This window comes from Coffea arabica, chromosome 5e (genome assembly GCF_036785885.1).
Source record: "Coffea arabica cultivar ET-39 chromosome 5e, Coffea Arabica ET-39 HiFi, whole genome shotgun sequence".
NCBI lineage: Eukaryota > Viridiplantae > Streptophyta > Magnoliopsida > Gentianales > Rubiaceae > Coffea > Coffea arabica.
Window position 1 is genome coordinate 50,032,958 of NC_092318.1, and position 70,582 is coordinate 50,103,539.

The 70,582-nt window shown below is 35.1% G+C and overlaps 6 protein-coding genes and 1 long non-coding RNA gene across 8 annotated transcripts; 6 read left to right on the forward strand and 1 right to left on the reverse strand.

The window, feature by feature from the left end:
- Nucleotides 1-1,645: 1,645 nt before the first annotated feature.
- LOC113690478 (ethylene receptor) lies at nt 1,646-8,197 on the forward strand. The gene is given in 9 exon segments (XM_027208395.2): nt 1,646-1,785; nt 2,768-3,715; nt 4,954-5,322; nt 5,447-5,713; nt 5,816-5,943; nt 6,097-6,208; nt 6,211-6,252; nt 6,254-6,294; nt 7,483-8,197. Coding segments are annotated over 8 exon segments (2,220 nt in total). The 5' UTR covers nt 1,646-1,785; nt 2,768-2,812; the 3' UTR covers nt 7,841-8,197.
- A 6,177-nt stretch (nt 8,198-14,374) lies between these two features.
- LOC113690769 (polyadenylate-binding protein-interacting protein 9) lies at nt 14,375-20,476 on the forward strand. Of its 2 annotated transcripts, XM_027208822.2 has the most exons (10): nt 14,375-15,361; nt 16,683-16,793; nt 16,894-16,938; nt 17,094-17,166; nt 17,268-17,380; nt 17,506-17,565; nt 17,763-17,810; nt 17,910-17,978; nt 20,000-20,061; nt 20,146-20,476. In XM_027208822.2, the coding sequence occupies exons 1-10, from the start codon at nt 15,002-15,004 to the stop codon at nt 20,201-20,203; spliced, it is 999 nt and encodes a 332-aa protein (XP_027064623.1). In that variant the 5' UTR covers nt 14,375-15,001; the 3' UTR covers nt 20,204-20,476. The 2 variants fall into 2 exon arrangements, 1 of the variants encoding a protein (XP_027064623.1); XR_003448483.2 differs by lacking the exon at nt 20,146-20,476 and having other exon boundaries at nt 14,770-15,361; nt 17,893-17,978; nt 20,000-20,039.
- A 6,532-nt stretch (nt 20,477-27,008) lies between these two features.
- On the forward strand, nt 27,009-27,371 carry LOC113691060 (VQ motif-containing protein 1-like). Its single transcript, XM_072049806.1, has one exon. The coding sequence runs from the start codon at nt 27,009-27,011 to the stop codon at nt 27,369-27,371; it is 363 nt and encodes a 120-aa protein (XP_071905907.1).
- A 6,113-nt stretch (nt 27,372-33,484) lies between these two features.
- Nucleotides 33,485-38,346, forward strand: LOC113690609 (E3 ubiquitin-protein ligase DA2L). Its single transcript, XM_027208602.2, has 9 exons — nt 33,485-33,641; nt 33,766-34,132; nt 35,113-35,164; nt 35,267-35,312; nt 35,616-35,697; nt 35,797-35,941; nt 36,022-36,127; nt 36,930-36,996; nt 37,408-38,346. Exons 2-9 carry the CDS (start codon nt 33,938-33,940, stop codon nt 37,987-37,989), a joined length of 1,275 nt encoding a protein of 424 aa, XP_027064403.2. The 5' UTR covers nt 33,485-33,641; nt 33,766-33,937; the 3' UTR covers nt 37,990-38,346.
- A 3,165-nt stretch (nt 38,347-41,511) lies between these two features.
- On the reverse strand, nt 41,512-43,857 carry LOC113724416 (uncharacterized). Its single transcript, XR_003457159.2, has 2 exons — nt 43,599-43,857; nt 41,512-41,715 (listed from the first exon to the last, which is right to left on the reverse strand). It is a non-coding gene; the product is annotated as an uncharacterized lncRNA (long non-coding RNA).
- A 2,552-nt stretch (nt 43,858-46,409) lies between these two features.
- LOC140007095 (polyphenol oxidase I, chloroplastic-like) lies at nt 46,410-53,862 on the forward strand. The gene is made up of 5 exons (XM_072049807.1): nt 46,410-46,537; nt 47,159-47,985; nt 49,243-49,403; nt 52,845-53,647; nt 53,730-53,862. The coding sequence occupies exons 1-5, from the start codon at nt 46,410-46,412 to the stop codon at nt 53,860-53,862; spliced, it is 2,052 nt and encodes a 683-aa protein (XP_071905908.1).
- A 13,669-nt stretch (nt 53,863-67,531) lies between these two features.
- LOC113690000 (polyphenol oxidase I, chloroplastic-like) lies at nt 67,532-69,301 on the forward strand. Its single transcript, XM_027207826.2, has one exon. The coding sequence runs from the start codon at nt 67,532-67,534 to the stop codon at nt 69,299-69,301; it is 1,770 nt and encodes a 589-aa protein (XP_027063627.1).
- Nucleotides 69,302-70,582: the final 1,281 nt, after the last annotated feature.

The window sequence follows — 70,582 nt, forward strand, 5'->3', positions numbered from 1 at the left end:
ACGTGGTTGGTTCATTTGTCCACTACCTGATCAGGCCTTGCCGAAATTCTCTGATCCCCAATGATTTTCGAGGCTAGCAGATTGGTAGAGAAGTGATTGGATTGGATTGACCCAATCTTTGCTTTGGGCCTTCAAAATTGTTGTGGTAACAATCACTTTTCTGTTTGGGGAAATAGATTAGACTAGACCATGTCTCAGGCCTAGAAAAGTTTAACAAAGCCTAGACCTTAAGTCCCGCATTACTTTTGGGGCTATTGTGGATACAAAACATACATTTTCCAACAAAGTATTCACTATTTTGCAGTCACAAGCCGCGAGCCCGTTTGGATTCCTCTTTTAGGAGTTCTCGCAAAAAAGACAAAAAGATATGTCATAACAATTTAATGTATACGACGTAAAAAAATAATTAAAAAATATGTTTATGAAAAACGTAAAAATTTTTCTGCTTAACTCTTACTATCATGTTTTTGGGTCATCCATAGGACGCATCTTTCTTCTCCCTTTTGATGGGAATACATCTGGATGATAAATGTGAATTTATTTGCAAGATCCATTTTCAGTTATTTTTTGTTTCCCTATTTATTACAAGGGTCACGAGGATAACTTAAAGCAATGCTGTAAAACATGTAAATGTATTCAGCTGGCAATTGGCATAATAAAATCTTTTAACACGAAAAATCAATCAATTTGTGGTGGAGCCAACAAACGAGTAGTTGAATCTACTCAATCGATAACATTACTTCTATTGCAATTGGAATAGCCGTGGTTCAAGGAATCATTTCGAATGTTTCATTTTTTAAGACATTGGATATGCTAATTCTGTTTGAATTAGCTATTTTTTGAAGTGTTTTTGAAAAATTTTATTATAACAGTGTATATGAAAAAATTTTACTATAAATTTTTTTTGAAATATTTGATATATTATATGGATGAAATGTTTTTAAAATTATTGTGTATTACTGTAATATTATATTTGAAAAACTTGTTTTTTTTTGAAGAAATGACCAATCCAAATGGAGTTGATATGTGATTAGTATGATAGAGGTTTCAGGGCAAAATCATTATAGTGGGTGATTTGTTGCTAGATTTAATTCATTCTGATTCGTCCCTATCCCCCGGTTAACATACCTGAATCACTTTCAACTTACGTGTACACACATATAATCACAATTATTACACCTTTGCATTAATTTTTTTTAAATTAAGTATTTTTATCAAAAAAAAAAAAAAAAGAGGAACCCCTTTTAACAAGTGTTTATTGGCCAAACCATTTGAAATATTGGAGTTGAATGCGAATGTGAAAATTTTCCTTTCTTTTTTTTTTTTATAAAACAATTTTCTTCAAATCTAAATTTAGTAAAAAACATATTTCCAATTGGGGGGAATACTTTTAGGACAAGCCTACAACGTCCACCGATTTCTATTTCTGGCTACTCTACTTGGTCTCTCTCATTATGCAATCAGGTCCCACATTTTTCACCGATAGTCAACCCGTAACCACCACCAGATCTGACTCTTAAAATCCAACGGCTGAAAACTCCCCTTGACCCACAAAAGGTCACCGCACCACCGCTTGGTGAGTGAGTTGGGAAACACTTGGAGAATTCATGTAATCGAGACACTTTTCCTGTACACTTGAAAGCACAGCTCCAAAAATATAAACAAAGAGCTTCACTTTATTTTAAATGAATTCAATAGAAACTCCAAGAATCAAAGCCTCTGAAAGAAGAAATCTGAACTGCTCATTCTTTTTCAACTTACAGTTCATGGATCTTGAAAAGAAGGGTACCCTTTACTTTTTGTTAATTTCATTAAGTTTTGCTGCTTTTTTTTTGTGTTTTTGTTCATTTCTTTTACTCTTTTATGATCTGATTGGAATATCTGAAGTGGGTTTTGATTTTTGTTCGGTTATAAGTACTTTTGCTTGTGTTTGAGTGGAATTATTGGAACAAAAACTTGATTTTGCAGGTGGGTTTATGGGGTTTTGGATTAGCTTGCATTTGTGGTTTTGTGCATATCTGGTTTTTGTGGTTAGAATTTAGTTAGGCTCCTCACCTGGGCTTTTAAACTGGGTGTTAGTATTTGTTTCACAATAATCAATTTAAAGATGGAAAAGGTTGAGTTGAATTAGTTGAAAAAAATGAGTGGACTAGGTACATCTTATGACAAGACTTTTCTGTGGTGCAATTATGCTTAAGTTCGTGAATATCATTAGAGGGGTATGATTTTCATCGAATGAAATTTGACAACCTTAATGGCAGTCACAACGGATTAAATAGGTGATCAGTAGAGACAATGTCTATGTACTTAATCTGAGCATTTGTGGAAATAGTGAAGAGTCTTGTGTTAGATGCTGAATACAGCAGTTTGGAAAGTAATTCCGGTTAGCAATGAAGTCAATGCAAGAGTTGAATTTTGTTGATATTTTGCTTGGCTGTTTGAAGTCTGATGCATGAACAGATGCAGGGAATTTTATGTTTTAGTCTTTTGCATATTTGGGAAAATAAATTTTGTGTGCTAAAAAATCGTGTAGTACTATTTTGAATCTGGAGCTTGTTGCTAAGGCATGTGTTCTGATAAGAAAGAACAACATATGTGAATATCAATTTGTACTTTTTTAGGACATTATTTCATCTGGTAGTCACTGTAGCTGAGTTAGTACTATTTTTACTACCTTGATTTCTAGTTGTGCTATTATAGTCTCATGGCTCAGAAGAATGAGGATGAGATGTAATTGTTGGTTTTGTTATTGTGTATTCTACTGCAGGTGTGTAGACCAGGGACTATCAGGGGTGGAGACAATTAACTGAGCATGGAGTCCTGTAACTGCATTGAGCCACAATGGCCTGCTGATGAGTTGTTGATGAGATATCAATATATCTCAGATTTCTTTATAGCGCTTGCTTACTTTTCCATCCCATTGGAGTTAATCTATTTTGTCAAAAAATCTGCTGTGTTTCCTTATAGATGGGTGCTTGTGCAGTTTGGTGCATTTATAGTTCTTTGTGGAGCTACGCATCTTATAAATTTGTGGACCTTTACCATGCACTCAAGAACTGTGGCCATAGTCATGACAGCGGCAAAAGTTTTGACGGCTGCCGTGTCATGTGCGACAGCTCTAATGCTCGTACACATTATACCTGACTTATTAAGTGTCAAAACAAGGGAACTATTTTTGAAAAATAAGGCTGCAGAGCTAGATCGAGAAATGGGCCTAATTCGTACACAGGAAGAAACTGGAAGACATGTTAGAATGTTAACTCATGAAATAAGAAGCACTCTTGATAGACATACTATCCTAAAGACTACGCTTGTTGAGTTGGGCAGAACTTTAGCCTTGGAAGAGTGCGCATTATGGATGCCAACACGCAGTGGAGTAGAGCTTCAACTGTCATATACTCTTCGTCACCAAAATCCTGTTGGATTTACTGTACCTATACAGCTTCCTGTGATTAATCAAGTTTTTAGTACAAACCGTGCAGTAAAAATATCACCAAATTCTCCTGTAGCAAAACTCCGACCTTCTGGAAAGTACATGCAAGGAGAGGTTGTCGCTGTGCGTGTTCCCCTCCTGCATCTCTCTAATTTTCAAATAAATGATTGGCCAGAGCTGTCAACAAAGCGCTATGCCCTCATGGTATTGATGCTTCCTTCAGATAGTGCAAGGCAATGGCATGTCCATGAGTTGGAGCTTGTGGAAGTAGTTGCCGATCAGGTTCCAACTTCCCTATCGTCTCCTTCAATTTTGCTGAGCTTTTCGCATGGAAAGTACTTCAATTTTGTGATGTGATGTATATGAGGTTAAAAGGTTGTTGGGAATATAAAATGTGGTTGAAAAAACGTGTTTGTGATGCAAGCAAAATAATACTTGGGAAAATTTTGTTTCCAAACACACCAGTTAACATTAGAACTTAATAAACTTTACTGACCGTTGCAGACTTGCAGTTAGTACAGCATATTGTAATGAAAACAGGTCAATGACTTTACAGAAAGTTTTCCTGATTAAGTATTACTTAGATTTTGTTTGAGTAACTAAGCATATGTGTGGTTAATGGACTATCAAAGCTGAAAATATGGGTTTGAGATGGTTTTTGAAATTGGCATTCTCCAATGATCGTGGCCTTTCTAAATATGATGCCAGACCCATAAAAAGGTCTTAAACCAAGTTTTCCTTTCATGGACTACTTTCGAGTTTGCTTTTGACAAGCTTATCCATTTGATCAGGAGTTACATTTAGGCTTTCCCTCTTGTTTCTTGCTTAGTTTTTATTAGTTAAATGTTCATAACTGGGTCAAAACTCAATCTGTGCATTCTGCACTACTTTTCATGGAAAAATATGAGATCTAACATAGGTTTTTTCAAAGTGTAGGGTTAAGCATTCTAACATTACTTGTCTGGATTTATGATGAACTTCACACTGTTACAGACCTGCTTTTGATCATCTACACCAACTTATTACTTGTGTAGCTACAGCAGCTCAGACTTTGGATCAGAATAGTTTGTTTTGGTGACATATGGAGTATATAACCCACGAATTTTTGTTATACCAGGCTGCTGTTCAGAAGTCTGCCCATTAACACTATTAAAGATAATTCTTATTGGTCAGTATATAATGGTAGTGCAATTTATTGAGAACTATGCCCACTAATGTTCCAAAAGAGAACTCTAAATAGTTAGTGGAAAATGACAGACTATTGAACATGTGAGCTTCCCTCTCACAATTTTACTTTCATTTGTAATACTAAACAACCTTGTGGTATGGTGACTATGTGCTGCAAGTTCTCTTCCTTAATTCCATTTATGAAATGTGTCTCACCAAAATTGACTCCCTTCACTGATGCCTTAATGCGTGTTCCTCTTTTTGTAGTTTGTGTTACTTTATTTGGACGTAGTTGGCCTCCAAAATATGTTTGAGCCAAGAAGTGCTTATCATAATATCTTGTCCTGACCCAGGTAGCAGTAGCTCTTTCACATGCAGCAATTTTGGAAGAGTCAATGAGGGCTAGGGATCTTCTTATGGAGCAAAATGTTGCCCTTGATCTGGCAAGAAGAGAAGCAGAAACAGCTGTTTGTGCTCGTAATGACTTCTTGGCTGTTATGAATCATGAAATGAGAACACCCATGCATGCAATTATTGCACTTTCGTCTCTACTTCAGGAGACTGAACTAACGCCTGAGCAACGCTTGATGGTTGAAACAATTCTCAAAAGTAGCAACCTTCTGGCTACTCTTATCAATGATGTCTTAGATCTTTCAAGGCTTGAGGATGGTAGTCTTCAACTTGACATAGAACCTTTTGATCTTCATGGTCTCTTCAAGGAGGTAAGAACATGATATCCATGAATTTTTAGTGTTTCTATGTCAGTTATGTGTCTTGAACTTTGAGTTTTGTTTCATAAAGCACCCCTTATCCATGGCTGATTGAGGTGTTTGCTTCTGATTGCAGGTTCTTAACTTGATAAAACCTATCGCATCTGTCAAAAAGTTGTTTGTCACACTGAGTATGTCATCTGATTTGCCAGAGTATGCGATTGGTGATGAAAAGCGGCTGATGCAGATCATGTTAAATGTTGTTGGCAATGCTGTGAAATTCTCAAGAGAGGGTGGCATCTCAATTTCTGCATCTGTTGCAAAATCTGATTCTTTGAGAGATCCTCGAGCTCCTGATTTTTTCCCTGTGTTCAGTGATAATCACTTTTATCTGCGTGTCCAGGTACATTTTGAATATACATGACTAATATCCTGTCACAATCCAAGTATTCCACTAAGAGACTGATAAAGGGATGATGATTGTGTGCTCTGTGCCTCTGTGTAGGTAAAAGACACAGGATCAGGAATTAGCCCCCAAGATATTCCTAAGCTATTTACAAAATTTGCACAGAGCCAGTCATTAGCAGCTAAAAATTCTGGTGGTAGTGGTCTTGGTCTTGCAATTTGTAAGAGGTATAACATGTTCCCATTTTTCTGAGGAGAGTTTTTTTTCATGTTATATGGTTATTCCAGTTGAAATGTCATTTGCATTTTTCTGATCGTTGCTTGGACTTTGCTTATAAGAATGTATCACGTAGTTTTTTTTTTTTTTTTGGGTGCTACCAGGTTTGTTAATCTCATGGATGGGTACATTTGGCTTGAAAGTGAAGGTCTTGGCAAGGGATGTACTGCTATCTTTATGGTAAAACTTGGACTACGTGGGCGTTCAAATGAAGCTAAGCTCCAATACATGTCCAGAGCCCCTGTAAATCATGGACGAACAAATTTTACCGGGCTCAAGGTCATTGTAATGGATGATAACGGGTTGGTTGATTCTGTACCCTTTTAACCTCTATTGATATCTAAGGGAAGTTATAAGCCATCTGATACTTATAGTAGTTAGAGTCTTGGTAGGCTATTATAGGGCTAAACTTTAACAAGATCTGATGTCTAGGCGGTGAGGTGGGCATAGACTGGGGAAACAGAAACAAACTCATTGAAGCACAGATTCACAATATATTGTCTTATATGGCATTCGGTAAGAATGCAGGGAAAAGGAACGATCTTAAATCTTAGAATCATTGAAGTTGCAAAAAATTCCACATCTTTGTGTCAACAAATCACATTGAAGCACAGATTCACAAACTCATTGAAGCACAGATTGCAGGGAAAAGGAACGATCTTAAATCTTAGAATCATTGAAGTGGAAAAAAATGCCACATCCTTGTGTCAATAAATCACAGTTATTGCGTGACATGTCAAGAAGATGTCAAGAGTCAGGTTTCAGCAGCTGAGTAGTTGTGGCTAAATTAGCAACTTTTTCTTGGAGAGAAGGTTGTACGATTTGTTACTGATGATGGTTACGAAGATTAGCAATATAATGTGCTTCCTTTTGGTATTTGTGACCGACACTTTTTTTTTTTTGCGACCAACTGTTATTGAGATTTAATTGTTATTACTTCCTCAATTTGGTCTTTAGCTCCATGTAATCCATTGAGTTCACAATTTTATGCTTTTGGCTATGGCCTGTTAGCAAGTCTACCCCTGTTGTTATCCTTGACATTAGCTTCTATTAAATGTAGAGAAGACTTTTGTTCCTAAAATTTTCAATAGCAGTAATATTGGTAAAAATCAATATGGCATATGTATAGGATTCACTTTTAAACTCAGCATACTAGATGGTTGGTTATCAGAGGCCTTGGCATGATGCTGGCTTTGCTTTTGAATCTTATTTTTGTGCACCTGGAGAGTGAAATTGGCAAACTTAATTGCTGCTTGTGTTATGGGTGAGCTTTAGGTTGGTGGTCCCTGGACTGGAGAATTTTCCAGCTAATCTTCATCACTTGGGGTCTTTGTTTCTTTTTTAAGTTTTCATATTGAGAAAAGGAAGGGTTCATAAATCTTGGACTTAGTCTTGTCCGAATTCCACAACATCATTGGCTTCATAAATAAATATCAAGGTGGGTCAGTTATGCATCTGTAATTATCTGTCTATCATTGGTCCTGATGCAGGGTTAGCAGGATGGTGACCAAGGGGCTGCTTGTGCATCTAGGTTGTGATGTTGCAACTGTCAGCTCTGGAGACGAGTGCTTGAAAGTAGTTAATAATGAGCACAAGGTGGTATTCATGGATGTGAGCATACCCGGTATAGACATTTATGCAGTTGCAGTCAGGATACATGAAAAATTTGCAAGACGTCGTGATAGGCCACTCATTGTGGCCTTGACAGGAAACACAGACAGGGTGACAAAGGAGAGCTGCATGAGAGTTGGTATGGATGGAGTGATACTAAAGCCTGTTTCTGTAGATAAAATGAGAAGTGTCCTGTCTGAACTTCTAGACCACGGAGTTCTGCTGGAGGCTCAATAACCAGAACAGAACTGCATTCAGTATGAAGCAGCAATAAGGCAGCTGGTATACCCTACAGGAGTTGCTTGTACATACAAGACAGACATTGCCGCCTTGAGATTGGAGCAGTGGTGCTAAAAGGGTTGCACACATAATGGGATATGCTTGGTTGTACAAGTGATTGCAGGGTCATTGATATAGCGAACATTGGACAAACTCACAGAAATTTTTTCCCCCTCCCCAAGTACTGTGGATGCTTTGTTCATGTACTACTTAAATTTGTCACATGGTGTAGTATAATTCTGCTTTGACAAATCAAAGTTGTATAAATAATTTTGGACACTCTACAGATAATAACCTCCATATTAGCAGCTATAACTTTTGGTGCAGCAAACAAGCTCAATCGTGCAAGACTAGTTCACTGCAATAAGGAGCTTGATTGGTGCGGTGCATCTTCAAGCTCTATTGAAGGAGATGATTTTTGCAACAAAATGTACCATTTCTAGTGAAGACGCTTCAAATGCTGATGTTCTGGAGCAGAGGAGGTGATGCATTGGTAGTTGCCTGGGATGCTTAAAATATGTTTCATGCCCGAGAGCTATTAGCAGAAAGCTCAGCAATTCTGTCCTTTTTACGTAGCAGTTCACTGGCTATAGTGCGTAGGATGGTACGAGCCTGAAGAGGACGGTCTGACTAGCTGAAATGTCTAACAAGTTGAAGAAAAGTTGGAACATGAGGTTCATGAGGGAAACCACCAGCTCTTGGGCTGGTGGTCACCACCAAGCCCTTAAGGCTTTGGTGGGGTGGGAGGCAAGGTTTTGGTGGGGTGGACCTTGCCTCTCACCAAAATGCTACTCTTGTGGCTCTGCTTCAAATGAGGTTCACGAGGGACATTGATTGACAGTGAATTTTGAGAAAAAGACAATTCTCTGCGTGCAAGCAATAAACGTATTCTTGCTCTTATTCATTGTTTTTCTTATCATACATCTGACCATACCGTCGGTTAATTATAAGTACCATACAGTGGGTGATTTTAGCAGGAATAAGAAAAAGCCAGAATATATATATCTGAATTATTGTCTTCATTTGGAAAAGCATAACAGCCATACTCTTTTTTTCTTTTTCTTTTTTTTTTGGGTTTAAGGATAACCGCCATACTTTCTTCCATCATCGAAAAGCGTAGAAGGATAAAAGGAGACGCCCCTGGAAGAAAAGGGGCCCAATATTCCATAAGAGTTTTGATGCTTCTGAATTCTGACTTATGACCTTTATATATACGCGACCGCTTGTATTTCTTATACTATTCTTTTGAAGAGAAAAATGCAGTTTTAGTGCTCAATATTTAGTTTTTGTGCGATTCTAGTTCTTAAAGTTTTGGAAAAAGCAAATATAGTCCTTGATGCTTGGCACGCGTGCAGTTTTAGTCATCAAAATTTTAGCGCATACAAATGTGGTCCTTAATGTTAACAATTTGAAGCAAATTTAGGACAATTGATGAATTTTCTCAAAAATTGATGGAATCAATCACATGCACTCACATATTTCTTGAATTAAATTTTTTTAAAAAGATTTTAAAAAATAGCGAGTAACATTGAATAATAAGAATAACTAACATGATTGCACGTTATTAATTTACACGAAAAAGATTAAGTGTTACAATTGTTTGCTTGGGGTTAATGGAGATAGAGAAGGAAAATAAATTCTGAGTTGATGAATTGGGTGCTTCGGCTAGTTTTAGTTTTTTTGCTTTAATAATTTCTTCTTTTCACTAGTTAATTAGTTAGCAAGTGAGTTATTACTTCTTCAATTCATTGCCTAAAATTAGTTACTATTTTACTTCTTTATTTATGTGACTAAATTCTATTAGCAATTAAAAAATTCTTCAAATATCCTTAATCTACTCTACAAATTTGCTCTTGTCAAAATATTAGGGACTAAAACTACAAATTTACTAAAAAATGAGGATTAGATGTGCTTTTGCCAAAACTTCGAGTACTAAAACCGAACTGTAATTTTCCATTTTTTCAATGAGTTTTCAGTTATTAGATACGTTACCCCCATGCAAAGGTCTACAACTCCAAGGTAGGAAGTCTTAACGTGGAACTTATTATTGATCAGAGCATCCAAGTATATTCCTTGAAGAGGGCGGCTTCACAATCTTGATTGGCTTTTTTTTTTCTTTTTTTTTTGGCCCACGTTTTGGAGAGACAGAGGGGGGCGTTGAAGATAGCTGTTGATGAAATTTTATACACAATTCGATTTTGCAATAGCACACTAATCTTGATGGCTTAAAGCCCCTCCCCCAGATGGAGGCCCCAAGAAACCACAGAAGAAAAAGTATTCCATCAACAACGACATGGTCGGGGTTGGGGTTGGGTTTGGGTTGGGATATAAGTCCCTGGGATTGCCTCAAGAGTTGCCGGCTTTTGAGGTTAATTCTGGGATTAGGTTTATAAAACAACAAAAGTCTGATTCAGGCTGTTGAAAAAAGACAAATTGCCTCAGGGTTGAAAGGGTATTGGGTGGTAGTATCCCACTTAGCAGCAGGTCCCCCCTATAGGTACATTTGTCCCACATCGGGGTTGGGGTTGGGTTTGGGTTGGGATATAAGTCCCTGGGATTGCCTCAAGAGTTGCCGGCTTTTGAGGTTAATTCTGGGATTAGGTTTATAAAACAACAAAAGTCTGATTCAGGCTGTTGAAAAAAACAACGACATGGGCTGAGAATAATAAAGAAAGGAAGAAAAGTGAAGAAAAAGAACATAAAATAGCTCTAAGTAATAGAGGCAGACAATTGATTCTCATTGTCAACATTTTCTTTGTCCATAGTTCTTTCGGAAGCCACAAGCCTGTACCATATTCCACAACTGTCAATCAAAACATAAAAATTTGGTTCCAGTCTATTGTATGCATAAGATAGACCATATTAAAGGATAAATGACAACCCCCCCCCCCCCCCTCTCTCTCTCTCTCTCAAGGTTAAATCAGTTTTGCAATTTACCCCCTAACGTTATTTATTTATTTTTTTTACTTTAGCCCCAAAACTGTTAGTCCACTCTAACCTTGCGTAATGGAAACGGAAATATCAAACAGACATTTATACCTCTAGAGGTTAACTCCAATAAATCCTCTTAAGGTTTAGCGCGTTTTACACTTTACCCCTCCAATATCATTTTTCTCTTAATCTGTATATTTGTTCATAAAACCACCTAAGATAGATAATGTTTAAAAATATCAGTATCCCTAACATAATAATGAAAATTATTGTACATTTACAAATATAGGTCTTGTTAAATTTTATCTCGATAATTATAGGTTTTTAGATAAAAAAAAAAAATATCCCGCTCATTTCACATGATAAGGGAAAAAATAAAAATTATTAGTGAAAAAGTAAACTATAAGAATATTATTAAAGGTCTATAGATTGAGTTTGTGTGGATTGAAGATTATTTGGAAAATTTTTTAAAATAATATTATAATACATTTTGTAATTTGATGTTTGTGAAATGAAAAAGTGATTAAAAAAAATAATTGAGAAACATGCTTATGATGCAACAATTTTTTTTTTAAAAAATTATGTTAGGAGATAAAGTGCAAAATAAGATAGGAGAATTACTGCATTTAACTATAAAGGGTATAAATATCCTTTTAAAATTACCATTATGTATGTTGTCGAGACAAAGCAAAAAAAAAAAAACTTTAGAGAATAAAGTGTAAAAACAGATATACCTTAGGGGAGTTTTTGTAATTAACCCTATATTAAATTATGTCAACTTTTAAATACATAGTTTTCCTTTTGATAACTACTAATTTTGGTGGTTACAACTTACATCACATAGTTACTACAAACATTTGCTAGAACCAAGCGTAATTATCAAAGGGTGGCCAGCGGAGCTCATTATTAATTAACCAGTACTATTAGGCCAGGCCGATGTCCTGGGATTTTGTGACCCAAACAAATTCCACCAATAGCAGACTTCTAAGCTTTGCTCGATTACCACCTTAATCTCTTGTTTGGTGTACGTTGGAATGGACTGCAAAGAAAATATCTTTTTAATTTGTCCATTCCATTCCAATATTTGGTATGATTCATTCAAGTGAAAAAGCCTTTTTCTCGAAGAATGTTGGTTCAAACGCTCATTCCAACCTTTTCTTGGAATCCTATTCTTTAAAAAATATATATATAGAAAAATCTTTTTCCACCTTCATCCTAAAAGATCTAAATAGTAGATTGGCAAATTTTTCATAACAATGAATTTCCCTTGTATTACTTTTATATTAGGAAACAAATGTTTTAAGATACTTTGACCAATTGTTTTAAGATACTTTAACAATTCTTTGACTTTTGACCAATTGTGTAAGGAATTTTTTTTTTTTTTTGAATCTCATATCAAAATTGAGAATAGATTAAAAATAAATTATAATTATTTAACTTCATGTAATTTATATTTTACGTCGCTGATTATATTGCTAGTAAATGCAATTTTAACTTAAAAGTCTGTATATTAGAATGAATTATAAGTATTACGATTGAAGACTGCCTCAATAATGCCAATATATTGTATTAAAGTCGTATGAAACCCTTGAGCACATATTCATTTTAAGCAAGAAATCTATTAAAGGAATACAGCCTGCATGGCGGCATGTCAATAATGTAAAACATATTCTGACCTTACTAATGAAATTGAAAGCTAGATCGAGTTAAATACTCACTCATTGGCTAGTCAAGCTAGATCGAGCTCATATATTTTAAATATTTTATATTTTTAGTGATAAAAATACATGTATGTCTCTTATATTTTTATTAGTTACTAAGATGAAATGTCTATTTTATCTTTTTTTTAAAATAAAAAATATATTTTTTAAAATTTTTACTTGAGCTCAAATAAGTTCGAACTCGAGCTTGATTAAGCTCAAACTAGTGTTCGAACTCGAGTTCAAGATCGAATTTTAGAATGAAAGTTTGTCGAGCTCAAGATTGAGTTCGAACCTGACAAAATTGAGTTTAATTCGACTTGATAAGACCAAAACTTGCCTTGATTTAACTCATTTGCAACCCTAGTTGTAACATTGATTTGAAGAGTGAAGGTTCATAAACTTTCGTTTTAGGATGATAAAATGGATATAAAGTTACGTGTTTAGTCAGCAGATCTAACTTTGTAGGAATGATTTGGGATAATTGTTTAAAACATCTTTTACATTTCATCAAATGAATGTTTTGTCTTTTACTTTTAAAATGGTAACTTTATATACATCAAAAAATCAAGTAGGTAAAATTTTGTCCCAACCTACGTTTTTTACCACTTTTTACCTTGAATACATCACGTGAAACACACATGATCATTTTTTTAGGGGGCAAAAACGTTACATCCTATTTGTAATTAAATAAATGACTCGATCCATATTCATTTTTGTCCATAAAAAAAGTAGAATCTGATCCGAACCATATTCATTTTTCCTAAAAAAGTGAAATCGGACTCAATTTATATTCATTTTTGCCAACTTAAATTTGTAAGGAATATAAAGTTAATATTTTAAAAAATAAAGTATGTAAAATTTTTTTTGGTGAAATGTGAGAAATGTTTTGAACGATTTTCCCTGTGTAGTCACATCTTTAAGATTTTCAAATTCTTTTGTATTATAATCTTTTCAATTACAAAATGATGTGTCGTAAATGTTATGTTTTATATATTTACCTTCCCATTTTACCTATTAAGAGAAAACATAGTAGGATAGACCATGACATCGTAATGAATATAGTAATCACATCTATAAGAGTATCAAATTTTAGCTGTATTTATTCAATTACAAAGTAATGTGATGCACAAATCCCATATTTGCACTTGGTTTCCCATTTTAGAATGATAAAATGGATATAGAGTGACGTGTTGATTTGGCATAGTTACCTTTATACTAATAATTAATTTTTTTTGATAAAACAAGAACTTTAATAATGAAATTGCTGAATATATCCTGCACGATAGTCACTTATATAAAAATCTCAAAATTTTAGCTGCATTGCAGTCTTTTCAATGAGACAGTGATATGGCATAAATAATGTTATGTATCATGGAATTACCTTCTCACTTTACCCGTCAAGAGAAACCATATGTTAGCATCAGTTTACCTGTCAAAAGAAAACATAATAGTCACTTATGTAAAAGTTTTCAAAGATTTAACTGCATTGCATTTTTTCCAATTACAGAGTGATGTGACGCAAATGTAAATGCCGTATGTTTGATGAAACTCACCTTCCTCTATTTCAACCATCACTACAAAACGTAGTAGTAGCAGAATAAAGAGATAACATCGGCAAAAACCAAAACAAAAAAAACAAAAAGAAAAGAAATAAGTGAGGAGATAAATTACGCAAAAAGAAAAATGAAAAGATAATAAAATTACAATCCCAACAAACCCCAGAAAGAGGCAGTTACGATTTATGAAAACCCATATCCAATGTTACTCAGAAAGAAACAAAAGCCAGGCAGAAGGCTGGTGTCATCTTACGTTAGCACTCTTTTCTCTCTTTCTTCCCCCATTTTTAACGTCCCTCATCACTCACTTTAATACGCTCTTAAATTCAACCCCCATCCCATCTCTCTCTGCACAATATATTGACACACACTCGCACAGTGATATTGACATAGTAGTAGACTGCAAATTGGGTACTTGTAGCCCCTCAGCCTCTCTCCCGTCCTTCTTTTCTTTCTCTCTCACCAAAAGTACACAGGGTAGAGAAAAGCCAAAGCCACCTGTTAATACATTTACAAACCATCACCTAAAACCACTTCCACCTGTGATCACATTTGTTATAAAAACCCTTTAATTAAAATTCCCTTTTTTTGCTATTCCTGTAATTCCTTTTGTTGTTTTCCTTCCATTTCTGACCATTTTCCCCAAATGGGTTTCTATTTATTGGCTTTGTAGGCATCTGCACCGAAAATCTCACCAAGATTTTTTTTTTTTATTAAGATCACCCAAATCTGAAAAACCCTTTCTTGATTGATCTCTTATATATAAGAGAGAGAGATAAAGATTGGGTTTTTTAGTGAGGAGGAGGATAAAGATAGGAACTTTATTTCTGATTGGAATTCTTGGGTTCTGTTGAGAAAATTAGAGTAATTTTCTGGTTTTTCCTTTTTTGGGTGTTTTGGGGTTATTTATTTTAGGAGGTTCTGCTTCCATGGCTGCTGGGACAGAAGTTTCTGGTGAGACAGCGGTGGTGGAGGTCCCTCCTGTTGCTGTTCAGCCAGATGAAACAACTGCTGCTTCAAAAAATAATGTTGATTCTAATTCCAGAATGAATGATATATCTGCTCCTTTAACTAATGGTGCCAAGGAGTCTGATTCGAGTTCCAATAATTCGAATTCAAAATCAGAACTCCAAATGCAAGATATAGTTGATATGTTGAAGAAACTGAAGTTGAATCCACTGGCCAAGGAATTTTTTCCTTCTTCATATTACCGTGATCAAATGGGAGTGACTAATTTTGTGCCAGCTAATATGAATTGGGCCAATGATGGTTTCCCCAATAATCGAAGGGTATAAATTCAATTTTCTGTTTGTTGTTTAATTTTTCTTTTGGCTTCTTGATTTTATCAATTTTATTGCTTGTCTTTTATGGTTTTTTTGGGATGCTTGTGAATCTAATTTTTGCCCTGATATTTTTATCCGCAAATTTCAGTATCATTCTAGTTGTGAAACTGACACTGAAGTTGTGATTTCTTATGGGCAAGTTCTACACTTTCTGTAGCCCTTCCCTGAGTTATATTGGTTGTTGAAGCATCATGCATTGGGGTTTTAACCTATCTATAAGTAGACAGCATATCATCAGAATGTTACTCCATGCGTGATTTGAACTAGAGTACTAAAATGGCATGCAGGAGAAGTTGGAAGATTAACATTCAATCAGTTCGGAATTAGATTATGTAAATGCTTTGTAAGGAATAATTTTTTGGGATTTCTCTATGGAAATGGGGTTTTGGAGTGAAGTTAATGTTTGGCTTGTAGTCTGCATTCATTTGGTAACATTACTTGATGCAGAGTGAATGCTTAACTTTTACCTGTCGACTTTTTCAACACAAGATATGAATTTCTAAACTTGGTCTATGATAAATGGTATCTTAGTTAGTATTTATGTTTGTGTGCTATCCATTTTTAGTACTTTATAGGTGGATATATATTGGTTTTGGTGATCTTTCCCCTGTTTTGTTGCTAAACTAGGCTTGACACAGGGTTGTTGGTTTCTGAAGTTTGACAATTAACATTTGAATTTGTTCAAGTTAGACTGTAGGTTGACCACCAAGATTAAGTTTATATTAACTCACATATGCTAGATATTCTGCTTTGCAAGTTGTTCTTGTTGGATGGTCTTCGAAGTTCTTTCATTTGCATCCACCTATGTGTCATGTTGTAACAGTTTGATGTGGCTTTAGTTATCTAATGCACATAGGTTTTTGCAGTCAGTATGTCTGTTGCCTTAGATTGGTTATCGTCTTGGTGATAATTGCCAGCTTTATGAGCAGTGTTTGTTTAAACATTAACTATGCTTAAAACCTCTGTTCTTTTTCTTTTGATATTTTCTGCTGATTGACTTCCTTTATCTCGTCAAAGAATACTGCAGAAGCAAGAATCTGTTTGTGTTCGGTTGTGATGGTCATCGAGATCATTGTCCGTTTTGATATTCTTGTATATTATTAGCGTCGATGTGTTTCTGCTTTCGCTTGTCATTTTTCTATTTTAAATGTGTTCACTGCTTAAAAATGCTAAAGTTGTTATGGATTTGATCTTATTATCTTGATTCACTCTCCTTGTACCTAGATAAGAGTTCAATATTCTCACCATACAATCTTTGTGTTTGCAGAGAAGAAATAACTACAGTCAGGGCCGGAGGCGATTTAATGGTAGGGCTTTTAGAGCCCAAAGAGAAGATAGCATCAGGCGAACTGTCTATGTTTCAGACATTGATCACAATGTAGGAAATGATAGATGGCTATTTGGTTTAACTGTCATTTCTTTGCCTTTTATATTGTCCAAAATATGTGCTGATGTGGTTCTTAACTTCTTTAAATTAGATAACTGAAGAGCAACTTGCTGCCTTGTTTAGTGGTTATGGCCAAGTAAGTTACTGGCTTATTTCAATTGTTGGCATTAATGGTGCAATCTTGGACGTTAACTAAAATTTAACAAAAAATGAGACTGTATAAGTTAAAATTGACTTGGGTGTTATATGCTTATGTTTTTTCTTTGTTTGGGTATCCTTTTTGTCTTGCAGGTTGTTGATTGTCGAGTTTGTGGTGATCCTCACTCCCGCCTTCGCTTTGCTTTCGTTGAGTTTTCTGATGAATGTAAGAATGTTGTTTCATCAATATTTGTTTGTCAGTATAGCTGCCCACGCATTTGTTTAACTTTATACCTCTGACATGTTATATGGATTTAACTTCAACAGACTCTGCTCGAGCAGCTCTTAACCTTTGTGGGACGATGTTAGGATTTTCTCCAGTTAAGGTGTTACCTTCAAAAACTGCTATCCTTCCAGTGAATCCTACATTTCTCCCAAGGGTATGAACAAAATCTTTAGCATTTGCTGTTGCTAGTACGAGTACCTTTTTGCAATATGGTTTACTCAAAATGTATTCAAATTGTGACTTTGACTTCCTTTGACTTTATGGATTCTTTCTGTATAGTCGGAGGATGAACGCGAAATGTGTGCTAGGACAGTTTACTGTACAAATATTGATAAAAAGGTATATCTTCAATTCTTTGTACTGGGATATTATAAATCTTGATGTGGTATTACTAATTCATGTATTTTCATAAGTGTTCTTTATCATGCATGGCTTATTGCAGATTGCACTGTCTAGCTTGCGAAGTTGTTGCATTTGTATGACCTGATTGTATTATTTGTCTTTGATGAAGGATTAATGAAGTTTGTCCTGTACAGGTGTCTCAAGCTGATGTCAAGAACTTCTTTGAAACTAGATGCGGTGAGGTCAGTAAGATGCAAAGCACTTCCTCCTGTATTATGGTTGTTTTGAAGTTATCAACGAAGGGATCCTCTTCATTGACCTTAGAAGTTATTTTGTTACAGGTTTCTCGCCTGAGGCTTTTGGGAGACCATGTGCACTCAACTCGTATTGCGTTTGTTGAGTTTTCTATGGTATGTTTTGACGTACCATTTTTTTACCTAAAAATTATGAAAGAAGGGAATTGTGAATGGAACATTGGATTTGTTTCCTCACTTTTCTGTTTCTGCTAATGTAAATAGATCACTATCCATCCTTTATTCTTTTGCATCTTTTCTACATGCTTCAATTTGTATGACTGGGTTTTGGCGAAGTGAGATGATGAAATGTGGAAAATCATTGGTGCGAACCTGGCTTGTACATGCTTGAATCTGTCACTCAGACAACTGTAGATTTTGCTTTATGATAATACCTCATTCTTTCCATGTCTTTCACCTAACGAAGTCACTGACCATTAGAACAATTTATTTTACTTGTTTTCTGTTGTGCAAGCTCTATTCTGATGTATTATTTTTCATACCACTTTTATTAGCTCCTTTTTTTTTTCACAAATGTGCATAGCAATCTTGTTTTTTCAGACTTTGGTATGTTTCAAGGAATGTTTTAACATCTAAGTTGACAGATGGCCAAGTATTATGTTCATTGAGCTGGTGTGAGTTGGAATTTCATACTTCACGAGCTCATGTTGCGCAAATATAGTGCATTACATGTACAGTCAGATTGTTCTCCTTATTTCCCCGTCCCCTTGAAAGGCTGAGGATGTGGAGGGGAACATTTATCACTTAGCCACCTTATTAAGGATTTTTCCCTTCCTCTTCAGATTTATGTTTGGGTTGAAGAATACAAATTCTTGAGTTGATATCTTTCTAGGTTCTTTATGGAACTGCCTTCTGATCAAATTTCTCATTTTGAGTGACTTGCACTACACTCTTAACTATGAACAACAACAATAGATGCTAATTCTTTTGGAACAATAAGACTCTCTTCAAGTGATTAATTCTTGTTTATACCGTTAATTTCTGCATTTTGTATTTCTTTAACTGTGCTTAAGTATATGTGACTGTACGAGTGCTTAAGTATATGTGACTGGACAGTGTAAGAAGGTGTGCAAAGTGAAATTTTGGGTCCTCAACTTGAAGCTTGTTTACTAAACCATGTTTGATAGTTTTCAGGGTCTTTTTATGGTTTATGATGCAATTATTCCACCAGTTATATTCTACAGAAGAAACTTTGCAATTATCCCACCAGTTATATTCTATTTATTTGTTTATTTGTTTGTTTATGTCGATGATGAGAGAGGTGGGCATGGGACATATGGATACATTAGAGAGGCTGAGAATTGAACCATTGATCTTCCAAGCAGGCAAGCTTGGAAGGCACTTGGCTATTTGGGAAATTCACTGCAGTTTTATGTTATTTTTTGTTGAGATGATAGATATTACTTAGGCTTCCTGCAGGTTCTTTCTTGTTTTGTGTTTTGAAAATACTTATTCATATATGTTAGTTTCACTATGCCTTAATACCAGACTGAAGTTAGTTATATAGTTTTAAGAGAACAAATTAACACTAGTTACCATAGGGTTGTCTTTTTTTTTTTTAAGGCAATGTTAAAATTTGGAAACGTTTTTTGGTAGGATAAATTGGAATTCAAAGCATGAAACTAATCAGTTTTTGTATGGTTACTTGAGTTGAAGGTACTCCAAAACTTTCAAAATAATCTGTCCTATTATCAACCTTTTTGGGAATGCCAATATATCAATGATATGACAAATGCAATGTCTGAGATGCATTTGAGACATCATTCATTTGTTCTTGTTTTCAAGTCAGAAGTTCGTGGAAGTTAGCAAGTCAGGTGTAGAGAAAAGCAGCTGCTAACAAATGTTAAAGAGGAAGATGACTAACTTGACAGATGCTTATGAATAGGATTTTTATTGCACCGACAAATGAAGTTGATTCTGTTGGCCTGTCTTTGTCAGTTTTTTCCAATTATGATTTTGTCTACATATTGATGCAGATTCTTATGACATTTTTCATCACCTTCCGAAATCATTTTCATGTACCATCATGATGGTTACTAGATGATGAAGTTAGAACATCTATACTAGAGGTGAAATATATAGCACATTGGAAAAGTAATACGTTCTTTAATTTGCAGGCTGAGAGTGCAATTGTGGCGCTGGACTGTTGCGGTGAAATACTGGGGTCCCAGCGCATTAGGTAAAGTTATCATTGGAGTGACAAAATTGCCAAAGATTCTCAGTTCTTGAAATTTGGCATGTTAATATGATTCTGACATTGTAGGGTGAGTCCTTCAAAGACACCTGTTAGGCCCCGCATTCCCCGCCCTGTTCTGCACTAGCTGATCTTTGGAACCAAAGATTGGGAGGGACTTTAGCGCTAATTTTGTTGGAAGAGAAGTTTGTCCTGATGGAGGAGGGGTGAAACACGCCTTCCTCATTGTATTTCCATCTTTCTGGCAATAGTACCTTTTTTCCTGCTATCAAGCATCTCTCTTAACTCTCTGTTTAATCAGTCTTAAGGATTGTCGCAATCCTGAGCACTTTTACCAGAATGGATGATGGATTATTTTGTTTCCGCGATTATACAGAAACAGCGTAGTCCACATTTTTGATGATTGTGAGTAGAATTCTTGCATGTTTATTTCTTGCCATTGTGTCCTTAGAGGATACCTGTTATTTGTGTGATGCCACATAGTTGCTTGCTACTGCATATGATCTTTTTCCATAATGGAAAAGAAATGATTAAAGTTCTGTAGATATGAAACCACTGGTTGAACTTAAAATGTTAAATCTCTGTCGAATTCACCCATTCGCTATCTAGGAAGACGGTTCTATTAATGTCCTGCATAAACCAACTGTTGAATGCTGATATCCGCAGCTAGTCAGTTCCTGTAGTAAAATTCCTGTGCTTGAGACCAGACATCAGGACATGAAAACCCTCTTAGCTTATTTTGTCCAAAAAAGATCTGTAACTCTGTAGCAGTAGATGGTGGTAAGGTATGTTAGTGCTCTTTTTGCTCCTCATCTTCCATCCCAATGGGTCATCTAACTGGTGAGGCTCGGGGTATTTGACTCGTGATGGACTTTACTCAGTTCCAATTTAGATGAGTTATTGTACTCTTTCCCCTGTTGGAGCATATTTAGATCAGCAATTCTAGAGGCTTGTCGAAAAGGCTGTAAAGCGAGTATTCTGTCTTGTCAGTCATCGCCTATGGTTTGAATCAGCTATAGCTTCAGAGACAAATATAAGCTGCTGGTCAATCACCGGGGCTCAGCACCCTTTGACTCTACAACAAGGGGTGGGTGGCACCTGCTCGTGGCGTGGGTGAGGAAGAAGCCAGGAAGAAAGGAAGTCTTGACTCTGGGGAGGGAGATTGCATTTCCTATTGTTTGCTCCCTAGTTCTTTTGATCTTGCGTGCTAGATTGTGCTGCAGCAGCTAATGTAGGAATTATCTGTACAGAGTTTCCTCGAGAAGAAAAGTAGTAACAAGGAGAGCTGTAAACTATTGATTCGATCATTTGCCTAGTTCTGAAAACAACCGGTTCTAGAAAGTAAATGCTCCTCGTCTTTGGTGATGAAGCTAAAGATTTCGTGGAACTTTGCATTGAAAATAAGAAAACATCAACGCAGGAATAAGTTCCAACTTTTCAAAACCTTGAAAACGATTGTGGATGGAACGTAATAAAATCTGTTCACACGAGATTTTCATCTTCAAATTCAATACTGAAAGTGTTTTTGGATAGCAAATTATTGTAAATAATATTTGACCTGCATTAGAAGTATATTTTTCATCTATTTTTTTTTTAATTTCACGTACATCACATCATAAAAAATGTTACATAAAAAGTGTTACAGTCAAATATAATTTTCATATTTTTCCGGTCTTTTTATTTGATTCTTTTGTTGGACTTGAGGGCAACAAAGAACCTGAAAAATGATGGAGACGTCTTGATTTGGCCACATTAGCTGGCTACTTCGATGTATGCATGAAGCGGTCTTAGTTGACAGCCCGCGTGGTCAATTTGTCCGTAGAGCACAAAAGCGTGGCTCTAAAAAAGAATTAGGGGACCATGCATATTAATCTTCTTGGACCCCAAACAATAAAGAACTCATTTTGATGCCATAAGAAACAACGCTTTCTTCTGACCAGTGTATGAACACAGGTCCACTTGTGCAACTTTTTCTCCATTTTATATCTCTTCAAGTCACTCGTAACTTGATCAATAATACACACCGTCGATATATATTTGTATTTAAGTTAATACTTTATCACTTATTTTTTAAAACAAGTTTTATTTAAAAAATTGGATGCCATTTAATTAATTCAGATGTTCTATTTTTTTATTATCAAACGTGTTAAACTTTGAATCCATTAAATTTAAGTACTGAATTGGATTATCAAATAGGAGCTAAGTTGGACTTTAGAAAAATTGAACCTCTTCTCTCAATTACGAATAACATTATTTATTGACATGAAATTCACCCGCCACAAAATGCAGCGACATCATCATCTCTTTCAATTGATTAGTAGATGAGATTCCCTTATTTTCATTTTCTCTTCAAAAAATATGGATAACTTCAATTCTTTCCTAATAGTTGAGCCTATTCAAACTAAGAAACTGAATTTCGGACCACCTCCAAAAAAAAAAAAAAAAATTCAGAAAGGTTTGTCATTATAAATATGTATCTATACACATTATTGATATCCTTGTGTTTGTGGTATAATGGTATTGATGCGTATTGAGACGCTATTGTTTGACAACCATTATACTACTATTTTCAGCTTCATGATTTCTTCTTCTTGTTGTTAAACATGCAAAGTCCACAAAATTTCAGAAGGTTCATGCATGCACTTCTTTTTGTTAATTGTATTAAGGGTAAGGCGCATGCACTTCTAATATCGTTTTTTCTGAGTTCATACTACCTATTAGTAGTTAATTAGACACTATATATGGATCAAACCCGTAATAAGAGAAGCTGTTGTTTGTTGAATTAATTCGAGGAAAGTGCAGTTGATTAACATAACCAAACGTGGTATTAAGTTGCTTGCAAGTTGTCAAGTGACTCAACTTGTGGCTCTGGTTTTGGTTCAAAGCGTATAGTAATCCCACCAGCAAAGGGGAGGGCAGAATGACAAATGACTCTCTGATTTTCAAATGATTAATTACTGTCATTTAGGACCTCGTCATGAAATTTAATTATGTTAAAATTTTTTATTTTCCTGGATTTCTTTCTTGAGGGTGGAGGGATTTATAAAAGTTTTTTTTTTTTTTTTTAAAGATCTTCAAGAAACCGTGGCAGGCAACTCTATTGACTTGTGCAACGAGTGTGGCAATGAATTTGGTAGGAAAATAAACGAGAAACTGTATTACTGTTTCTTCCACGCATACATTAGGACGACCTTTTCTGATGTTTCAGCCCGAATATGTTGTAGTCAGAGTGGATCTCATTTGTGTGACTGCCTCAAAACTTCTACATTAATCCACATGAAATTTCTTTTTGTTTTCCAATATTTAACTGCTTGTTTTGAAGCTAGCATCAATTTCTAGAACTGGGAATTGGTAGATTTACGCCAAAACTAGCTTATGTCATCCTTAATGAAGACTCTGTTTTTCTCTCATGAAATACGTTTGTGACACAAGCTGATCTATTCTAACCCTAATGCTGTACAATTTTCATTGCTAATAGCGCAAGTCATCATTACATCAAAGGTTTAAGATTTGAGATGGAGAGGTGTGGACACAATCGCTTTGATTGCAATTTCAAGAGGCTAAATTAAATCATCTCTTACTTTAGGAATGAAATAGATTGAAAATTTTTACTATTTGATCTACAATCTACATTTGTGCTATAACTTGAGTGGTCCATATTAGGACTGCAAACGAATCGAATCCCGCATCAAACTTGAGCTCGAGCTTGATATTTTGAGCTTATCGATCTCAAACTTGAGTTCGAGCGTTGTCAAATTATGTTAAAACTCGACTCGATTAGATCGAAACTCGATTCGACTCGACTCGTTGACACCCCTAGTTCATATGGATAAGGATCATCCCTCTTTCAAGAAACCTACTAGTATCTCTTTTTTTTTTCCATTATCCAAAATGAAACGTGCATCTACCCCCAAAAAAAAAATGTCTTGTTGCACAAGATGTAGACTTCAGAACTTTCTATTCTCAGGCATGGGAAAGGGGTTTAATTCTTGTTTTTTTCCTTTTAAGTTAGGGCTGCAAGAAGTGATTTTGTAATCCAGTTTTAGCTGTCCACGTCTTATTTGTGGAATTTTGGTTCTGGGAAATTAGCAGGAAGCGTAGGAGAGTAATTGAACCACGTGCGCAGTCTCAAGTATGTTTGGATAAGAAGTTACATTTTAGTCCGCTGCTGGAAGGTAGAAACTAGAAACAAAATCTTTTGATTGCCGTTTAAGAAACGTAAACAAATAGGTCGTCTAGATAAAATATTCCCACACACATGCAGTTAATTATTGCCCTCATGCCATGATTTATTTTAAAACTCATATTCTATGCTGACCAAAGTAGTCAAATTCAGCAGCTTTAGAGCATATAGGAGGAGTAATTTTTGACTGATTAACGGGATTTGATTTAGCTCTAATCTGGCCACTAATTTTGTGGGAGTTGTCAATCCTAATATCCAACATTATGGCCACATCTTGAGTTGGATCATTTAATTGACAAAATTGACTCTGGAGTTTTGAAGAGTTCAAGTTACAGAATTCCTTTTTTTTTTTTTTGGCTCATTTTGGAATTACCTGCATCAAGAATTTCATTGTGTGTATTTTTCACTGTGCATAACTTTGATTGCACACGGTGTAACTTTCTTTGCACGACGTAATTTTAGAACAAATTTTTGTGGATCTCACACACGGCGTGAATTTCACCCTTCATACTACATTGAACTATAAATGAGGGATTACTTACATATGCACATCATTCTTTCTATGGTAGATATTTTTGGGCATTTTACGTAGACTTGTAGTCATTGTTAAGAACAAAATTTGAATGGTTCCTTCGTCTATACTCATGAATTGTTCAAGTTTCCAAACATCTAGAAATTTGGTGTGAATGATGAACAATGAATCCGCTAGACATGAAATCATTGATCACGTTATAAGAAAGTGTGGCTGAATACTAGTGGCCGCTAATGTTTACTTCATATCTTTTTCAAAGTTTAGTAGAGTTATAAACATGAAGAACTAACCATACAAGCAATCGCAAATTATCATTCCCGAACAAGTTGAGACGCTAAATTCCACATCTGTGAACAAAAAAAAAAAATTGATGACTCCATTTCTTGAAGGAAGACATATTAGATTATCGTACAGAAACAGAATACTATTTCTTAATAGTATTTTGTTGACCACCCTATAGTCTATTCTTTCGTGTCTATAATCTACTAGCATCTGTTTTTGCGATAACTTTTTATATATTGATGGTATAGCGATTTTTTTAATACAAACAATTTATGTCACGTGTATATGATTTGAATTTTAAATTTAAATTCTTGTTACATAGTATGATCTAATCCTGCTAGTATAAAAAAAATTGTATGGAGATAGTGTACATAAAACTTTTTTTTTTTTGGGCTGATGGGAGATAAAACATTGACCGGAAAACCTTTGTGCCCTGAGAGAGAGGACTATCCGCAACTTGCATCGTCTTCAATTAAAATTGGGCTTCTAACTATTCCTAGTTTTAAAATCCAAGAGCCGTACTATTTCATGACTATGGAAACAATATAGTAACGGTAAAAAACAAGCGATAGCTGCGAAGACAAATTGGTGGCGGTCAAAAGAAAATTCCCTTTTTTTTCTAACTACTTTGTTGTTTGGTCCAATTAAAAAAAGGTAAATTATACGATTGGAGCTGGTATTGCAAAATGATACACAAATGATTTTTTTTAGCATTTTAATCTAATGAAAGATTATTAAAATAAGTCATTCTTTTAATTCTCCTCTATTAGAGAATATCAACGATGAAAAAAAGAAAGAAAGGAGGATCAACAGTGAAACTCCATCTAACCCTAATTAACTCATCTGTGTAACTTGTATTAGTAGTTTATAGGTATGCTGTAGGTTATCTACAAAGCTTTATTGAGTAATAGACTCAATAAAGTAAAAATCCTAAGGAATTAATGCCTGAAATTTTTCAAAAATAGTTTTGAAAAAACTAATTTGTTGACAAAAAAATTAATAGAGAAAATAACTAGAGATGAGCTTATATGCTTTTCCAATATAGATGCAAAATATTTTCTTTCTGAATATCGAAAAATGTTTCACAGTCGATAACTGAATAATTAATTGTTGAAATTACATTATGGAAAAAAAAAACTAAATCAAGAACATGAGCCCCAATACTAAAATAGACCAATAAGTACTAGCACTTGTACAAAAGCACATGCAACAATTTAACATACAAAGTGGAGGCTCTAGCTTCTTAATCCTTAATGAAAAATTCTATAATCACTTTTGAGAACCATTCCATCAATTTTTATCTCTCAATGATGATGGTATTTCAGATTTTAAACGATTGAAAATATTACAATTTAAGGATCAAAGTTACTTTTTTGTTTTAAATGTAGGTAGGGTGTCTTGAAACCAAAATTCTTCATTTACACTCTCTCTTCCCCGACCCCGACCCCAACCCCAACCCCAGGGTATAAACTTAACCTAAGGACATGATATTTAAAAGAGAACCATAGAATCTCCCATAATTAATATGGACTAAGCTTGAACATAGTCCCAACTAGTTTAGCAAATTAATTTCGGACTTCGGTTTTGACCCGAAAGATGACCATGTAACTTCCTGGCATCTTGCTTGCTTAAAATCGTGGTTTGACGCTTGACCGAATCCCTCTGGTCCTTCTAGACTGCTGCCCAATTTTACAACGGTCAACTATTTCATCCAATACCCCTCAAAAAAAAACAAAAGATATCTCAACTGTCAATATTGAGACACGTACATGTTTCAGATTCACTATAAAAACCCACCACTCGTTTCATCCCAATCATCAATCATCACAAAAATCCTCAAACATCCATATTCTCAACTTTCACAAACGTCACAAGTTTTTCATATCATCCCATCCCACAAAGAAAAACCAGCAGCAACTTTTTAATTTCATCACTATGTCTGGCTGCTACACTACTAGAGACCCTGTGAAGGTAGTGATAATCAATACACAGTACGTGGAAACTGATGCAATGAGCTTCAAATCAGTTGTTCAGAGGCTTACTGGGAAGGATTCGAAAATCGAAATCGACCCTTCTTCTAATTATTCTTCTGCTTCAGGTTTTTATGGTAATAATAAAGAAGATCATCGTCATCAGCAGCAGCAGCAGCAGCAGATGACAAGATATGGATCTGCAACAGGTTTACAAATGTCGGCCAATGTTCCAGTTATGTCTCGAGGGTTGTCGTTTAAGGATTTCGATAGGTTGCTTAAGGAGTTGCCCCCATTGGACGAGCTTTTCCGGCTGTGTCCAGAGTAGTATGCAAGAACTTTTTCATCCTAAAAACGAAAAAAAAAAAAAAAAAAAGCAAGAACTTTTCTTCGCAAATACATTACATTTACACATATCATGTATTCGTTTATTCTTTCTTAATGTAGCAAAAATGCTATCTTCTTTTGTGTAATTATCTTTCATGTGTGTATGAGATCTTCTCTACAACGTTTCAGCATTTTTAGATGCGTTTATGAGTGGTTAGGGTGGAAGGGGCGGCGGAAGGCGGCTGGATGGAGGTCATAAACCTTCTCGCTGCGAATGTTTAACCTATTGCTAATATGTTTTGATGGCTGTTTAATATTGGTTAAACACAAAAACAGATGAATTTTTTATGCAATTAGATGAGTAAAATGGTTAATTTACGGCGGGATTGATTTTAGCTGTAGAAGATAAAGCACAAAATATGTTGAGTTTGCTACAGGCTACATGTACCAGAGGAATAGTTAATGGGTTTATTTGCCACTATGCATGTGCTAAATCAACTGTTTGTGGTATTGCTGAAAAAATAAAGTGCAACCATTGTAACCAAAGCTATTTTTGAAAAAAAGAAAATAAAAAAATCATTTGAGTTTTTTAAATTTGTCTTCTTTGTAGTTGATACAATTATTGGAATTGACTATCTATATAAATAGGACCTTAAAACCTTTTAAATAATATGCAAACTAATTTATGTTCTTATGTGCAAACAACAAAAATTTATTTCAGTTCTTACGATTTACGATAAGAATTCATGTTTCATACACAATCAATGTATGGATCTTTGTATGCTAAGATGTTATGATAGATAACATATATACCAGAGAGAGAGAATTTGGATTATATGGATATCTATATATCATGCAAGATTCATGAAAATATACAAAAAGAGAATTTAAAATTTAAATGGATATTATATGTCATGCAGCCTGGTCTACATTAAAACAATTTTACATAAAGGTGTAGGAAAAATCAATCCATAAGTTTACGCATATGTAACCTATATTTATGGAAAATTCATCACTAAATAAGAGATAAATTATTAAGGGAAAATGACCTGTTTCATCCCTTACATTTCACAAAAATATTTTTTTCATCCCTCACTTTTAAAACGAAGCAATTTGGTCCCTGACATTTAAAAATTAAACCTATTACATCCCTGAATCTAATTATCAATCTAAATCAAACCATCTAATAACCCAATGATAAATTTCGAAGATAGAATTGATAGATCATTCCGTCAACTCCATCATATTCACATGACATTTATTGAACCAAAAAAAATAAAAAGTATAAGATCATAAAAGGTCATTCTTTGTTTTGAAATAATAGAATTTTTTTTTTTGGTAAATCTTTTCATGTACCGTTAGTATATACGCTTGCGAGTCTAGATGTATATCACAAATACAAAATGTGGCGTTTAAATTTAAATTGAAATGATGTGGCAGGTACATAAACCCATCAGTGTATACAATGACATTGTAAAAAAGATTAATTCTTCTTTTAGATGTTATAATTTTTTATTTTTTATTTTTGGGTTCATTAAACTTCACGTGAATATCAAGTTGAGTTAGTCAAGTGATCTACAAATTATACCCCCCAAAATTTGTAATTAAGTTGATAGATGATTTGATTCAGATTTATAATTGGGTTCAAGGATGTAATAGGTTTAATTTTTAAATATCATGGACCAAATTGCTTCGTTTTAAAAGTGAGGGACGGAAAGAATATTTTTGTGAAATGTAAGGGATGAAACCGGTCATTTTCCCAATTATTAAATATTTATTAGCTTACAAAATAAAAATTTGTACAAACATTATAACAAATTTTTATTTTTATTTTTATTTTTTTTCTACTCAGGGGGTATCCGGGCTTCGAGTATGCCGGACCCGACTAATTCCCCTGAGGCCCGAGAGGAGAGGCCCCATCCCCTCGAACCGGTAACCACTGGAACTCGATTCCTGGTGGGGGAGAATGGACAACAGGACCTTAGGAGACTTCCCGTGACCAATCGAGCTGTCCAGGAGGGCTTATAACAAATTTTTATTTGTTTGAACGGAAAATATGAATATCTAACAAATGAACAGTATAATTTCTAATCGGAAACCCGTTATAAACGTCAAACCCACATGGGAACTTGAAGAACTATATATATATATATATATATATGAACGTAACACATAGCACAACGGAGCTTATGTGTAAGCTTCCAAACCACATGGTAGTCTTGTGTACTTTCTCTTCTGGCCTTTTTTTCCCCATCGAGGAGCTCACATTCTTGAGATAAAATCGCTTGTATCCGTATTTCTTTTCCCCCAACTAACAGAAAATTGGTACTCAAAAAAGCAAGATAAGGAGGGGCCTGCAAGCAATTTGGCCATTATGTCACCAAAGTACAAGAAGAATAAGTCCGAGGGCGCATGCATTTGGTGAACTTTGGCAGCCCAGAATATGTTTGGTGAAACTGTAGAATGCTCTGCCCCGAGAGTTGCAACTACAAAATGCTGATTCTGATCTAAGTCAGTTAGGTGCATCATCTCATTTCTGCCATAAAACATTAAAAAGAAAGGAGATATTCGCCCAATCCCTTCAAATTCTCCATCTTCTCCTATACAGACAAGAATATACATATCCATCCCTTTTTTTTTTTATTTTTAACAAGTGGGCTCAAACTTAAATTACGAAGCCAATTTGGTCAAAGTGTCACTGCTGCCAAAATACTTAAATGGTCTAAATGCAGTAATTTAATCTATCTCTGGAGTTTTGCAGGTCATTAGACTATTTATATTATTGTGGTTAGGTTTCATTAGGCAGGACAAACTCCCGTACCAAAGCACAACAGGCAGTATTTGCCAACGTTGAAAATATATAGGAGGGGAAGCAACTCACAAATAAGGAAAAGTTCTAAGAGTACCCTGATTACTTCGTTAGTTCAACTTATAGACATAGGCAACAGCAACTGCAATGCATTTGGGTCAAAAAAAAAAAAGGGAAAAAATGAATGGGAGCGTTAGAGCATAGAATATAGACATAGGCTATGTATATCCAAGTTTTTGCATGTTAGTTTTGTTGCCCTTTTTGGCTTGTCAATTGCTAATACATATGGTACTTTTTTGAACCCGAAAAGGGACATTCAATATCCAATATCGTAGATTGAGTTTAGTTTATTAAACACATTGTACAAGTAGAGGACAATTGGTCTCGTAATCCTCTTAACAAATTGGGTGAACTAAACACCACAAGGCTGAGAAAAGATGTAGTTGGTACCGCATGATCATTAATTAATCACATGATAGGAACTAAACGTATATTTAACCATCTTGATAGACATTCCTAGTTTCTAAAGCAAAGACAGGAGTCACAAGAGATCTTGATTTTGGTCAACCAATTTAGTGTCTGATACAATGTGGTCCAAGTTATAATAATTGGAGACAAAAAGTGACCATTTCACGGGCCATAGCTCTCCTTTTAGACAAAAGTCATGCCATTGTTTGAAAGGGTCCATGCCATGCCCAAAGCACATTGATGAGTTTGGGTAGTACGGCCACCAAGATGGCCTCACAAAAATGTTCTGTTTGGATAGGAAATTATTTGCGATAATTTTGTAAAAAAAAAATACTATAGTATTTTTTGATATGATATATATGAGGCACAAAAGTGATTGAAAAATGAGTTTTGAATAGTACGGCCATCAAAATGGAAGGTTTAACGAAATGGCCTCACAAAAATCTGTGCGGTCAAGCAATCAAATGAAGCTTATGGACTCTTACCTCTTTTAAGTTCGACCCTAGCGTACTGGTATTTTAGGGGAAAAAGACGGGAATAAAACATTACCTCGCAACAAATTTTTCTTTTCTTTTACCATTCCAGTCGTGGATCCAAATCTTCCTTCCTACTTTTATTCTTCTCTACATATGTAGTATGAACCATTCCAGTTGGAGAAGATACTTATTAAAGTGCTGTACAAAATTAAAGTTGTTGCACCCTCTTTATCATCATTTTCTTGAACATAATTTAAGTTGTATCAGCGATTGGATTTTCCTCCTATGCAAACAGTAGAAAGGTTATAAAATAAAAAAAAAACAAAAAGACAAAATGCTTATAGTACTTGGTCTAATATTTTGATTGCATTTCAAAACTCAATAGCATCATCATGGCACTAAAGCTTAAAGTTAGATTTCGCTCATTGACTTTAGAAAGGTAAAGTTTGGACAGTAATTTATTTGAAATAATTTTAAAAAAATATATATTGTAATACTTTTTAATATAATATATGTAAAATAAAAAGATAATTAAAAATATATTTATAATATAAATAAATAAATTTATGTAAATAATTCACTGTCCAAACAAACGCCTTGATTTCGTCCTACAGTTTCTTATATCCAGAAAATTTTAAAAAAAAAAAATCATCATCCAAATTGAATGTGTAGTCCAATCAATGAATCAACCAAAGCAAAAACTCCCAAGAGGGAAAGCAAAGGACCACAAACAAACAAGGAGAATAGGAGAAAAGCATCATGCCTGCACCTGCTCATATCAGCGCATGCATTACACTCGCCATAGTCAGCGCGTGTTCTTAATATCCTGTCTCACACACAAAGCCACAATACTTGCCTTTGCCCACCTCTCCCGCTCTCCATGGATTCTTTACGGGTCTGCTACTCCACCCATTCGTGCTTTGCTTCGCTTCTGTCGAGTATACTCCACATTTTCGTATTTCGAATTTTATTATTGTTGCAAAAAATCATTTTCAAAACCCTCCTTTTCGACATAACCATCTCCCTCTTTACATACCATTTCACGCCGAAAGTGACCAAACCAAACAAACAACAGACCAAAATGGATGGCAAAATTGTTCCCATTTGGCAACCCCACCAAGCCCAACCCACTCTATACACATTGTATAATTAATTGAAGTATTTATAATTTTGGTTTATACTCATTGTTGCAATTTAAGATTTATCAAGTTTTGAAATTCCCTAATACTTCTAAGCACTTTTTTATATAGTAGGGACCCTTTGGCATGAGCCACATTTTATGAGGATTTTTATGTCGAAAACAATCACTACTACCATGTTGCTTTATTTGAAGAAACAGGGCGAGAGAGGGATTATAAGTAAAAAATCATGAATTTAAAACTTTTTATTTATAAAAAGGATTAACCTTTTCTACACCGATAGTGTATAGACTGTCAGTATTGGATGAATAACAATTATGAAAAATTTGAATTTGAAATTCAACTTTTACACATATATCATGAATCCAACAATGATAGTGTATACACTGTCAGTGTATAGAAGATTTACTCTTATAAAAAAGCAAAAAAGAAATAGGCCAATGCTAATATAGTAATGTGTTATTAATTACTAAGAATGCTTTAACTGACATATTAAAGGATTTGATTAAGATATTATTACAAGAGGAGCTCTTGTTAAGCCAATAACTACAAACAAGCACCAATAAGCTCAAATTACCAACTTATTTGTTTGATGGGCTAACAATTATCATCTTATCGAAATGAGAAAAAAATAGTGAACATGGTTATTGTGAAAGATGAGTAAATTTTTATTAGTCTAATAGTGAACGATGATAAAAGAACCTCTAAAATCCAACCAACTATAGAAACTGAATCATTAAAATGTCATTAATTCATTTCATGCAGAAAGGCAACAAATTTTTATCTTGTTTATCAGAATACAATTATAATCCATCAAATCTTTATACATGTGATGCTAGTTGCATGCCAAACTCCAACCATTTTATAGAGGGAAGTGTTATTTGCATGCACTTTTATCATTTATTTTATTATATAATCTAAAAAATGAAAATTATATAATAAAAGTAATAGTGAGAGCACGATTAAAGTGCCAATAACATTTTTCTTTGATAAATCCCTACACTTCAACCAAAAAAGAACAAGGGAAATGACAAAAAAACCTTCTTTTATCAAAAAAGGGGAATATTTACTATTTATTCTCCTATTTCATTTTTAGAGAAACAAGGTGATAAATACTAGTAGAACAAAACAAAAGTACCATTGAAAACATAATTAATTAAATAAATTTACCGTATTATTAGTGTGCTATGCAGATAAACTGCATATAAACTAGATACAGACGCAAGACAGTTCTGATCTTGTTCCCCTTCTTCCCTTCTCCTCCTTTCTCTCTACGCACCCTAATACATATTCAGATACAGATAGCATGTGCTAATATACACAACTCTGTACATGTCTACCATGCTCTACTGTTGATATTTTGGGCCAAGATTTCCCGGGTTAGTTCTCTCAAATTCTTTCAATTCTTTCATTTTGCAGTTAATATGATTGCTTTTTTCACATTTTTGTTGTCTCCTAATATATAATAAGAGCTTAATTTTGGAAAATATTTGTTATTTGCAGGATTTCAGTGTGTTTCTTGGGGCGAATTGAATTGTTCTTGCCTTCAGGTGGGGTGGTGGTGTTTTGATAGTTTAGTGATGTGAGAAAAATGGGTTCTTAATTATTTCCTAAATGTTAATCGAAAGATTTAAGCTTTTCGCAATTTTGGGTTTTGGATTTTTTTGTTGTTAAAATGGGGAATAAGCTGGGGAGGAGGAGGCAAGTGGTGGATGAGAAGTACACGAAGCCTCAAGGGTTGTACCAACACAAGGATGTGGATCACAAGAAGCTCAGGAAGCTCATACTTGATTCCAAACTCGCACCTTGCTACCCTGGTGATGATGAATGCGGCGCCTGTGATCTGGAGGAGTGCCCCATTTGCTTCTTGGTCTGTAGTCACAAGCATTCTTTTTCTTGTTTTAGGTGCTTTTATCTTATGATCATGAATTGAATTTTTTCTTGGTTCTTTCTTGATATAGAATTTGTTTGAACGCGCGACAGAATTATTGTACTTTAGACAATAGTGTATTTTTTGAATATGGCTGGGTGAGTTAACTTACTGTGTTTGATGAACCTTTGATTGTTCTGGAATGTGAATAAGCAGAAAATCACAATTTTTTGGCTATAAATTTTGAGGATTCTCCTAGTTTGATTCTTGGGATGTTTGTGCTTTTACTTTTACTGTACCATGATTGGCAATTTGAATTGTTGTATTGGCCCATTGGGGGAGTGCAGAATATAGGTGAGGCTTGCTCTATCATGTCATGCACAGTAACCATTGCTATATGTTTATTGGCGGCTCATAGTATTGATTGCATAACTTGATACAGACTAAATCAGAAATAGATGAAAGAAACTTGAGGGAGAGAATCAACACAGCTACTGAATGTAAATGGAATTAAAACTATGTGAGATTCTGCTGGAGGTCATATAAAGATTGATTTTGAGTTTCTGAGAATCAACTTATATAACGCTTCTTTGATTAAGTTAGTTGTTACCTTCTTCCTCAGCATCTAATAGGCTAAAAATGGGAGACCAATAAGAAAAGAAGTGCTGTTATGTGAAACCTTTGTAACATTGCATTTGCTATCATCTTCTTCTCTTTCTTTTCCCTTTTTATTGAAATTTTTGAGCTGTCAAAGTAATAGTTGTATGTTGGAGTTTCTTTTGAATTACTTTCCTTCCACCAACACTGCGCTCTTCATCCAAATCTGGAAAATGATGTGGGCAGCACAGTGGTCCAACCGTCTTGTTTGCAGAATAGTTATAATAATATGCAGTGTATGTTGATCTACTAGAATTATGTGGATAGACTACCGTAATACATCAATGCTGTCACTCTGATTTGAATTCTCTTTAAAATTGCAGTACTATCCTAGTCTCAATCGTTCAAGATGTTGCATGAAAGGCATCTGCACAGGTATTTATAGCATCCTTTGGAATCTATGAATGTTTAATGAAGAGAGTTCTTGACTACTGCAGTATTAATAAGTGTATTTTCCAACCTGTTTCTTTGCACCAGAATGTTTCTTACAAATGAAGACTCCTAATTCGACTTGCCCAACACAGTATCCTTGATTTCTTGGGATATTGTTGTTGTTGTTTTTTTTTTTTTTGGTTAAAATGAATTGGCATAAGTTCTTTTGTACTTTCTCTGCTATTTTCTTCTATCTGCTGTTTCCAACTGGGGCCTTAAGGGATTCAGTCATACCAGATCCCTATCTCTCTACCATCAATAAATCTTATCTCTTCTCATTTAGTTTTGGGAAGATTGCCTCTTTGCAAGTGCCTGGAAGGGGTATGGGCTGGGAAAGAGGAACTTTGGATTTTGGGAAGGGGTAAGCTTGCTTGTCTTCCTTAAATTTTATCAGGTGTCCTTTTTGTAAAACTTTAAATTACGCTGTGGAGTATCGAGGTGTCAAAACAAAGGAGGAAAAAGGATTAGAGCAAATTGTAAGATTTCCTGCCCCTTGTTATTTAGTTGATATTCTTTTGAGTTCAGCGTGCATTACAAAAGTGAATTTCTCATTGTGACTATTTTTACCTCTTTAGGAAGAGCAGCGAGTTATAGAGGCCAAAATAAGGATGAGGCAGCAGGAACTCCAAGATGAAGAGGATAGGAAACTGAAACGTAGAGAGTTTAATTCTTCAAACAGTATGGCTGGGCCAACTGAATCGGAGCTTTGCTCCACAGCAGGTAATTAATTCAACTAGCAAATTGGTATTGTTGGTTGGGCAGTTTCTGTTGCATTCAATTGATGTTCATTTTGTACACAGCCCCATCTTTTTCTTCTGGTGTAGAAGAAGGTGACGAAATTGTCACTTCTCAGGAGCCTTGTGCTGCCCCAGTTGTCAGACAACCTCTACGCTCAAGGCAGAATAGGTATAGAAAATTACTTACTGTTGACCCCGTTCATTTTGTTTCATTCTAAAGGTTGGAGTGTTTTGTCCTTCCACTGATTGAGCAACATAGAAAAACCACATCCTTGTTAAGCTTTGTGGTGTAATGATGTGTGGTTTAGTCTCACTTCCAGCCAAGAGCAGATTTTTTCAGAATCAGACGTCTTAGAATCATTAAGACACTTGACAATCCTAAATTGTGTTTCTGTATGTTTTCAGTCAGTTTTAGGAGAAATTGCAATCTAGGGATTTGTTATGTTTTCCTACTGGCCTTTTCATCATCTTCTATTTTTAGTCGTGGTTTTCTTTCTTTTCTTTGCTTTTTTTTTTTTTAACCTTTCTCTGTAAATGCTAGGCATTTTTTAAAAGGCATCTAAATGTCTATCTGATCAGTTTCTTGATTCCCTGAACCTGAAGGCATGCCTTTCCTGGTGACGTTTTCTGCTAGAAATACATGAAAACTATTTTGCCTTTCATGGATTAGTCATTTTTAAGTAATTTTCCTATTTTGTTTGCCTCCTTTCTTATCCCCCTCCTCCAAGATACGGTTGATTTTAGGTGATGTAAAATCTATTTAGCATTAGTTGCTTGAGGTCATTTATCTGTTGTGAGAATTTTAGACAAATTCCTGATGTTCAATACCCCTCTCTATGGCGGAAATGGAAGTTTAATCATCCTTATTTGATATGCATTTGCAATTCTTAATTTGTAAAGTTTTCAGGTTTCTCTTCAGATGGTTGACATATGGCTTGTCCTTATTACTTTGCCTTATTTCTGAGTCTCAGGGAGGATGAATTTGACCTTGATCTTGAGGACATCATGGTCATGGAAGCCATATGGCTCTCCATTCAGGTACTTGTGTGAGCAGTTGAGCAATTACTGCATTAGGATGTTTTCAGTTACCATTTATTCCTTTATTAAGCTTCTATACTTACCAAAAAGATCACACGTATTAATAAGGATAAGATGGTTAAAACCTTGAATCTGTCACGTCAAACTCATATATTGTTATTAGTTGTTTTTTATTAGCTTATCATGATCCTAGAAATTTCAGTCTAGTTCTCCTAGTCAAAGGTTCGTCTCTCTTTCCAGGTTTGCATTTAATTTATTTCGAACCATTTTTAGCTGAGCTCTGCTTGCTACTTTGTTAATATTGTAATAGCTGTACCATCGTCTGATTGTTCGCATCAGATGGTCGCTGTCATGTACTTACTCTTTGCCTTTTGAGTTGAGATGTGATTCCATAAACTGTTATCGTGATAGGATAATGGCAGGCGGCGAAATCCAGTCTACGTTGAGACTGCTCCATCAGAGCAATACACGGCCGAAGAACAGTGCAATACGGCTATCATGGGTCCAGTTGCGGGATCTTCCTCCTCTCCTTCGGGTGGTCTTGCATGCGCAATTGCAGCCCTTGCTGAACGCCAGCAAATGGGTGGGGAGACCTCCAATAGCTATGGAACAAACATGTCTGCGTACAACATGCATCCTGGATGTGACAGGTTTCAGAACACACAGCATGAATCAGAGAACTTTGCTGCTGCAGGGAACTCGGTCGAGGTGTCACCTGATATTCAAATGGCAATGACTAGAGGTGATCGAGAGTGGGTAGATAATAGATCAGAGATTGCAGATGTGGGAACCAGCTATGCAGGTTCTGATGATGTAGAAGATGATGCAGCTCATGCAGCATTGCCATCACAAGATGAATCTGATGGCACATTTCATCCTGTTGGAGGTGCAATCGTTCCTGAAACTTTTGAGGAGCAGATGATGCTGGCTATGGCTGTTTCACTGGCTGAGGCTCGAAATAGATCAAGTCCACCAGGTGTTGCATGGCAATAGCCTTAAAAGAGGCCTAAGGATTGGTTCTCGGTTCCTATGTCTCTTGTGACCCTCCTGCCTCTTCTCACGTGAAGTATTTCTCCTGTCTCTTCTTTTTTTTCTCGATATACAGTGTAAGCAGGAAAAAAGGAAAAATGATTCTAGAGAATGAATGAATGATCCTAGTATCAGTCTTTTTAGATTGAGATCCTTAATCTTCATAAGAAGTGATGTCCAAGAGATCGAGTAAACGGGGGCATGTAAAGGTGGTTCCCAGAGTTGATTAGCTTCATTGTTGTATATTCGCCACAAAGTCTTGGTACATGTGATCTGATTTGTTGCTCTTGATATATATATATATATAGACAATTTAAATTACGAGGTCTGGAAGTTGGTTTGGAAAATCAGTTTTAAATCTAGTTTGATAGACACTTCGAATAACCATGCATCTCGCAACTCGTGAACATCTATAAAGCCCAAGAAACAAGCTTTTATATATTCATTGGTGAAATAAATCTTGAAGACCTGAGATTTCCAATCTCAAACGATAGGAGTATGTTTTTGTATTTGGTGTGTTCGACCTGGACTTGGAGTATGATTTGCAAGATCAACATGTAAATGAAAAGCATGGTGCAGCAAAGAAGTTGAAATATTTTGCTTGAAATATTATCAGTTAAAAAAGTTGAAACAGAGAGAGTAGGGATGTTGCAGACTGCAGAGGAGTGGCGAGCAGATTTGGTAAGCCAGAGGGTGTTTTAGAAGGAAAAATAAAGAGGAAGAATGAACGCGGGACTCTTAACAATTTCGCTCTGTTATAGATTTAGCCCTTTTGTATATCATGTGGTATATCATATAGATGTGTATGGTAATGCACGCGATGGTTCAAGAAAAAAAAATCAAGTAACCTTATTTGGAATAAAATAAGGTTACTTAATATTAGCTAACTTTATTTGCATTGCCATTTTTATTTTCAAAAAGTTTTTATATTTACTGTAAACAAATTTTCTAATCACATTTTACCTTACACTTGTTACATTATTATGGTACATTTTTCCGTAAAAACTCTAAAAAATAGCAACCCAAATGGGCTAAGTTGTATTATATCTATCACATACATCATATGGTACATTCTTAATACTCCCTCCGTCCCACTTTGATAGTCTCATTTTTTTTTTCACACAGTTTAAGAAAAAGTAGTTAATTTTGTTGAAAAAATAAATTTAGATTGCTATTTTCCTAAAATACCCTCACATTAAATAGAGTACAACTTTATGAAAACTTGAATTGATGGTAAAAAAAGAATCAACTCTCATTAAATGGGGTAGGTTTATAGTAACAACAACTTACATTGAATAAGGGCATTAGGAAAATTAAAATACAACTACATTCTTCAATTGAAAAGTGGACTATAATTTGGGGACAGACGAAAAAGGAAAACGGGACTATCAAAGTGGGACGGAGAGAGTATAAGAAAAGTGACGTTGAGTACACAATTTCTCAATGTTTGCTAATAATATGTGGTTATTGCCTTATTGGGTCTAATGGACCATCAGACAATTTCCAAAACACGGGCTTTATCGCATATATATTAAGGGCTGATTTTGAGCAGGTCCAGATCAATGTATCCTTGGGCTTGGACAATCCAACAATAACCGAATCTCAAAGTCCAACAATGACCGTAACTATGGCCCACTGGTAACAGTAGAATGGTAAACGTGCTGGAAAGAGTTAGATGCTCCACTGTTCTTACCATTAGGCTTCTGTGCTTCGTGTTTGGAAGCCCTTTTCGAATCATTTAATATGATCTTGATGATCAACTACTTTTTTGTCCCAGAACCAATCGGTGGGCCTTTGATGCTAACATCTTTTATATCGGCAGCCATCATACCTTACAAAAAAATCTTTCGTACAACATAAAATTAATGGAAATGTTGGATTTGCAGCAATAATGTGAATGGAAATGTTGGATTTGCAGCAATAATGTGAAAATCTAGACTCGGGAGAATAGATATTATCTTCAGTTGGTTCATTGAATTGGGGCAAGCAAAGATTAGGATTTTAATTTAGGTTCAAAAGAAAAAAAATAATGAAAGAGGCAGATAACGAGAGTCATTAATCAGGTCACAATTTTATCTTAAGATATTTTCTTGGGAATAAAATGAGAAACTAGAAAGGAAAGAGGAAAACCCAAAGTTAAAAGAATTGAAAGGCTAAAAAAATTGTATTTTAGGAAAGTGATTTGAATATTTTTTAATTATTTAAGGAGAGGATAGATCTCTGCAATTCCTCTTTTTTAATTTCAATCATTAAGGTGAAGATTTTTGTGGGAAAGAGGAAGAATTAAATAAAGAAGAAAGAGAAAAAGAAATAAAAGAAAGGAAAATAAGGTAAATGAAAAGTCAAAATAATGCAAGGGCAATTTTGTCCTAAAGGGGGTTAAGTGAGCAAAATTAAAGGTTAGGGGGTAAACTGAGAAATGGGGTATTCTTTAAGGGGATAAAATGTGATTAACCCTTTAATTAAGTTCAAATGTTCTATTAATTACTATAGATTTCATAGAGTATCATACTTCACTTTTTAGACAAAAGAGGATATTAATAACCAGAAGTAGTAATAGTTATCTTACGGAACTCCTAATAACAGTCCCTAGCTGGCTTTAAAAGAATCCCACGTCAGGTTTCAAAAAAATAAAAAAAAAAGAATCCAATGTCATATTTGCAGAAAATAAAAATAAAATAGGAGTGTAGCCAGGAAGACTGATGTTCTAGTACCAATCAAGTTGCACATTGAAATGTCAAAAAGTGAACTGGGGCAAAAATACAGGTATAGAGGTCCACATAGTTAATGGGATGGTTGAATGATTGATTTAATTAGTCAAATCACGCCTTACTTTTTGTGGTGGGAATCGTGCCTTCAATACTGCGCATAGATCTTCAATCTTGATTGTACCATGTCCACCCGATGCAGTTTAATTTGTGGTGGCCAACCTCACTTGACTTTGAATGAAAAGTCTATTCAATTTCAATTTCATTTTCAATTTCATTTCGTTAGGGTAAATTATCTAGATGGCCATCAAATTTTTAAAATCATTAAATTTTGATTATTAAATTATTAAAAATTTAATTTTGATTACTGAACTATTTAAAATTTAGATTTTAGGTCATTTCGTTAGATTTAATCGTTAAACACGATAGATCTAAGTGCTCACACAAATCACGAGACTAAAGAAAGGGGAATAGTTAATGATTAAATCTGACGAAATGGTTTGAAATCTAAATTTTAAATAATTTATTGGTCAAAACCAGACTTTTAATAGTTTAGGGATAAAAAATCAAAGATGTCAAAAGTTTTGTGACTATCGGATAATTTGCTCCAAACATTATGATAAGCAGCTATGTTTTCAGACTCGGACCGGGACTCGACTCGGTCGAGATCAGGGGTCAGGGGTCAATGGGTTCGACCGGGGTCGATAGGAGGTCGACTCGGATGATGTCATATATATATATATATATATATACACCTGCAAATCAAATTTACAAAATATAACCAAAGAACCCAATCATCTAAATTTATATCCAATTCATCAAACAATTCACCAAATTCATCCAAATTCACAAAATTTATAAAATAGAAATCCCATACATGATTAATCCTTAACAAATAGCCATCCAAATAAGGTAACAAGTTGACTTTGATGCCGATCCTTCATTTGCTGGTGTGGATTGTGAATTGGTACCTTCCATTGTCCTACATTAGAAAGAACATTGAAAATATTAAATAATTTAAAAAATATCCTACAAATGAAAATCTACAGCAATTATTACACATGAAAATACATTGTAAAGTTAAAATTAACATAGTTATCATGATCTGTACAAAAAAAAAAAAAAGAATCCATATATGCACAGCCATCTTGTGACAAAAATCCCACTTCAAATAAAAGAATCCTAAGAGTTAGTAGCAAGCATGCTCAAACTGCCCTTGAGCATTATAAAGCATTCAAAGACAAACTTTCCTTTATAATCGACTCACACAATTTGTGGGAACAATAACCACATATAATACTATAAATACTACTAACAAATAGTGAAAAAGGTACATATAATACTAAAACAGTTATCAACGAAAGGAAAACTCTGGTCAGAAGAGGGATATCATGAAAGTAGGACCATCATTAATTGATGATAATGTAAAACAGAATACTTGGGATGAACAAAGTGGCCATGCATAAAGTCCTCGGCAGTAGAAGTGTAACAAAATTTTTCCTCTCTATGTGACTAAATCCCACATCCAAGATTGTTTTAAGGTATCAATTATCACTTGGACCCCCATGTGAAAGACGGAAAAAAAAAGTTTGTTGCCCAGATCCAGCTCAACGTATCACTATTACATAAATCTGTCCCCAATTCAAAAGTGGCAAGCAGGAATAATGCAGTTTCTGGAACCCACATAACAAAAATCTGTGCGTGGGCGTGATTTCTAGCATAACTGAACAAAGAAGTGCCTGTCAACATCTCAGAAAAGCGAAGCTCATAATGTTACCCTTGAGATCCCATCTTACTATGAAACTTCAACCAGAAGATTTCCAATTTGATTCATAGTGAAAAAAATACATATATTTACCTACCAAATCGAACATTTGAACCTCTAATCTCAAGTGCACAGACCCAATTGGAATTGCAAGAGTTTATAAAAAAACACTTTTAGTAAGACTCGTAGTTTTGCAACTGATGAATTTTCAGGAAGTAAACCTCTAACCATAGAAGAAAATGGAAAACTAGGGGGAGGCTACAATGTGCTATTGCAAACTGCATTGCCCAAGGAATTCCGGGCTTATGATTCAGCTCAAGAAACTATCAGCTCTCAAGGTTTTCAAGACTACATTTCCATGTGGATTCGCTTTGGAGATCCTTCACGTATATTCAAGGCTGCCGGTGATAGTATACAAGTTCAGGCATTGGGGTTTCATGGAAGGTCCTTTTAAAGGAAATTCCCCAACTAGAGAAATGGTTGAATTTTTTGGGATGGGCATTTTTGAGGTACCTGTGCTAATACCATATATCCAACTTCCAGTTTTGCTCTCTTTTTTTCTTCATCCAACTAATACTATCCTAATAATTGGACTTGTTCTCAAATTATGGTCCTGGAACAATTGAATGAGAACTCCAAGGTTGTGAAGGTGCAGTTCTTCTACGACCCTGGACAACTACTTGAAGGCCTTCTGAAGGAAAAACCATCAGATGAATATAAGATTAAGGCACTTTCTACCTGCCCATTTTTGCTACAGCAGAGTAACTTAGACAAATGAGCTTGAATCATTCCTGAAGTGCTTTTCTTTGAGTTTCAAGTCAGATCAGAGTAAAGTGCTTTTAAACTAAATATTATTAACGGCCAGAATACTGGGTAAATAATCAAACACTGAATTTAGTTCTCAAATAAGCATTAAATATTTAAATTAAGCTCAACAATTTTCACAAAATAACCACAATCAAGTAACGAAGTAATACATGCAGAGGATAAAAAGGTTAACAACAAACTTTTACACCAAAATAAAAGGAAATAGATTTATGAAAAGTGAAAAAGAAAAAAATGGAATCTGGGTCGGCAGTTGATGAACAAGGAGTACCCACCTCAAACCAGAAACTGTGTGTCTTTGCCTCAAGGCCCTCAACTGAACTAATTCACCAGCTGCCACTGAAGGTGGTCTCTCTTACTCAACAAGCCGCACGAATTTGCCCCTGAGTAGCGACTGCCGACTGAAGTAAAATGCATAAATTTCAGACGCTTTCCTTCACAGGCGCTTTCCAATTAACAGACACACATGTCCATTAATTGGAAAATCTCAATTGACAACGGTGAAGGCTTTTAGATTTAGGGTTATTGGATCTGAGAAGAAAGAAAGAAGACGACGGAAACAAAAGCAGAGGAGCTGACCCAAGCCAAGAGTTTTTTTAATTTCGTCGGTCAGTCAAAAATTTTGACTGAAAAAAAATCACCGAAAAAGGTTATAAAAAAAAAACCGGGGTTGATCAACTTATCCGGTTCACCGGTCAAACCCGGTTTATGACTGGGTTTGACCGAGTTTTTAATACCCGAGTTTCTTAACTAACTCGGACCGGATGCCTGGCCGGTTCCCGGTTCGACCGGTTCAACCGGGCGGTCCGGTCCGAGCCTGAAAACACAGATAAGCAGTTCCCTTTCCTGTCCTTGGAGTAAGATGTCAGAATTTATTAAGATGTCCTTGGAGTAGCTCAAAATATTAATAATGGTACTTTTATGGCACGTTGTTCTTTCGTTACATTTATTTTGCTGTACATTCGTATATTGGTAGGGAAAATAAAAAGAGGAAATGCATAACAAATTTTTACTCATTTTGTGTTGTTTTGAACTTAATTATAACACAGATTTTAGGAGAAGAATGGTTTAGATATTAAAAGTCTAGGACATCTCGAGGACAGTTTTCCAATACTATTATTGGGCTGTACGAACAAAGGGAGAGTATTTTCCACCGTTCTTCTGAAGCGCAATTTGTTTCCCTTTTTGATTTTATGTCCATATTTTATTGATAAGCTATAGCTTTGGAAAATTCCCTAATGCACACCCTATGCCTATACCTCAGAGAAACTGTACAAATGTATTACTGTATTTAGTTTGGACTGAGGAATTTGATGAAAGATTTAAAAAAATTCATCGAATCGCTGTTGTTGTTTAAATTATTTAAAAATCATTTGAATGTATAATAAATCAATTATCAAAATACATTTTAAACACTATAATAATTTGTGATTCACAAGTTCAAATGCATCTTAAATAGTTTAAACAATTAGAGCGATTTAAGATGATTTCAAATCTTTCATGAAATCTCTCAATCCAAATGAAGAGTAAGAGAGTTTGTTTGTTTTTTCTCATTATTTGAAAAAAAAATAGAATTTGTTTAGGGAAAATCATAAAAAAAAAGTGTTCTAAAATATAAGAAATCCAATTACAATCATGCTGTGGCGTTTTCAACCCCTTTTCTGGCGCCATTGAGTCGACTATATGAACGAGACAGGTTTTTTTCTGTTTTAAGTGCACGTAATGTTGGGATAAAGCGCCGAAGTATTAATGAGTATGGGACATAATCAACAGTTACATGGGATCCCGTAAAGCTGAAACCATTGCGCTTGAAAGATGCATATTTTTTTAACCCCCCTAGTAGATTTAAACTTCAGCAGAGTCTTGGAATCAATAAATACTATGGTTAATAAGAGAAGAAACAAAGATTTCATGCATATAATTTGGTCACTGACCTGATTAATTGGGCATTTTTTCTTTGTACTTTTAGCTCTTTCCGGCAACTGAACAACGTTGGTTGGTTCAAAACAAAAGCTAATATTCAGTTCTTGACAGTCATCTTCCACATGCATTTGAAGCGGTCATAGACTGCAAATATAGAATCATCCAATTAATGCTACTGCTACAAATCTTTATGCTAATGTTCAAGGTCTGACTGATGAAGTTTCCTCAACCTTAGCCAGCTTTAATTCTCAAACTGGGAGGTGGTAGCTTCTACGAAAGGAAAAAGCTCAGATTCTTTGATAAAGAAAGTGAAATGGGCAGATAATTAAGAGAAATACAAGAAGACATGCGGCCTTCAATGCTACACCACAGAGTACAAAGGAGCAATCTAGTTAAGAATAGTTCGCTGCAATTTTTGTAGCAAAATTAGAAATTGTTCACGTATAAGATCTGGTCCGATTTTAGACACCTTTCTCATGAAAAAGTAGGATAGATAGAGAATATGAATGTCTGATTTCATTTAATTTATGATTTATGTTGTTAATTATTCAAGATTTTGAAATATATATATATATATGTGTGTGTCTCTATACATATGTATACATGCATATATGTGTGTACTTATGTATGTATGGTGGAATTCAACAAATATTAAGATTGAAATATTTGAAATGAAGTCAATTTTGTGCAAATTTTATTCTAATCTAACATCTAAATATTGATTATATATAAAAACTTAAAAAATAAACAAATATTTCATTATGACTTGTATAACAGATAGTGACATCATAATTTTTTTCCTAACTATTTTGAGTGGAAGGGTATTCTGATAAATTTAAGAAAAAAGTACTTTTATTCATGGTGTACCTGTATCATTAACATTGATGAAAGTCTATATAAAAGTTGCCCTACAAAAAATCAAATTTCAAGCCAAAGTCCTATCAAACTAAATAATCAAATTACAAATCAAATAACATGGCACGACAACTTGTAGATTATATGTTGTTGTTAAGATTTAAATCTAAAAATTTAACTAATTTCCAATATATTCCGAGTAGAAATCACTTTCATTTTGGACATTGTTTGGATACTCTAGGTAGGGGGTATTGCCATGACGCTAGCCAAATACAGTACCAGGCTTCTACTACTAGGTTTCTGCCTCAATGTCAACAACCGACCCAATTGATGCCTCCCCAATAGTATGGATCCCACCATTCCATGTCCCCTGTGTCAACAGCCATTACAAAAATGCAACAAGACATAGGGCCCTGGATGCGACACAACAACCAGCGTACAAAAGAGCAAATTAACAATGGTACTATATATTCACGCTTAAGATGAATTCGATTTTTAATTGCCAACCTTCTCGTGAATAGAAAATCGTATAACCCTAAAAACCCAACAATTTATAAACCTTAAAGCTTGGTTTCATCAATCAACCAGTTAGATATGATAGGTTTTCACCTTAATCTGATCAAGCTAACAAGCTCAAGTCCACTATATAAAGCATAGGTTGAGGCAGCACAGCATGCACAATACACACGGCATAACTTTCTCAATATCTAGGTCATGGCTTCTCTGACCATGCCAACTCTCTCCTCCAACCTTGCCTATTCCTCCTCTATAGCACATTTCATCTCACTTGCAAAACCCACTCACCCAAATCGCAAAACAGGCCCAAAACTTACATGCAATTCCACAAAAGGTGACCAAAACTCCAGTGATCATGACACTGCAGGCTCCAAAAATGGAGAAACTTCTTTACTGAAGCTTGATAGAAGAAATGTGCTACTTGGCATTGGAGGAGGGCTCTATGGTGCCTCCACTTTTGGTGGCAATCCATCAGCCTTTGCAGCACCACTATCTCCAACATTCACAGACTGTCACGATGCCACTGACCCCGACAACAAAGAAATCGACTGTTGTCCACCCTCGGCCACGGCCGCGGATATCACACTGATTTTGTTCCTACTGCTCCTTCTGTCATCGCCACTAGACCTGCGGCGCAACTAGTCGACTCGACTTATTTGAAAAAGTACAAGACGGCCATAGAGAAAATGAGGAGTCTAAGTTCGGATGATCCACGTAGTTTCACTGCACAAGCAAATGTGCATTGTGCATATTGTAACGGTGGATACTATCAAGATGGCTATGCAGATTCTAAACTTCTATTGGATGTTCACTTCTCATGGCTCTTCTTTCCCTTTCACAGATGGTACTTGTATTTCTTCGAGAAGATATGCCAAAACATGGTCGATGACGATACTTTTGCACTTCCCTTTTGGAACTGGGATAATCCACCTGGGATGTTTCTGCCAGCCATTTTCAAAGACTCCTCATCCCCACTCTATGATAGCTTACGCAATCCCTCTCACCTAAATACAGTTCTTGATCTGTCCTATGAAGGCACTGATTCAACGGATAGTCCTATAACAGTGATAAGAAACAATCTCTACCTCATGTACAAGCAAATGGTTACTCAGTCCACAACTCCATTGAGTTTCTTCGGAAAAGCGTTTCGTGCTGGTGAAACATCTGATCCAGGAGAGGGTTCAATTGAAACTAGTCCTCATACGAATGTGCACCGTTGGACTGGCGACCCTAATGAATCTCATGGCGAGGACATGGGCTCCTTCTACTCAGCGGGAAGAGACCCAGTCTTTTATTCTCATCCTGCCAACGTTGATAGAATGTGTTTGATAATTGGCTACAACAATGTTAACACTATCTGCTTGAGTCGTGCGTAGCACTGTCCTAAGAAACTATTTCATGAAATTGAAATGTTTCCCCAGGATTAAACAAGCCTTCTTCTATTTATTGCGAACAAGAAAGATAAACTTTCTTCTTGTTGCAAACTAGAAGGACCAGAACTAGCAAATTAAAACCAGCAGATATATATATAAAAAAAAGGATGAGAACAAAATTATCAGGAAGATATCAATTAACAAAAAATAAAAGAGAGAGAGAGAGAGATAGAGCAGCTATCAAAAGATATTAACTGAAGCTGCTGGGGTGATTTTCTGAGGAAGGAATGGATCCTATTTATAGACTTCAGAATGGGGTGCAACCCTTCTCACTTCCGATGTGGGACAAAGACTGCAACTCTTCTCACTTCTCAATATGGGACAAAGAAAGCAATACTTCTCATTTTTCGATGTGGGACAAAGAATATTTTGAAATACTATATATTTTACAACAATCTCCTTCCTATTTCAAAAAAATTCTTTGGATAAAAGAATAATGTTAAAGGTAATCTGCTGGATTTGGTTGAAATGTAATTAGTTTGGTGTCTTTTGGACTATGAACCAAACATAGATTGATAAAACATGATCTACAAAACTATTGGTGAAATATAAATTTCTATGAACCAATAACTCTTGATGTATGACAGAGATTTTATCAATCACATTGCAACTCATAATTTGCTGTTAACGCGATTTTGCGCTTTTAGGCCGTGCGCCTGCCTGGTTATTTCATGAGAGCTCTAAAGATTTGACCAATGAATCTTATAGGAGCGGCCCCACTCCACTCTCATATAGGTGAATTCATCAAGTGTATATTGCTTTAACTACACCTCCCTAATGGGATATGAATTCATTAAGAGTTTTAACTCATTCTCACAATTACTCAAAGCACTTATCTCTAGAGGGACTTAAATTTGAAGTGCTTTACTATCAATATTGACTTGTTATTACCCGTATGAACCTACTTCATGGGATCACCAATCACATAGGTTGGGTTACCGTCTCTATTGACAACTTGTTGGTCGAAGTCCCATTTCTTTCGTAGTTTGAAGAATCAATTTTCTTCCTACGGGTTTAGTCAGAGGATCGGCCAAATTCAACTCTGACTTTACATAATCAATGGAAATAATTCCATCTCTAAGCAGCTGCTTTACGACATCATGTCTCAATCTCATGTGTCGACTTTTACAATTATATGATTTATTTTTAGCTATGGCAATCGCTGCTTGACAGTCACAATGTATGGACACAGGAGGCAACAAATCCTTAGTTGAAGGAATATTAGCTAAGAAATTTCTCAACCACTCGGCCTCAGTCCCTGTCAGTTCCAGAGCTACAAACTCTGACTCCATTGTTGACCTAGCAATGATTGTCTGTCTAGCTGATTTCCATGCTATTGCACCACCACCAAGGGTGAACACATAACCACTAGTGGATTTCGTATTATTTGAATCAGAGATCCAATTAGCATCACTGTAACCCTCTAATACAGTGGGAAATCCACTATACAGGATACCAAAATTCATGGTACCTCTCAAATATTTCATTAGTCTGACTAATGCAAACCAATGCTCACGGTTGGGATTATGAGTATATCTACTCAGTCGACATACAGCATAAGCTATACAGGTCTAGTGAAATTCATCAGATGCATCAGACTCCCAATAATCTGAGCATATTTAGACTGAGCAATTGGGTCACCATTATTTTTCTTTAATTGAGTGTTAGCATCATAAGGAGTACTCACAGGTGTCACATCATAATTTTCAAACTTCCTAAGAAGTCTCTCTGTATAATGTTCTTGTGACAACATTATACCATCACCTTTCCTTATGATTTTAACACCCAATATTATTTTGGCTTCACCCAAATCTTTCATATCAAAATTAGAAGACAAAAAATATTTAGTACTATTTACAATATCTAGACTAGTACCAAATATAAGCATGTCATCCACATATAAACTGATTATCACATATTGATCATTTATAATTTTGACATATACACATTTATCCACTTCTACAGACGAAAATCCATCTTTCATCAATACTTGATCAAATTTCTCATGCCATTGTTTAGGAGCTTGTTTTAGGCCATAAAGAGATTTAACTAGTTTACAAACCTTATTTTCTTGTCCAGATACAATACATCCCTCAGGTTGAAACATATAAATTTTTTCTTCTAAATCACCATTTAAAAAGGCTGTTTTGACATCCATTTGATGAATAACAAGTTTATGGATAGAAGCTAAAGCAAATAAAACTCGAATAGACGCAATTCTAGTTACTGGTGCAAATGTATCAAAATAATCAATATTTTGTTTTTGAGAAAATCCTTTTGCTACTAAACGAGCTTTGTACTTTTCTATAGAGCCATCAGAGTTATATTTTCTTTTAAAAATCCATTTGCAACCAATAGGTTTTGCACCAGGAGGTAAGTCTACCAAAATCCAAGTTTTATTTGACAAGATAGAATCAATTTCAGATTTAATTGCTTCTTTCCAAAATTTACACTCAGGAGAAGAAATAGCATCGGAGTATGTTAAAGGATCATTATCAACAAGAAAGGTTTGGAATTCATTTCCAAATGAAAATTCTTTTCTTGGCCTTTTGCTCCTTCTTAATTCCTCAATTGGAATAATTTCCTTATTTATTTCAACAGGTGCATGAGAAATTTTACTAGACAGTGGAAAAATATGTTCAAAAAATTCAGCATTCTTTGTCTCAATAATTGTATTACAATCAAGTATATCACTTCTTAACACAAGAAATCTATATGCAGCACTATGTTCAGCATATCCAATAAACATACAATCAGAAGTTTTAGAACCTATTTTCCTTTTCTTAGGTTCAGGCAACAAGACTTTAGCAAGACACCCCCAAACTTTTAAATATTTCAAATTTGGTTTATAATTTTTCCATAACTCATAAGGTGTTTTGCCAGTCTTTTTATGTGGGATTCTATTTTGTAAGTGACATGCAGATAATATAGTTTCTCCCCATAAATTATCTGGAGCATGAGAACTAATTAACATAGAGTTCATCATTTCTTTTAACGTTCTATTTTTCCTTTCAGCTACTCCATTAGATTCTGGTGAATAAGGTAGAGTTATTTCATGTATTATGCCTTCATGTTCACAAAGGTTATCTAAAGTTAAATATTCTCCACCCCTATCTGATCTAATTCTTTTTATCCTTTTATTAAGTTGATTTTCTACTTCAGACTTATAGGATAAAAAGGCATTATAAGTATCATCTTTATTTCTAAGTAAATAAACTTTGGTATATCTAGAATAGTCATCTATAAATGTGACATAATACCTTTTCCCACCTCTAGTCATTGTTTGTTTTAAATCACCTAAATCAGTATGAATTAAATTTAATAATTCAGTTTCTCTATGGACAGTTATACAACTTTTCTTTGTTATTTTAGCTTCTGCACATATTTCACATTTGTCCATATTATCATTAATACCATAAATTAGGCCACATGATTGCATTTTCTTTATATAACTAATATTAACATGTCCTAATCTAGCATGCCATAAAGAAATGAAATCAACAATATAAGCAGAAGAATATGCATTTTTATTGATCACATTGGAAATGTTAAGTACAAAAAGTCCCTGGTTACAATAGTCTTTCCCTACAAACACATTATTTATTGTCATTACAATCTTTTCAGATTCGAATGACACTTTCACCCCAACTTTTCCAAGCAAAGCCACAGAAACAAGATTTGCCCGAATATTTGGAACTTGCAGCACATCATTAAGAGCCAAAGTATTTCCTGAAGTGAGTTTCAATAGTACTTTGCCCTTACCCAGAACTTTAGTAGTTCGTGAGTCTGCAAGGTAGACTATTTTTTCATCATCCCCTATTGAAGTATAGGAGGAAAACGCTTCTCGATTTGCACATATGTGCCGAGTAGCCCCAGAGTCTACCACCCATTCTTTAACATTAGCTGCAATGTTCACTTGAGAGATGACTGCAGCAATTATTTCATCTCCTTCGGTTAAATTAACCTTAGGAGGATTACCATTTGCTTTGTCAACTTTATTGTATCTATACAGGGCAACATAATGTTCTGATTTTCTACAATAATGGCAATTGCCTTTCTTTTTCTTAAAGTTGGGAATATTAGGCTTGTAATTGGAATTTTTTAGTCTATTATACTGGGACTTATTGGCTTGCATATAGCTACAATACACGTCAAATAATTCATTTAAGAGTGTTTGTAAAATAGTATGCCTACATACCTTATTGGCATATTGCCACGATTCTTGTATTTTGACATCTGTGGTTGAAGCAGGTTGGGACTCCGTTAGTGCATAGACCACTCCATGGATGTCGAGTCGTGAGTGTACTCGTTCTTGCCACCTTTTGAAATTTTCATTGGCGAAAATTTCAATTTTGGATACATCTGGAAAGGGTTTGGCGAATGGTAGTGCCACTGCAACAGTTGCTGATGAAGGCTGCGGGGTGCTAACATTGTCAGATGTCCTAGTTTCTTAGATTGTTGGATAATTGGCTACAACAATGTTAACACTATCTGCTTGAGTCGTGCGTAGCACTGTCCTAAGAAACTATTTCATGAAATTGAAATGTTTCCCCAGGATTAAACAAGCCTTCTTCTATTTATTGCGAACAAGAAAGACAAACTTTCTTCTTGTTGCAAACTAGAAGGACCAGAACTAGCAAATTAAAACCAGCAGATATATATATAAAAAAAAGGATGAGAACAAAATTATCAGGAAGATATCAATTAACAAAAAATAAAAGAGAGAGAGAGAGAGAGATAGAGCAGCTATCAAAAGATATTAACTGAAGCTGCTGGGGTGATTTTCTGAGGAAGGAATGGATCCTATTTATAGACTTCAGAATGGGGTGCAACCCTTCTCACTTCCGATGTGGGACAAAGACTGCAACTCTTCTCACTTCTCAATGTGGGACAAAGAAAGCAATACTTCTCATTTTTCGATGTGGGACAAAGAATATTTTGAAATACTATATATTTTACAACAGAATGTGGTCTCTTTGGAACTCTTTAGGAGGCCAGAACTTCACTGATTCAGACTGGTTAAACTCCAGTTTCTATTTCTACAACGAACAGGCAAAGCCTGTAAAGGTTTACGTGAAAGACTGTTTGGACACCTCAGTTCTTGGATACACTTATCAAACTGTGGATATCCCCTGGCTGAATAGTAAGCCAAGCCCGCGTAGGACGGCTATCGCATTACCAACAGCTCCTACTCCAAGTCAAGTGTTTCCAACGACCCTGGAGAAAGCTATAACTGTTCTGGTGAAAAGGCCAAAGAAGAAGAGGACCAAGAAGGAGAAGCAGAGGGCAGAGGAAGTTCTGGAGATATCTGGGATCCAGTACAATATTGGAGAGTTTGTCAAGTTTGATGTGTACATCAATGAAGATACTCCGGACGAGAGCGGGCCGGAGAAGACTGAGCTTGTGGGGAGCTTCATCAACGTGCCTCATGGACATTCCATGATTTCTACTACTACTAAGAGTTTTGCTATATCTGAAGTTTTGCAGGAATTGGGAGCTGATGAGTTTGAGAGCGTCTTGGTTACTTTGGTCCCCAAGAGTAGCACTGTTACCATCTCCGGAGTCATTGAGTCAAGATCAAGTATGATAACAGCAAGGTGTCTGCATGAGATTTTAAAAAAAAAAAATTTAATGGTGTGCTTCATAAATGTGGGTCTTGCATGCTGTTTTTTGTTTCAGATGTTGTGATTTCTGTGTCCTCCCTCAACCAATTAGGGCCTTGAATCTACCTTTATTTCCTTTTGATATGGTTCGGAAAGCTATCTTATCTTACCGGATCATGCATGAGGAGTACTGTGATGTGTCTACCTAAATAAACCTGCATGGGGATTGTGAATTGTGATATACCTGTCTAAATAAACCCCGAAAGGCAGTGAGGGAAAGAAAAGAAGAATGCAGTATTTGCACCCTTCTTTTTTGTGTTGTTAAATGCTATGTGAACCTGTTTCATGATGTGAGATTACATTATTGGGTTAGTAGAGGCTTTGATTTGATTTAAAACGGTTTTCTTTGAGAATCTATTGCGTATTTACGATGTTAATTAATAGGGTTTACACGTCTTGAACATTCTTTTTGTCTGCCCAATCAATTATTTAATTACAAATGCGGCTGTTTTTAAGTTCATGTTAGGATTTGTGGAATGACAAATTGATAATCCCAGGCGAAAAGGCTACTTCTAATCTTGGAGGTCATGTTGCTATTCCAAAGATTGAGGTTACGAGAAAATAAATTAAGGAGGTTGGGAGGTGTAATAGATTAAATGCTTGCACAACCAACACAAGTACCTCGGCAACATTTATTAGCTAATGATTGACCATACATTTTCACAACTCTGTAATATCATATCGGCTTTCCTACATTCACCAGTTGCAGCTCAACTAAGAATCAAGCCAAAAAAGAAGCGTGTTTTGGATCTTAAAATATCATTTCTCATCATTGTAGAATTTAATTTCTTTAGATTCCTTCAACCAAAAAAGCAAAAGAAGAAGAAGAAGAAAAAAGCTATGATTACTTTCCCAGAAAGGCGTTCAAGATGACTTATTTTGCTCTTTCAGCAAGAAACAATCACGACTTGTCGTACTAACCATCAGGGTAATTCTTAAATTCTTAAAAGGAGTACTTTTTAATGAATTATTGCGTTGTATCATTAGTTTTAATGATTTGTACCATTACTACTAGAATCTATAGAAGATCTAAATTTGGAATGGAAAGCCCGGATACCGATTGGGTTGAGCCCCCGCATTGGGTGTGTTTGGATAGGTTTTATTTGTAAAAAAATTTATTTGTTTGCATCACAAATATATTTTTTAACACATTTTTTTTTGCTTTTTCGATTACCTTCTAACCTTACATACATCATTTCAAGAAAAAAAATGCTACAATAATTACTTTAAATAATATTTTAAATAATCTTTTATTCAAATTCGCACAGCTCCGTATGGATTATGTATTTTTTGGGGTATTTTTCAAAACTTTTTCTGTAGTGGTGGATATGCCAAATTTTGCTATAGATGGTTATGTATTTTTGGAAGTGTTTCTAAGAATGTATTTTCAGGTATTTTTAGAATTTAAATTTTTTTGACGTATGTTTCAAAAATTAAACACCATCACCCACCACCACAACCTACCTTTGCCACCACCCCTTACCCACCACCACTACCTACCTTTGCCACCACCCCTCGCCCCCTCCTTCCTCCTTCTCTCTCCTCCCTTTCCTCCCTTCGCCTCATTCCTCCTCTGATCGCGATCAATTGGGGGAAGGGAGGGCATAGGAGAGGCTGGGCAAGAGAAGAGAGCGAGGAGGAGGAGGAGGAGGAGGAGGAAGGAGGGGATGGGAGGGAAGGAAAGAGAGGAGGAGAAAAGAAGTGAGGAGAGAGGAAGAAGAATGGAGGCGAGGGGTAGTTGGTGATGTTGGTAGGTGGAAAAAGAAAATGTGGTTGGGTTTATTTTTTATTTTTTTGTAAGATATATTTTAGATTGTGTGTGTTTTTGAAGTTATTTTTAGAATTGCTATTGCATACTCCAAATGCAAAAATAGTTTTTGAAAAACTTTCCAAATCCATGTAAACCCAATAAACTTGCAGCGGCTACTAAGAATGCCCAGATACTAATTCAACCTACGAAAGCCCCGATTATTCTAATTAAATAGCGAGTCCATCTGTATTAGTTACACCAGGTAAAGGTCTTAGCCAGTTTTTCATTTTACTTTTTAGTAACAGGTCTTAGCCAGGTTAAATGAGTAGTCTTGACACAACATTGAAGAAATAGCTAGATATGAAGTACATCTTCCTTTTCTTTTTTTAAAGCATAAATGAGATCAAGTGTATGATGTAGTCAATCAAATTCAAACATGAACTTGCCAAGAAAATGAAATAACAAAATATCAAAGTATTAAGAGGTGCTTTTCATTTTTAAAATATCATATTTAAAATGTTTGGAAAGCTACAAATCATTCCCAAATCCAATGCCAAAAATGGGTTCAAATAATAAATCTTAGATTTAGAGTTTTTAGACTAAATCATATTTCTCCCCTGAAGTCTTCCGTCCATTCACGTCAAGCTTTTCATTTAACTTATTTCTCTGTTTCCTGCTTCCAAATGACAGATCCAAGCAAGTAAACTATATATTCGTGCAACAAATTAACACATGGCAATTCGGAAATTTTACCTGCTTGTTCTGGACACAGAGAAAACATCCTCCAACTTTAGAATGGATGAGGAATTGAGAGAATTTGAGGAGGACAGACGATCACGAAAATGTGTTGGTGACTTTGGTCCAAAGAGAGGTGCTGTGACCATAATACAGAGTCTCATACTAAAATAGAAAACCATCTGCTGTTACATTTTACAGCATATTGGAAATGGAAAGAAAGTTGCAAGAAATTTTGAACCTCGACAGAAAATTCGAAAGAAAAGAAAGAACCAAAAATCCGAATTTAAGAGCAAGGTGAGTTTCAATAGCACCAACGGTTACAGCACCACTCTCTAGTTTCTGCACCAAAGACACCAACACACTTTGATAATCTTCAAATGAATCATTCTCATCCTTTCTCCTTTCGAAAAGATACTTGTTCTTCCCTAAGAGCCCGCATTCGAATTAGCACTAATCGGTACAAACTTGGCATGTCCGTATAATTAAGTAGGCTTGTTGATCCTTGGGGCCTTTTATCTTTCAATTGTTTGTACTACTTGGTTGTACTACGCTACTAAACAGACTGAAAACTCACAAGAAAGAAAATAGATAATTGGTACTACACACGTCTCATGCAGTTTGTACTTCGTACTAGAATGCTTGTTGGTACTACACATTTGATTCTTGGAAGGCCATAGGTTAGACATTTCATACATCTTTTTAATTGTTCATAAAATTTTTTAACCTTTTTAATCTATTTTTTAAGTGTATCTAGGTAGCTTGCATTGCATGTGTAAGCTGAGAAGATATCCTCTCCTCAGCCTGCAGGACTTCACCTATGCCTTTTCTTATCAATCTCCTTTTTTTTTATTTCACAAAATTCCTTAAATTTACAGCACAGCATTCTATAGAACAAAACCGCAGCTCTACTATCCAACTACAAGATTAATACTACTATTTATATTCAAACACAAGATTATTACTTATTAAAAGAACAACATCAAACTATATAAAAGCGGGAGTTGGAGAATGAACAGTGCCATTTTGGTTGAGCAGTTATCACGTAATTTTCAGCAACTTTGATGGCTTTTGTATTTGTTGGTTTTGTCGGCTTTTCGGCAACTCCATTTGCATCAGTCTTTGGCAGTTCCTTATGTCATTAGAATTAGCCTTAGTAATCCTTCATTTTTCGCTAATGCCATTTCCGATTTCTGCCTTACTCAGGAGACCGAAAGACGCATATTATAGTTGTGTGGTCTCTTTGTAATTTATTTGTTCTTTGTTCCTCTTTGTTTGCATCATTTTTGCCTATTGTGATCCGCAGAGACAGGCCATCTTAGCTATTCTTGAGTATTAGTTTAGCCTTAGGTTTGTCTTATTTTTCAGTTATGCCATCCCTTTTTTCCTTCGTTCAAGCTGCATGCTATAATTGCTTGATTGTTTGGTAATTTTGTTGTCTTCTGACCCTATTTTTTGTTGACTCATTGTTCCTTTTTGTGGAAAATTGCCATTTTGACTTTGAGTAATCTACTGTTTTGTGCCCCGCATGGATGGTACAGCGGTAGCACCTCTCAATGGTGACCGCAAGGTCTCGAGTTCGAGTTTCTGCTCTGCTAGATTCCTCCGCGCACTTATCGTACTAGGGTCGGGTTGGGGCGCCAGGCCTGGGCCGCAGGGGATTAGTCGGGTCCCGTAAGAATTGACCCAGAATTTCCACATTTTCCTTCCTCTTAATCATGATGCTTGTTAAATTTTTCCCATTTTTACTTTTATTCATGCTTATTTATATTCTTTTATTTTACTAAATATCATATGCCTTTTATATTCTTTGTTGCCTACATTCTTTACATCTAACTATACAATCAATATATTTATGTGATTTAATGTTATTATATACCCTTTTATTTAGGCTCTTTAAGTTGGAATGTTGAATTTAGTGATATTTTTTACTTTTAAACAAAATTTAAAAGTTAGTCTTGTATTTTTAGTAGAAAGTTAATTTTGTGGTTAATTATTTGCTTATGAAGTATTCTGTAAATGCACAATTATTGAAGAAACAATTAATAAATTATTGTTGGCTTAAAATGAAATAAAATTGTTAAGTGTTCTGTAAAGACACAATTATTGAGGAAATAATTAATAAATTATTATTGGCATTAGTTGTGAGAACCCGTATTTTTCCCATTTTCTAGGTTTTATTATTTTTCATGACTTGTTTTCTGCATTTTCGTGAGTAGGAAAAATTTCTAGATAATTTTAAGGAGCAGATATAATTTTTAGATGTTTTTTCTAGTATCAAATAGTTTTTGAGAAATTAAAAGCGTATACCGGACGTGGGACCCACGAGTGCGAAAAGTTCGAAAAAATTCGGCTAATTAGGTTAAGTTTTGAATATTGGAATTAATTTACCGGGTGCTAAGAGATAATTAGAGGAGGCTAAGTGGATTGGTATAAGAATGACAAATTAGGTAAGTATTTAATAAAATGTGACAAGTGTCATCATTTGAGTGGTTTATCTTTAAGACCACTATTCATGGTCTTATCATTTGACTTAAATAAACAAAAAATGACCAAAAATCCTCCATAAGTGGCCGGCTCTCTCTTTCTCTCTCTCTTACTCTAAGCACAAGGAAGAAAACTCTTCAAGCTTGCTCCAAATCATCAAAACCAACCATTGAAACTTGCAATTTCTCCATAAAACCTCTTCAATTAGTGTTTGTGAGTTGTTGTGTGAAGTTATTTGGAAAGTTAAGGTGACCAATTGCTCTCTCTCTCTTGTTTTTAAGGTGAGTTGTGAAGAACCACCCTCCTACCTTAATTGATGCTTAAATCATGATTAGTGGTAGTATGAGATGCAATATTATGGATTATTTCTTGATTTGTGGTTGAAGTGATGAAGTTTTATTATTTTTGGGGATTGTTCTGTTTTGATATAAGCATGATTGTGTGGCTATCTATGATGATTGGAAATGGTATATAATGACTCTAGGAAGTGGAAAAAGTGGGTAATTACAACCAATTTCTATTTTGGAAGAAATTTTGAAAAGTTAGGGTTTATGAAGGAACATTCTGCCCGAATTTATAGCTCCTAGTTAGAGGTCGAATTGGCCTTGGTTTAAAACATGAAAGTTGTAGGGAATGACATTTTAGAGGTGCCTACAAAATTTCAGGTTAATCGGAGTAGCGTAGAATGAGAAAAGTCAAAATTACTATTGCTGTTCTGGTTTTACCCGAATGTAAGAATTGCGCCTGTAATTGGTTGTTTTGGCTGGAATTGCTTCCGAATTGGTTGTTGAGGCCTTCTGATGAAATTTAGCCCTGTTTCTTAGCTTTCAGCTGGTTTTGGAATTTCTGGATTTGAACTTGGAGAGCCTGAGTTATGATGTTTCCGCTAGAATGCGTTTTGTGAATCTGTTTTTATGGTTTTGATGTAGTATCTTGCATTTTTGACCTATTTGCACTCAAAACTGGGTTGAGTGACCTTTTGTGATGTTGTAACCCTATCTGTTAGCTTCGAATCGGTGTATCGTACATCTTCATCCGATAATCGTAGTGAAATTGATGCCATTACCGCAAAACGAGGTCAAAAATTATTTTTTTTCAGGGCCAAAGCTAATTGCCTTTCCAAATTTTCTATTTTCCTCTATTTTTTGTGTATGTTTAGGGAACCCTATTTTGGTAGTATGTAGAATTGGTTTATGACTTATAATCGAGTCTTATTGTATTTATTTGAATAGTTTAGGGCTTGACTTTTATATCCGGTCATTTTCTAACTAAATTTTGTACTTGAATGCCATTAAACCTAGTGAACGGCTTTTGGGAATGAGATTATTTTTGTACGAGATGTTGGGACTGATTTGAGGACATAATGAAGCCATGATTGCTGGAAAATAGGTAAAAACAAGGAATATGTTGCCGAAATTTTTCTTGGAGGCTAGTTGGATTTACTTGTGATTTGAACGAAGGGCTTTTGGGTTGTTTGAGTCTAGGTCTTCATGTTACCTTTTCGTTACCAAAAAATTATGTTTTGCACCCTTACTTTAGTAATTATTTGGCGAGGCATACGACTGGTAGTCGAGTCTCACATGTGCATTATGTATACTCGATTTTGAAAGTGGAACCTTCAATTGTTTTTCTTGGATTATTTTAGGGTTTCTTGGTGATTAAAACTCTCTTTTGGGAGGTATCTGCACTAACCCTGGTGAGTGTACTACTCACTTGTGTGTTACTATATGGCTTTGAATGTAAATTGCTTGAAGTTAATTGAATGTGACTTGATTGAACTGAAAGTGTACTTTATCACTCTCACTTATATGCCTTATATCATTGTTGTCATGTTATTGGAATGTTACATGAAATGTTACATGAAATGAAAGTACTTGACTTGGTATCGATTGGACGAGTATCCAACGACTACAAATGTTATCATTGAGCTCAACCCCATTGGTAGTTGATTGAATCGAGCCGGCGAGGGTTTGGTCGTGCCAATTAATGAACATTGGGTAAAGTTATATGGAATCTTGTAGTATGCGAGACTTTCGATTCCGGTATACTCGAGTAATACCAAAGTGCAAGTGTTTGGATTTCGGCCCCGGTAGGGGGATGTTAGGTGGAAGGAGTGGAAGTAAAGTGGAGTCTACGGTTGGTTACTTTTGAACATTGACGGAGAGTCAATGACGTCCGATCAAGAAATGCAAACGAGGAAAGGGCTCTTGAGAGACATCCGTATCCTTTTATCACCATATTTGACGTGTGCCTTTGCTTATTTTTACTATATCGAATGAAAGCTTGATGCTTATATGCACTTGGTTGCGTAAGTGATAGTATCTCACTGGGCAATTAGCTCACACCGTTCCTTTTGTTTTCCTTACAGGAATATGACTCTTTTTGGAATGAATCTTGATAGATGGTTGCCGAATGAACTAGATGTATATTTCTTTTGTATTGTATATGAAGTGAAACCCTAAATGTATCTTTAGGGCCGTTTTCACTTTCAATTTGGCAAACTGTATATATATTAACTTTTGAAAACTTTTGTATACCACTTTGGGTTGTAATTACTAAAGTTCAAGATGTGAATGTCTGCTTGCATTTTTGGTTGGGTTCTGACGGGTCGGTTACTATTCATGGCCGACTCCGAATTTCATTTTTTTTTATTTTGGGTTATTTTGCCCTTTTGCCTTGTTTACGCGCGTTATAAGTTTCGGAACGCAATAGATCGCTCTAAACTGCACCGTTAGTTCTGGCGAGAGTTGGGCAGGCAGTCCTCTAACCCCTTTAGTTCGCCTTAGGGGAAGGTGGAGCTGTCACATTAGTGGCTTTAAAAAATGAATTTTATTACTGTGACATGAAATAAAATTGTTTGCAAAAAAAATGAATGCATATATTGCAAAAAAAATGAAATAAAATAGTGTTCTGTAAAATTGTTAAATGCAGTGGTTGTTTAGCATGTTTAGGAGTAGCTTTTGACTGCACGATTCCTAAAAATTGAACAGCGGAAAAAGAAAAAAAAAAGAGAGAGAGAGAAGTCCAACATTATTATCACAAATAACCAAAATCGGTTAAGGTGTCAAGGGTTTGGACTAAAAATGGTTTCTAATCCTACTACTTTTTAAAACATACAATTATAAAGATATATTAGTCTATATATCCATATTTACTCTATATAATTATTACAAATTTTTAATGCCTTTGTTTTTATTCTTATTCTTTTCATTCTATAAAAAAGAATAATTAGTTTGTTATTTACTAATAGCTTGGATATCTAATAACAATTGCAGGATAACCACTCGATTAAAAAACACTGTTTATAGGGCAACTCTCACTTTTATATTGTTAAATAAATATCCATATTTAATGTATGTATATAATTATTATAAAATTTTTAGCATATTCATTTTTCCTAATGGCTCAAAATTGCTCTAAATTGAAAAGCAATGTTGTATGCTATTTTTTTATTATTCTTTTAGTCAAACATGCAACATTAATTAAATTGTTTTTTACATTAATTAAATTGTTTTTTACATTAAAAAAATTAAAGTACTGTAAATTTCAAAAACAATGTATAATAATACATGGATCTTAATGTGGATTAATGATCTAATATTAGTGAGCGGCATTTTACAAAAATATGAAAGAAAAATAATTGTTATGATTATATTGATTAAATGTTTTAATTTGTGCAAAAAAAAAAAGGAAATAGACCCATATTTATGGAACTTAGTGAGTAATATAGATATACATAAATATAGATGGGTATCTTTATAATTACCTCACCCAAACCACATAATTTATACAAATCATACCACACAAAATATCGACACTACATTGTCTCAATTATAATACTTTATTAACCATTATATTTCAAAATATCCTCCATAATTCACAAACTATTAACACTAGATTTACCTAACCAATTTACCGCACTATTATTTTATAATTCAAGTCAGACTTATAATAATTATATAACTCTCTGCAGTATAAGAAATATATAACGACTAAAAATTAAGTAACTTACTATGGAAAATATTAGCACTCCTGCGCAACGCGCAGGGCGTCTCACTAGTCAAACTTTAGTTTGAAACTCTGTAAAGAAAAAAATTACTAAATCAAACCTTTCTACGTTTTTATGCTTTAGTACTAGTATATGTTAAGTTAGTAGAGGGCCAGGTGTCACCAACACACCTTTAAAGTGACTGCCCAGGAACTTGTCAGTTGTCACGACTTTTTTGTCTATGCAATTACATTGTGCACTTGTAATTGAGATAAGAAGAACAAAATTCAAGTGGATTATTTGAGTCACAGTTTTTTTTTTTTTTTTTTCATTGTGCAATAGTCTTTTCAATGTGAATTATTGCAGCAGCAGGAGGTCAAAATCACAGCATCAGACAATCCAGGTTCCATGGACTGAATTGAGGCCATATCAGGTTTACGTCTCTTTAGTAAGACATCTATGTCTCTCATATTTCTTGACAGCGCACTCAAATACCTGTGCAAAATTGCAGCCTTGGCGAAGGCTTGAAATCAATTGATCGCTTAGACGCTGAGGAAATATGAACTTCACCAACTGGGGGATCCACAAAGTGAAATCAATGGCTTTAAAAGTTAATGAAAGGCTAAACTATCTGTATTGTGATGGTAACAATTATGAATTTTCAATTATTTGGGGGTCAATATATATAGAAAAAAGAATTTGTTAAAATTTAGTGAGTTCAAATAAGAGGTAACTTTAAAATTTCTCTAAACCTAGATTTTTCCAAAATTAAGTGGGATCAATTGACTCCACTTGTTTTCACATAGCTCCGCCACTGGTTTCACATGCACCATCCTTTTCTACAAAGACTTCACCAAGAGAAAGATTGAAGGAGACTTGGGATGGAAATTGTCCCATAGGATTATAGAACAAACAAATAATTAGCTGCAATCCCTATATCTAGAATGCCGACTACCAAGGTTGACCATGATTCGGTCCTCAAAAACCTATTGAAATTTTTTGTTTTTTACTTGTGGCCAGAATCACTGGCTGATTTAAGGTGGGGCACGGGCCTCCACTGCTCCCACTTAAATGTGTTTTCAGACTAGGATCGGATTGACCGATCCGATCGATTAAACCAGAAATCGACTAAACATTCGGTCCGAGTTTCTTTAAAAAACCGTCAATCAAAGAATCGGTCAAATTCGATCAAAACTCGGGTTTGACCGAAAACCTCTAGAACCGAAAAGGACCCGGTTTTCTTCATTTCTCCATTCTGATTGTACTCCTTTCTTGCAAGCATCTGGAGTGTGCATAAAAAATTTCCAATTCTCTCCTCACTTACCTTTGCTGTTAGGCTTGTCTTTTTTCAAGGTTTAGAGAATAGATGCCTTCTTATTCACCTCTAAATCCGTAAATAAGGGCCGTCCAAACAAGGTTTGTGATCAAATATCTGATATAAAGCTTGATGCCTGCCTTGATCAAGATCTTGAGTTAATATTGGCTTTTTCTTTCCCTTTTTCCTTCCTTTGATCTTTGACCAACTCTAAAAGAAATGAAGTAACTAGCCAGATGAAGAGAAAAAATTCATTCCCCAAATTTTCTAAGCCAGATTTCATGCGAATTAGTTCTTGAAATATTTGAAATCAAATGGGAGGAAAATAAAGAATTGAGTAAAGAAGGGAAGAGAATAGAGAGGAGCGAAAAAGAACAATAACAAAGAATAATAGAGTTTTCATATGTGTTTGATTTGTGAGGGATAAAGAAAAAGAAAAAAGTGACGGTGAGATGAATGGAGGAGACATGAAGAGCATAAAAAGACAAGAGGAGCTGCGTGAAAGGGAGGAAGAAGACGAAACTAAGAAAAGTGAAAAGCAAAGGAACAATGGGCGGCCGCTTACGTTCCATTAGGTTTGGTAGTTTTAAATTTTTTTTAATAATATCAATTTGACCCCATATTGTTTTAATAAGTATAAAATCAACCCATTATGCTTTTTAAACTACAATTTTACCTATAACTTTTAAATTTTTTAAGTGCAGTCCTTTTGGACTAAATCCAAACTCATTAGATATGTATATAAAGTTGTAAACCATCAATTTAAAGGGAATTTTTATATGCTATTTTAATTATTTATCATTAATATATATTTATGACGTCATTCGATTCGAATCCGGGTTGAATCCGATTGAACCCATTGATCCCTGACCCCTGAGCTCTGCCGAGTCGATACCCGGTCCGAGTCTGAAAACAAGTTAAATTCCTACAATATGCAAAGAATTTTAATATTATCTTAAGTGTGCCTCCAAAGTTTTTATGAAATAAGTGAAAGAATTACGTGATCTTTTAAATTGATTCATGAACTAATATTCTAAAAGGATATATGGATCACAAAATTCCATTTGAAATAAGTTCAAAAAATCTTTTTCATTTTAACTTGTTGGTGAATATTTTTTTACTTAAAAAACTAACAAAAGAGTAGGAAAAAAATTTTAATGTTACTTTTGCCTTCACTAAAAATATTTCTGGCTCCGCCACTGGCCAGAATCCAAACTTTTCATTCTTATCTAAGGATGTGACGTAAGAATGATTGAAAAACAAAAGCGATGTAAGGATGATCCATGAAAATTTCGTTTTACACGTGTAATTAATTTAGAATTTGATTTTAGTTTTCTAGTATGCCCAAAATATCCTTCTCTCTAATTATAAGTTTTATTGTATTCTAAAAGTAGTCAATAATTGTAGTAGTTATGAAGAAAAACTATAATCTTAATTAAATTTGAATTATAAAGATGATAAATAAAATAAAACAATCCAACCTATTATGTTTTTTTGCATTCCATCTTCCATTTTTATTTCAATCTAAGAATTTTTATTAATCACAGTCTAATTCAATTTCTAAATCATCAAAATTATTGCTATTGATACCAAATCAAGATGCTTTTTTTCCAATGGAGTCGTTGTCATTAGTGCTTTACATTAGGTCTGCCTAAAAATAAAATAAAATAAAATAAAATAACATGTAAAAAAAAACTCAATTATCTCTACCAATGAAATTTCAGTTATAAAAAATGAATAGTTGGATAGGAAAAAAATATTTATAGGTGGTGGATCATCAACACTCTAATGTTAATAGAAATAACACACAGAAGAATATAAAGAATTCAATTTCAAAGAATATAAAACAAAAAAAAAGAGAACAAAAATTAATGCCTAAATTAAAAATTAGTAGTATTTTAATTGAAACAGCACTAATGATCATTAACATCTAACTAAAAACTAAAATAGCAATATCAATCATTTACACCTATCATTAATACCAAAAAAAAAAACTGAAAAAAAAACTAAAATGGAAGATAAAATTAGATGAAGGAGAACAGTGAACTAAAAAAATGGAAAATTTTGCTTAAATGACATCACAGAGAACATTCACATTAGTGAAAGAGAGTATATAAACACATTAATATAATACTTAGAAACCATAAAAACAAAAGAAATTACATCTAAGAAATTTAGTATTTTAGAAATTTTATATTTTGAAAAATATACACACATACAAAACACCTGAGGGATTACTAGGTGATAATATGTACGTGTTACAATTTACCAAAACATTTTGCCTCATTTCCCAAAATTAACTACCGAGTGGTATGTTATTGTATTGAGAAAAATCCTGTTGGGACTAACAAAAGTTGGTGCGTTAACTTAACCCCCTAACATCTGTGCACTATTTTTCCCCACAAGAAGGAGTTGCGTATTAAGGTTTTCTCCTAGTCTCGTTTTATCTCATTTTTATTTATCTCATAGTTACTACAAAACTACCGACAATCTCGACATCTTGTTTGGACTTCAACAGCCAAAAAGTATATTGAAAATTGTAATGATGATATAAGCAAATATATTTACGCAAATAACTTACAATTCAAACACACTCTTTGTCATTTGATCAAACAGATCCTTTACTGTGGGACGAATCATTTCTTTATGTCACCTCTGACATTTAATCCACTATTAGAAGTTTTGTTTTAGGTGTTCTTGATAAACTGTCATTGATTTAAAATTTTTTACAATTTTGGGGCATGTCAAGCTCAAATAAAAGGATCCTTGTGCGCATCGGAATAGGATCATTTTCAATTCTTTCCTTTCAGTTTATAATTCTTCAAACAAATCAAATCTCTCGGATTTCAGCCTTAATACTTACTGTTCATTTGTTTCAGCTCGAACGGAACGGATTGAAAGCTTCAAGGGCTGCTGGGAGAATTTTCTCCCATTTTGCTGTAAATGCCATTCTTCCTTGTGCGGTAAACGACCCTGATATCGATGATAGCCTTCAACACACATGAAAGAGTCAGTCCAAGAACGAGGCTTCATGGTTCATTATCAACAGTTATTTATCCGAAAATTTACCTTCTTTTCCTCCATAATCTGTACAAGGTTCCCAGAAAAGGGGGGGGAAAAAAGCTACTGTAATTAATGGAACCCTATATGCACACACATAAATGATAGTACTGTGATAATGAATAAAACAACACAAAAGTCATTGTACAACAATATTGGACCATTTAATTAAGACACACAGGACAACATATCAAGAAAAAGATGAACTGCCGTACGTCCCAACATTAAGAAGAAGACCACAAGGCTGTTGCCACAATTTTTTTTTTCTTAGTTATTTTGGCTGTTGCTATAATTACTGTAACACTTTTTATTATGTAATATATATAAAATAATGATATTTATGGAAATATATAAAATAAACAGAAAAGGACAGATGTGATGGTCTATTACAAAATTCCACAGAGACACCGACAAAACCTTATAAAAAAGCACGCAAGGGACCTTGCCACTTACTCGAATTGCACCCAAACTTCAAACCTAGCCATGGCTTTCTTTTCCCTTCCTTCATCAACTCACCCCATCTATCCTACCCAAATCTGCTCTTCCTCCTTTAAACCCTTTAACTCATCTTCTCACGCATTTCCACCAACTCGTGTAAAAAACTACAATCTCCATGCAAAAGCTAGTACATGCAAAGCCCAAAATGCAGAACATCGTCAGACCCCTAGTACTGATGATAGTATTAGTTCATCCAAATCCAAAAGTGGTAAAACTTCGGCAGGGAAATTTGAAAGAAGGGATGTCCTTATTGGCCTCGGTGGGCTATATGGTGCAACCACACTATCAAGGCCAGTTTCACCTGATGTTTCCAACTGTACCGAAGGCAGGATGAATCCAAGTGGCATACCTATCTACTGTTGCCCTCCCTCCGCCGCGGGTTACAGTGATTATACACCTTCTGCTAGCGAAGTCTACACAAGAATGCCGGCTCACACGGTCAGCCATGACTATATCAAACAATATTCAACTGCCATTGCAAAAATGAAGAACCTTCCTCTGACAGACCCGCGTAATTTTTACCAACAGGCAAACATCCATTGCGTGTATTGTGATCAAGGGTACGCTCAATCAGGCTTTCCAGACAAAAAGTTGGACATTCATGAATCATGGCTATTTTTTCCGTGGCACAGATGGTTCCTTTATTTCTTTGAAAGAATTTGTAAAAACTTGCTCGATGATGATACGTTTACTTTGCCATTTTGGCAATGGGACGATCCTTCAGGCATGCAAATTCCACCCATGTATAACGACAGCAAATTGTCCCTATACGATTTCTTCCGCAACCCAAAACACTTCCCTCCTCAAGTGCTGGATTTAGCTTACGACGGCACCGGTTTGCCCATCGACCCCAATACTCAAATGCAGTACAATTGTTGCACAATGTACACTCAAATGATCACTCACCCGTCCACGCCTCTGCTTTTCTTCGGACAGCCACTGTTGGGGGGTGATGATCCCGATCCAGGAGCTGGTTCCATAGAGACTCTACCCCACAATTCTGTGCACCTTTGGGTTGGCGACCCTTCCCAGCCTAACCGCGAGGACATGGGCTCCTTATATTCAGCCGGCCGAGACCCCATATTCTGGGCTCACCATGGCAACATTGATAGAATGTGGTACATTTATAACAATGTTTTGAAACGCAAAAATATTGAAGACCCGGATTGGTTAAATTCCTCTTTTATTTTCTTCAATGAGGCGGCGAGACCCGTTAGAGTGACGGTTAAGGACTCCACAAATCTCGCCAAGCTTGGTTATACCTATCCTGACTTGCCACTTTCTTGGTTAAAATGTAAGCCGAAAGCGCGTAGAAGGGGCCTGATCCTGACAAAGTTGTCCGTGAATGCACCTAAGGCTAATGAAGTGCTGCCAATGAAATTAGAGAAACCCATCAGCTTCATGGTTCAGCGGCCTAAGAAGTCAAGGAGTGGACAAGAGAAAGCAGAGGCAGAAGAGGTGCTGAAGATTAAGGGAATCGAATTTGATAAAGGAGAAACTTCGGTGTTCGATGTGTTTGTGAACGAAGATGATACGAGTCAGAGTAATCCGTGCAAGGCTGAGTCTCTAGGAAGCTTCAGCAGCTTGGGGCATGGACATAGCATGAAATCTACCACTTCCCAGTTTTTTACGATTTCAGAGGTGCTGGAGGAATTGGGAGCTGATGATTTTGACAGCATTTTGGTCACTTTGGTCCCCAGAATAGGGGTTGTGACAATAGCTGGTATCGAAATTACCTTTGTTCCTAAACCATAGCTTTAAAAGATCCCATGTCATATTTGCAGAAAGAAAAAACAAAATGTAGGACCGTAGCCTGGAAAATTGATGTTGAGATGTCAAAGGCCCACATGTGGTGGCTGAATTATTGACTTTTTTGGTGGAATCGTACCACGTTTTTCTTCGTAGTTAGACCCACAGTTAATTCAATCTTGATTGTACCATGTCCACTCGATGCAATTTAATTTGTGGTAAAAAAACAGTTTCCTTTCTGATCCATATTCAAATGTCAGAATTTATTGAGAAGTAGCTCAGAATATTAATAATGGTTCTTTTTCGACACGTTTTCTGTCGTTACATTTATTTTGCTGTACATACATATATAGCTAGGGAAAAGTAAAAGAGGAAAAGCATAACAAATTTTTACTCATTTTGTGTTGTTTTGGACTAATAATACACAGATTTTAGGAGAAGAATGGTTTAGATATTAAAAGTCTAGGACATCTCGAGGACAGTTTTCAAATATTATTAGGCTGTACGAAGTACAAACAATGGGAGAGTCTTTTCTAGAATTCTTCTGAAGTGCAATTTTGTTCCCTTTTTGTTTGTAAATGCATATTTTATTGATAAGAGAATAGCAACCGAAGATTTAGCTTTGGAAAATTTGCTAACCCACACCCTATGCGTACAAATGTATTATTTAGTTTGGATTGATAAATTTGATGAAAGATTTGAAATCCATTCAAGTCACTGTGGTTGTTTAAATTATTTAAGAAGCATTTGAATTTATAATTTATCAATTATCAAAATATATTTTATATAATTTTTTATTCATGAGGTTAACAAATTTCCCCCTTCATGAGTAACTCCTCACATTAAATCCAAATTAATGGCTCTTCTTCGAACCTATTTTAATATTCAATGCAAACCCATCTTAACACCTAAGGTCACTTTTTTCTTTCAATCATGGGCCCACTTTTCTTCAAGATCCAAATTACATTATGGACTCCTGCTAACCCTTGACTCCTTGGTCTAATACCAACCAGACCCCTTGCCAAATCAATGGCGCATCTGGTTCAACACTAGCCAAATTTTTTAACACTTTAGCACTTCGGTCCACCATCAAGAAGAGAATTTTCACTGGTCCAACTATGAGAAGAATCCACTTGCTCATGAGTAACCCAGTCTCGCAACTAAATGGTCTGATACCACTTGTTAGGGAGAAACATCTTAAGAGAGTCCATGAAAGAGCCGAATATGTAAGGCAGGACCCAACTTTGATCCAAAAACTTAAGTTATTAGGTTTTGAACTCTTACCTA

Excerpts from the sequence above, each read along its gene's own strand:
- LOC113690769 (XM_027208822.2), top strand. The coding sequence starts at position 15,002 with ATGGCTGCTGGGACAGAAGTTTCTGGTGAGACAGCGGTGGTGGAGGTC. Across the intron at positions 17,381-17,505 it reads ATCCTACATTTCTCCCAAGG|TCGGAGGATGAACGCGAAAT; the intron begins GTATGAACAAAA and ends CTTTCTGTATAG. Across the intron at positions 20,062-20,145 it reads CTGGGGTCCCAGCGCATTAG|GGTGAGTCCTTCAAAGACAC; the intron begins GTAAAGTTATCA and ends CTGACATTGTAG.
- LOC113691060 (XM_072049806.1), top strand. The coding sequence starts at position 27,009 with ATGTCTGGCTGCTACACTACTAGAGACCCTGTGAAGGTAGTGATAATC.
- LOC113690609 (XM_027208602.2), top strand. The coding sequence starts at position 33,938 with ATGGGGAATAAGCTGGGGAGGAGGAGGCAAGTGGTGGATGAGAAGTAC. Across the intron at positions 34,133-35,112 it reads AGTGCCCCATTTGCTTCTTG|TACTATCCTAGTCTCAATCG; the intron begins GTCTGTAGTCAC and ends TTAAAATTGCAG. Across the intron at positions 35,313-35,615 it reads AATTCGACTTGCCCAACACA|GTGTCCTTTTTGTAAAACTT; the intron begins GTATCCTTGATT and ends AAATTTTATCAG.
- LOC140007095 (XM_072049807.1), top strand. The coding sequence starts at position 46,410 with ATGTCAACAACCGACCCAATTGATGCCTCCCCAATAGTATGGATCCCA. Across the intron at positions 46,538-47,158 it reads GATGCGACACAACAACCAGC|AAATCGACTGTTGTCCACCC; the intron begins GTACAAAAGAGC and ends CCGACAACAAAG. Across the intron at positions 47,986-49,242 it reads TAACACTATCTGCTTGAGTC|GAGGCAACAAATCCTTAGTT; the intron begins GTGCGTAGCACT and ends GTATGGACACAG.
- LOC113690000 (XM_027207826.2), top strand. The coding sequence starts at position 67,532 with ATGGCTTTCTTTTCCCTTCCTTCATCAACTCACCCCATCTATCCTACC.